Here is a 72,089-nt window from a genome sequence, read left to right as displayed (position 1 = left end):
CCTATTTTCATCGGAAGCATCCAGAACACCCGGGAAGGACCAGAGGGGGGGCCGCGCCGCCCTATGGTGTGGCCCCCCTGTCAGCCCTCCTGCGCCGCCTCTTCGCCTATATAAAGCCCCTGGATCAGAAAACCCGATACCAATTGACGAAACCCACAGAAACCTGCCAGAGCCGCCGCCATCGCGAAGCCAAGATCTGGGGGACAGGATCTCTGTTCCGGCACCCTGCCGGAGCGGGGAAGTGCCCCGGAAGGCTTCTCCATCGACACCGCTGCCATCTCCATCGCCATCTTCATCACCGCTGCTGCTCCCATGAGGAGGGAGTAGTTCTCCATCGAGGCTCGGGGCTGTACCGGTAGCTATGTGGTTCATCTCTCTCCTATGTGCTTCAATACAATAATCTCATGAGCTGCCTTACATGATTGAGATTCATATGATGATGCTTGTAATCTAGATGTCATTATGCTAGTCAAGTGAGTTTTACTTATGTGATCTCCGGAGACTCCTCGTCCCACGTGTGTAAAGGTGACAAGTGTGTGCACCGTGTGGGTCTCTTAGGCTAGATTTCACGGAATACTTACTCATTGAATGGCATAGTGAGGTGCTTATTTATATCTCTTTAAGATTGCAGCATGTTGTATCACAATTTATCCATGTGCTACTCTAGTGATTTGTTATTAAAGTAGTTTATTCCTCCTGCATGTGTGCAAAGGTGACAGTGCGTGCACCGTGTTAGTACTTGGTTTATGCTATGATCATGATCTCTTGTAGATTATGGAGTTAACTATTGCTATGATAATATTGATGTGATCTATTCCTCCTACATATGCATGAAGGTGACAAGTGTGCATGCTATGCTAGTACTTGGTTTAGTAGCGTTGATCTATCTTACACTAAAGGTTACTTAAACATGAGCATTATTGTGGAGCTTGTTAACTCCGGCATTGAGGGTTCGTGTAATCCTACGCAATGTGTTCATCATCCAACAAAAGTGTAGAGTATGCATTTATCTATTCTGTTATGTGATCAATGTTGAGAGTGTCCACTAGTGAAAGTGTAATCCCTAGGCCTTGTTCCTAAATACTGCTGAGTTACTACTGCTTGTTTACTGTTTTACTGCGTTACTACTGCTGCAATACCACCACCATCCACTACACGCCAAGCACTTTTTCGGCACCGTTGCTACTGCTCATACTTATTCATACCACCCGTATTTCACTATCTCTTCGCCGAACTAGTGCACCTATTAGGTGTGTTGGGGACACAAGAGACTTCTTGCTTTGTGGTTGCGGGGTTGCATGAGAGGGATATCTTTGACCTCTTCCTCCCTGAGTTCGATAAACCTTGGGTGATTCACTTAAGGGAAAACTTGCTGCTGTTCTACAAACCTCTACTCTTGGAGGCCCAACACTGTCTACAGGAAAGGAGGGGGAGAGTAGACATCAAGCACTTTTCTGGCGCCGTTGCCGGGGAGGAAAGGTAAAAGGCTCTCATACTACGGTCCCAGGTAAAGTATTTTTCTGGCGCCGTCGTGTGTGTGCTCAAAGCTATTTCCTTTAGATCCTGCAATTGCATCTTGTTGTTTCTTGTTTACACTAGTTTGGCATAATGTACAAGAGTGAGCTTCTTATTCTATTTCCTGATTTAAAACATGGATTGTTTGATGCGAAAATTAAAAAACCTATGAAATCTTCTTTGCATGCTGGTAGTAATATTAGTATGAACGCTTTGAACACCATTGTTGACAATGATATAGAGAGTTCTAAGCTTGGGGAAGCTGGTTTTCATGATATTTTTAGTCCCCCAAGCATTGAGGAGAAAATTTTCTTTGCTGATACTTTGCCTCCTATTTATGATGATATTGGTCTTTTAGTGCTGCCTACTATGGAGGATAAGTTTAATTATGATTACAATATGCCTACTATATTTGATGATGAGAATAATAATGATAGCTACTTTTTTGAATTTGCTCCCACTACAACTAATAAAATTGATTATGCCTATGTGGAGAGTAATAATTTTATGCATGAGACTCATGATAAGAATGCTTTATGTGATAGTTATATTGTTGAGTTTGCTCATGATGCTACTGAAAGTTATTATGAGAGAGGAAAATATGGTTGTATAAATTTTCATGTTACTAAAACACCTCTCTATGTGCTGAAATTTTTGAAGCTATACTTGTTTTATCTTCCTATGCTTGTTACTTTGCTCCTCATGAACTTGTTTATTTACAAGATTCCTATGCATAGGAAGCATGTTAGACTTAAATATGTTTTGAATTTGCCTCTTGATGCTCTCTTTTGCTTCAAATACTATTTCTTGCGAGTGCATCATTAAAACTGCTGAGCCCATCTTAATGGCTATAAAGAAAGCAACTTCTTGGGAGATAACCCATGTGTTATTTTGCTACAGTACTTTGTTTTATATTTGTGTCTTGGAAGTTGTTTACTACTGTAGCAACCTCTCCTTATCTTAGTTTTGTGTTTTGTTGTGCCAAGTAAAGTCTTTGATAGTAAAGTAAGTACTAGATTTGGATTACTGCGCAGTTCCAGATTTCTTTGCTGTCACGAATCTGAGCCCACTGCCCTGCAGGAAGCTCAGAAAATTATGCCAATTTACGTGCATGATCCTCAGATATGTACGCAACTTTCATTCAATTTGAGCATTTTCATTTGAGCAAGTCTCGTGGCCTAATAAAATCCATCTTTACGGACTGTTCTGTTTTGACAGATTCTGCCTTTTATTTCGCATTGCCTCTTTTGCTATGTTGGATGAATTTCTTTGATCCATTAATGTCCAGTAGCATTATGCAATGTCCAGAAGTGTTAAGAATGATTGTGTCACCTCTGAACATGTTAATTTTTATTGTCCACTAACCCTCTAATGAGTTGTTTCGAGTTTGGTGTGGAGGAAGTTTTCAAGGGTCAAGAGAGGAGGATGATATACTATGATCAAGGAGAGTGAAAGCTCTAAGCTTGGGGATGCACCCGGTGGTTCACCCCTGCATATATCAAGAAGACTCAAGCTGTCTAAGCTTGGGGATGCCCAAGGCATCCCCTTCTTCATCGACAACATTATCAGGTTCCTCCCCCGAAACTATATTTTTATTCCATCACATCTTATGTGCTTTTTCTTGGAGCGTCTCGTTTGTTTGCTTTTGTTTTTGTTTGTGTTTGAATAAATTGGATTACATCATGCTTGTGTGGGAGAGAGACACGCTCCGCTGGTTCGTATGAACACATGTGTTCTTAGCTCATAATATTCATGGCGAAGTTTCCTCTTCGTTAAATTGTTATATGGTTGGAATTGGAAAATGATACATGTAGTAATTGCTATAAATGTTTTGGGTAATGTGATACTTGGCAATTGTTGTGCTCATGTTTAAGCTCTTGCATCATATACTTTGCACCTATTAGTGAAGAATACATAGAGCATGCTAAAATTTGGTTTGCATAATTGGTCTCTCTAAGGTCTAGATAATTTCTAGTAAAGTGTTTGAACAACAAGGAAGACGATGTATAGTCTTATAATACTTGTAATATGTCTTTTATGTGAGTTTTGCTGTACTAGTTCATCCTTGTGTTTGCCTCAAACAACCTTGCTAGCCTAAACCTTGTATCGAGAGGGAATACTTCTCATGCATCCAAATACTTGAGCCAACACTATGCCATTTGTGTCCACCATACCTACCTACTACATGGTATTTCTCCGCCATTCCAAAGTAAATTGCTTGAGTGCTACCTTTAAACAATTCAAAATTTATTACCTCTTATTTGTGTCAATGTTTTATAGCTCATGAGGAAGTATGTGGTGTTTATCTTTCAATCTTGTTGGGCAACTTTCACCAATGGACTAGTGGCTTCATCCGCTTATCCAATAATTTTGCAAAAAGAGCCGGCAATGGGATTCCCAGTCCCAAATTAACAAACTAAAAATAGACACTCCTCCATGGTATGTGATTGTTGGACGGCACCCGAAGGATTCGGTTAGCCATGGCTTGTGTAAGCAAAGGTTGGGAGGAGTGTCATCATAATAAAACTAAAATAAAAAGGTACTCCTTCATGGTATGAGATTGTTGGCGGGCACCCGAGGATTCGGTTAGCCATGGTTTGTGAAAGAAAGGTTGGAAGGAGTGCCATCCAAAAATAAAATAAAATGGGAGCCGCTCTTTGAAGGTTTGTCCGGCAAGGGGGTTAGAGTACCCGCTACCATTCGTTGACAACAACAAACACCTCTCAAAACTTTACTTTTATGCTCTCTTTATGTTTTCAAAATCAAAGCTCTAGCACAAATATAGCAATCGATGCTTTCCTCTTTGAAGGACCATTCTTTTACTTTCATTGTTGAGTCAGTTCACCTATTTCTCTCCATCTCAAGAAGCAAACACTTGTGTGAACTGTGCATTGATTCTTACATATCTGCATATTGCATTTGTTATATTGCTTTGCATTGACAATTATCTATGAGATATACATGTTATAAGTTGAAAGCAACCGCTGAAACTTAATCTTCTTTTGTGTTGCTTCAATACCTTTACTTTGAATTATTGCTTTATGAGTTAACTCTTATGCAAGACTTATTGATGCTTGTCTTGAAGTGCTATTCATGAAAAGTCTTTGCTTTATGATTCAGCTTGTTTACTCATGTCATTACCATTGTTTTGATCGCTGCATTCACTACATATGCTGTACAAATAGTATGATCAAGATTATGATGGCATGTCACTCCGAAATTATCCGTGTTATCGTTTTACCTCGCTCGGGACGAGCAGAACTAAGCTTGGGGATGCTGATACGTCTCCAACGTATCGATAATTTCTTGTGTTCCATGCCACATTATTGATGTTATCTACATGTTTTATGCACACTTTATGTCATATTCGTGCATTTTCTGGAACTAACCTATTAACAAGATGCCGAAGTGCCAGTTCCTGTTTTCTGCTGTTTTTGGTTTCAGAAATCCTAGTAACGAAATATTCTCGGAATCGGACGAAATCAACGCCAAAGTTCCTATTTTCATCTGAAGCATCCAGAACACCCGGGAAGGACCGAGAGGGGGCCACGGGGCCACCAAACCCTAGGCTGGCGCGGCCGGAGGGGGCCGCGCCGCCCTATGGTGTGGCCCCCCGTCAGCCCTCCCGCGCCGCCTCTTCGCCTATATAAAGCCCCCGGATCGGAAAACCCGATACCAATTGACGAAACCCACGTAAACCCGCCGAGCCGCCGCCATCGCGAAGCCAAGATCCGGGGACAGGATCTCGTTCCGGCACCCTGCCGGAGCGGGGAAGTGCCCCCGGAAGGCTTCTCCATCGACACCGCTGCCATCTCCATCGCCATCTTCATCACCGCTGCTGCTCCCATGAGGAGGAGTAGTTCTCCATCGAGGCTCGGGGCTGTACCGGTAGCTATGTGGTTCATCTCTCTCCTATGTGCTTCAATACAATAATCTCATGAGCTGCCTTACATGATTGAGATTCATATGATGATGCTTGTAATCTAGATGTCATTATGCTAGTCAAGTGAGTTTTACTTATGTGATCTCCGGAGACTCCTCGTCCCACGTGTGTAAAGGTGACAAGTGTGTGCACCGTGTGGGTCTCTTAGGCTAGATTTCACGTAATACTTACTCATTGAATGGCATAGTGAGGTGCTTATTTATATCTCTTTAAGATTGCAGCATGTTGTATCACAATTTATCCATGTGCTACTCTAGTGATTTGTTATTAAAGTAGTTTATTCCTCCCGCATGTGTGCAAAGGTGACAGTGCGTGCACCGTGTTAGTACTTGGTTTATGCTATGATCATGATCTCTTGTAGATTATGGAGTTAACTATTGCTATGATAATATTGATGTGATCTATTCCTCCTACATATGCATGAAGGTGACAAAGTGTGCATGCTATGCTAGTACTTGGTTTAGTAGCGTTGATCTATCTTACACTAAAGGTTACTTAAACATGAGCATTATTGTGGAGCTTGTTAACTCCGGCATTGAGGGTTCGTGTAATCCTACGCAATGTGTTCATCATCCAACAAAAGTGTAGAGTATGCATTTATCTATTCTGTTATGTGATCAATGTTGAGAGTGTCCACTAGTGAAAGTGTAATCCCTAGGCCTTGTTCCTAAATACCGCTGAGTTACTACCGCTTGTTTATCGTTTTATCATGCGCTACTACTGCTCGCAATACCACCACCATCCACTACACGCCAAGCACTTTTCTCGGCACCGTTGCTACTGCTCATACTTATTCATACCACCCGTATTTCACTATCTCTTCGCCGAACTAGTGCACCTATTAGGTGTGTTGGGGACACAAGAGACTTCTTGCTTTGTGGTTGCAGGGTTGCATGAGAGGGATATCTTTGACCTCTTCCTCCCTGAGTTCGATAAACCTTGGGTGATTCACTTAAGGGAAAACTTGCTGCTGTTCTACAAACCTCTACTCTTGGAGGCCCAACACTGTCTACAGGAAAGGAGGGGGAGAGTAGACATCAGTACTGTAGGTAAAAACATGGGTTGTCTCCCATAAGCGCTTTTCTTTAACGCCTTTCAGCTAGGCGCAGAAAGTGTGTATCAAGTATTATCGAATGGTGGTGCATTCTCAGCGAGGTGTGGAATTTTCTCAACTAGGCATATTATATTAGATACATAAGTTTTAGCATCTCCCTTTTCATTAGTCTTAGGTGTGCTACTCTCATCAAACAAATTTTCAGGAACAAGCCAAGCATAATTATTTTCTAGTGCATCATTCATAGCTAGGAGCTTGCATGGTATTGGTGCTTTGATCTCCTCACCATCATCAATATTATCAGTGTATCTTATTCTATCCATATCCATCTTTTCAAGGAGACTAGCAAAATTAGTGGGAGAACCAAGCATATTAAATTTAGCAAAGACCTTTCTAGCTTCTCTTGCTAGACCACCAAATTCTCTAAGAAGGGTTTCTAAAACAAAATCTTTCTTTTCCCCTTCTTCCATATCACTAAGTGTGAAAAACATATGTTGGATTATAGGATTGAGATTAACAAATTTGGTTTCCAACAAGCGAACTAAATGCGCGGCAAGCAATTTCATAAGTAGGCGCAAGGTCTACCAAGTGTCTATCCTCAAAATCATCAATAGTACTAACATGGTTGAAGAATTCTTCTATATTATTTCTCCCAACTATAGACCCACGTCCTACCGGTATGTTCTTTGTGGTAAAATTAAAAGGAAACATGATCAAATAAGTAAAGTAAATGCTAGTAACTAATTTTTTTTTGTGTTTTCAATATAGCAAACAAGATAGTAAATAAAGTAAAACTAGCAACTAATTTTTTTGTATTTTGATATAAAGTGCAAGACAGTAAATAAAGTAAAACTAGCAACTAATTTTTTTTGTGTTTTGATTTAGTGCAGCAAACAAAGTAGTAAATAAAATAAAGCAAGACAAAAACAAAGTAAAGAGATTGAGAAGTGGAGACTCCCCTTGCAGCGTGTCTTGATCTCCCCGGCAACGGCGCCGAAAAAGAGCTTGATGGCGTGTATTTCACACGTTCGTTGGGCAACCCCAAGAGGAAGGTATGATGCGCACAGCAGCAAGTTTTCCCTCAGAAAGAAACCAAGGTTTATCGAACCAGGAGGAGCCAAGAAGCACGTTGAAGGTTGATGGCGGCGGGATGTAGTGCGGCGCAACCCCAGAGATTCCGGCGCCAACGTGGAACCTGCACAACACAACCAAGCTACTTTGCCCCAACGAAACAGTGAGGTTGTCAATCTCACCGGCTTGCTGTAACAAAGGATTAACCGTATTGTGTGGAAGATGATTGTTTGCAGAGAAAACAAGTAGAAACAAGTATTGCAGTAGATTGTATTTCAGTAAAGAGAATTGGACCGGGGTCCACAGTTCACTAGAGGTGTCTCTCCCATAAGACGAACAGCATGTTGGGTGAACAAATTACTGTTGGGCAATTGACAAATAAAGAGAGCATGACCATGAACATACATATCATGATGAGTATAGTGAGATTTAATTGGGCATTACGACAAAGTACATAGACCGCCATCCAACTGCATCTATGCCTAAAAAGTCCACCTTCGAGTTATCATCCGAACCCCCTCCGAGTATTAAGTTGCAAAGCAACAGACAATTGCATTAAGTATGGTGCGTAATGTAATCAATAACTACATCCTTAGACATAGCATCAATGTTTTATCCCTAGTGGCAACAACACAGCACAACCTTAGAACTTTCTCTCACTGTCCCAGGTGTCAATGCAGGCATGAACCCACTATCGAGCATAAATACTCCCTCTTGGAGTTAAAAGTAAAAACTTGGCCGGAGCATCTACTAATAACGGAGAGCATGCAAGATCATAAACAACACATAAGCATAACTTTGATAATCAACATAACAAGTATTCTCTATTCATCGGATCCCAACAAACGCAACATATAGAATTACATATAGATGATCTTGATCATGATAGGCAGCTCACAAGATCCGACAATGATAGCACAATGGGGAGAAGACAACCATCTACTGCTATGGACCCATAGTCCAGGGGTAGACTACTCACTCATCACTCCGGAGGCGACCATGGCGGTGTAGAGTCCTCCGGGAGATGATTCCCCTCTCCGGCAGGGTGCCGGAGGCGATCTCCAGGATCCCCCGAGATGGGATCGGCGGCGACGGCGTCTCAGTAATGTTTTCCGTATCGTGGCTCTCGGTCTTCTGGAAGCTTCGTGAGAAAATAGGCCTCTGGGCTTTTATTTCGTCCAATTCCGAGAATATTTCTTTACTAGGATTTCTGAAACCAAAAACAGCAGAAAACAGCAACTGGCACTTCGGCATCTTGTTAATAGGTTAGTTCCAGAAAATGCACGAATATGATATAAAGTGTGCATAAAACATGTAGATAACATCAATAATGTGGCATGGAACACAAGAAATTATCGATACGTTGGAGACGTATCAACGACTTTGGTTGATTACACAGTGGAATTTTGGGTTTGCTTAAATTAAGAAGAACAAAAGGACAACAAACCTAATAATAAACCGGAGAAAGAACTAAAGCTTATTTGCTTTGTACATGAATTACGAGAATAATCCTTATGCCGAGCAAGAGGATGACTTTGTTTGGAATTAACACATGCCATGAAACCTTATCTATTTTTGTTGTTGATTTCTTTGTCAAATAGAACAAATCAACAATACACGTGTACAATGTACGGTGAAGAAATCTATCAACTGCGGGAGCTCAGATGACATGCACTCTAAGAAATCCATCATCAGGTCATTAAAAACAAACCTATCAACCACGGGACTTCAGACGTCCATCAGGTACGGGAGTTCAGATGACATCCGGTGCGAGAGTTCAGAGCTGATGCCATGCGTGAGTTCGCCGGCATGTTCCGTTGGGCGGTGGCCAAAGATACATTAATGTTTGCTAGTTGTTCATTAGCAAAGCTATCATTGATAGAAAGACTCTACTAGAATGTTTTTCCATTCTACACAAGTAATCAACTATCAGATTGTCCTCACCGTTCCTATCAACAATGTGCAAGTCGAATTCTTGAAGCAAGAGAACCCATATAAGAAGTCTAGGTTTAGCATCTTTCTTGTTCATAAGATATTTAATAGTAGAGTGATAAGAGTGTACTATGATTTTAGAGTCTACAATATAGGGTCTAAACTTATCACATGCAAAGATCACAACTAGGAATTCTTTTTTAGTGGCAGCATAGTTTTTTTGGGCTCCATCAAGAGTTTAGCATATGACATTTAGTTTCTTATCAACTCTTTGGCCTAAAACAGCACCTAGAACATAGGCACTAGCATCACACATGATTTCAAATGGAAAATTCCAATTAGGAGACTGAATTATAAGAGCACTTATCAAAGCATTCTTTAAGACATTAAAGACTCTACACACTCATCACTAAAAGAGAATTGAACATATTTTTGCAAAAGGTTAGTTAATTATACGCTTTTATATTTTGGAAAAGTTTTTGATAAATCTTCTATAAAAACCTACATGTCCAAGAAAAAATCTTATACATTTGATACCCCTCGGATACCGTAGCTTCTCTATGGCTTCTATCTTAGCGCGGTCCACTTCAGTGCCTCTTCTCTGAAACTCAGTGTCCAAGAACAACACCTTCTGTCATCATGAAATGGCACTTTTCCCAGTTTAGGACTAAGTGTTGATCATCACAATGTTGCAAAACTTTGTTAGGATTGAACAAGAAATTATTGAAAGAGGTACCATACATATAAAAATCATCCATGAATACTTCCATAATTTTCTCAATATAATCAGAAAATATAGCATTCATTCATCTTTGAAAAGTAGAAGGAGCATTGCACAAACCGTGTTAATCTCAAAGTGACAATTCAAGCAGTTGTCATTTTCCTATAAGCAAAAGCACCGAAGGGACATGTGGATATCGTCTTTTCCTGATCATCTTTGTGCACCAGAATCTGGGAGAGAAACCCGAATAACCATCTATATAACAAAAGTATGAGTGTTTACGTAATCTTTCTAGCATTTGATCAATAAATGGCAAAGGATAATGATCTTTACGAGTAGATTTGTTTACCTTCCTGAAATAATGCACATTCTATAGCCAGTACCAGTACGTTGGGCTACAAGTTTATTTTCATCATTTGGAACCACAATGATTCCACCCTTTTTAGGCACACAATGAACATGACTTACCCATTTACTACCAGCTATGAGATAGATAATACCTACCTCAATGAGTTTGATTACCTCTTTCCTTACCACTTATTTCATTTTTGGATGAAGAGGACGTTGATAATCAATAGCAGGATTTGCATCTTCTTTCAAGTTAATTTAATTTATACATGCATAAAGCGGGGCTTATACCTTTCAAGTCATCAAGTGAATAGCAAATAGCTGGCCTATGAGCTCGCAGTACTTCAAGTAACTTTGTTTCTTCTTCACCTATAAGGTTTACACTAATAATGACATGATATATTTTATTCTCATCAAGGAATGCATATTTGATATCTTCAGGCAAAGGTTTAAGTTCAAAACTATGATCCTCGTTTGGTGGGGGTAGTTCTTCTAGATCATCAGGTGGAATATGTAACTGTAGTTTTGGTGGTTGATGGGATAGTATTTGTTCTAATGCTACTTTATCTTTATCACTAAATGGCTTCTCCTGATTAAGTACATATCTTTCCATCGCATTCGATGAAGCGACTGCCACAAAAGCAAGAGTTTCCACTATATCTTTTGAAAAATTATCAGTACATTTTGAAAAATTAAATTCTAGTCTTTCACCCGCAAATTCAATGAATACCTTCTCTTTTGGTAAACTAATTTCAACACCCATAGTATGCAAGAATGGTTTACCAAATATGATAGGGAAAAAGGGAGTCTTGGGAGCAACCAAGTATAATAAAATCTTTGGGGTATTTGATATGTCCAACTAATACTTCAACATCTCTAACCATACCTAGAGGAAAAATATACCCTTTATTAGAAAGTTGGATAGTTATACCTGTCTCCTCCATGTGTATGGGATCAATTTCAGGCTTGATTTCAAGATAAAGAGAATATGGTATCACACTTATACTTGCTCCAATATCACATAGACCATGATAGCCTGAAGTTCCAATATCACATGATATAATAGGTTTACCAACTTTGATGTTGTTACCTTGAATTACCTTAGTGAAATCTTCACATAAATAAACATCACAAGGAGTTTCTTCATTCAGTTCCTTGATGGCTGAAATTTGATGTTGAACTTTAATTTGGTCATATGGTTCACTACATCTTCTAGCACTCTTGTTTGTAATAGTAGTGAGTAAATTTTCCTTCACTCTGCTTGGATATGGAGGAGTTTCCATATATTCTTCAATTGTGATAGCTGATACTTCATTAACCTATTTCACAACTTTATGAACAACTGTATAGTATTTAAAAGGCTCAACATAAACATCAAAGCCCTTTTTAGGGACATTCAGATGGTTAGCAAAAGATTTAGTAACTTCTACTGAAACATGAGGATCAAGGACAAACCTTTTACTTAGCTCTTTAAATAATATAGTAGTAGAGAAATTCTCTACACATGAATATTCATATTCAAAACAGTGTTCGTTACCTTTATCAATATCCCAAGCATCTGTATTTTAAGAAATGGTATCCAATAAGTCCTTCGCTTATTTTTTTAGTTATATTAGTGAAACTTCCTTCAGAGGAATTATCCAGAAAGTTCCAAAGATGTTGAGGTAATCTCACATAGAAGTTCATTAATATAATGCTTTCAGGAATACCATGACAATGATTCTTATGAATGAGTTCATTCAATCTCCCCCAAGCTTGAGCAATACTTTCTCCAACATGAGGCCAACAGTTATAAATATGACAACGATCATCATAAGCTTATTTAGGAGTATAGTACTTGAGATAGAAAGCCTTCCTCAGATATTCCCAATCAAGGCGGTATTTATCATCCAGAGATCTAAACCATATGCGAGCATTACTAGAAAAAGATAAATATAATAACTTCCTTTTCACTTCATCATGGGGAATACCATCAAGTTTAAATAGAGAACATAGATCTTCAATGGCTTGTCAATTCCCTATAACAGTTTGTCTTCCATCCCCTACAAAAGTTAGTTTCATAGCCTTTTTGGCAATACTAATAGGTATTTGATACGCCACTTTTGGTTTAGGAGTTTTTTCAACCTTTTTCTTAACAACATGAACATATTCATATAGAGTTAGTTTGATATCCTCATGGCCTAAGAGGGCCATGATAAAAAAAATATTAAATAGTAAAAACAACTTTCAAGTTTCCTTACCAAACAACTAACTAATAGTGCGAGACGCTCCTGACAACGGTGCCAAAAAAAAATCTTGATGCCTCTCAAGTGCAGGAGATCAATTGTAGTACTTTTCAATAAGAAAGATTGTCGAGTCCACGAGGAGCTGAAGGTATTGGTTAGTGAGTTTGACAAGTAAAATAATAAAATGGTGCACTTGTTTTGGTGTTTTGAGTTTGTAGTTTGCAATAAAATAAAATATGTAAAGTAAATAGCAAGAAGTAAATTCTCTCAATGAGAGAAAACCCAATCCTCTATGCAGCAAGTGGACAAGCTCAAGTGTGTGTGTAAACTTATACGTGAAAGCGTTCCCGAGGGCGGCATTGATTTACTTAGAATTTAGATTTCTACAGAACATGGTGAATATCTTGTCAAGTTTCATTCCTTTAGGGCATAGCCTAGATTAGGTGAAAACATAGATATGAGCAAATACACCTCTTATGATGGGTCCTAAAGCCATTTTCATGAGCAACTATATGAATCATTAAGACATAAATATCCCACCACAACAGTTAATTCATTGGTCCCTGACATAAATCCCTCTAATGCAACTCAAAGTATTGGAAAATGTTTTCTATCATTCCGTCCCTTCAAACCATCATAACTACATCAAAGTATAGCCCTATGAGCCACTACAGGTGTACTAATATGCAGTCGAAGTTCGCATAAAACCATCACATAACACATAAAAGATAAAAACTTGACCAAATACTCATTGCATATTATATGGAAATCATAGCCAATTCATGCCTTCAGGAACATGCGGATCTACTCACAAGTGACGAACATGATATGGATCGGTGGCATATGGATTACAACACAATCTGAAAATATAATATCTCCACCAAATAAAGACAAGTTGCCAATCATAAACATGCAAATATCACTTAAACAATATTCGGGGTTCAATCAATCACAAACTATGAGGGGAACGACGTGGATCTTGGAGATGGAGATGGTGATGATGATGGTTTTGATGGAGATGTTGATGGAGAGACCTTCCCGTATGCTAAGAAGGAGTGGTGATGACGATGGAATCAACTTCCTCTCACCGAAGGCTCCAGTGTTGCAGGATCTGCCCTCTCCCGGAGTACGAGATGACTTTCACCTCCGTGGCCGCCTCTATAAATATTGGGAAAAATATGGTGTAGGTTTTCTAGCGAGACGGAGGCATCTGTAAATAGGAGGAACCGAGACGACGCTCGAGGCCGAAACCTGCATAGGTGGTGTGCCCAGTTGGGGGGGGGGCGCCACCTAATCTCTTTTGTGCCTCGCGGCTCCCTCTGGTGCTCCTTTGGCCCACGGTCCTTCTCTTGATGAAAAACTGATCATGTATTTTTTATTTTATTTTTAAGCATCCATAAGGTCCCTGAAATAGCAAAATACAAAAAAAGGAGTTTTTTGCCTCCTAGAAATTAAATATCAATGAAAGGGATTTTGTAGAAAAATCACATAAATCAACTAAAAAGGCATAAATAACGATTGATCATGGCAACTATCATTCAAAACAAATCACATAAGTCACTATATTGATGATGTAAAATGCACGCATCAAGAAGCCGTAAATAAAGGAGGGAGTGGTTGTCGTGACAACGACTGGAAGGCAAGGGAGAGGGAGGTCCTCGCCGCATCAGCACGCAGGTAGGGGGGTGGATGATCTTCTCGCCGGCGGTGGGGTAGTGGTGGAAGGTTGATGGTCATCGGCTCATCGAGTCGTGTGTGTGAGACAGTGAACAAAGAAGCTTGAGAGAGGGGACTGGGGAGCGACGAAGTGAGTTAGTGTGTGTTTGTGGTGTTACAAAGGATTTCCAAAAAAAGTACATCAATGGAATATTAAGATTGTAAAACCCATTTGCTCTTAACTATCTTTAATTTCAAACTGCTAATTTTTTTAATATAGTTTTCAATTTTGAAATAACATGCATATCAAAATTCTGTAATCACCGTAGGTCATCTTGAATTTTGTGGATGTTAGAAGTGCAAGTGTTCATTATCTTCATAAATGATGATTATTTACTGTGTGCAAGTGTTCGTTATCTTCATAAATGATGATTATTTACTGTGTGCAAGTGTTCGTTATCTTCATATTGATTTTTAGATGACCATTTTTCCTCTTTAATCAAAACAGGCGATTCTTCATTTTGTTGACGTCTGTCATATTCCTAATTTTACACCACGGATCACATATCAATTTGGTTAAATTAACTGAAAATCATCAGGACTTTTTTACTGTACATACACTAGGTTGTATAGTGGAGATCGTCTTCAATTTGTGGCTATCTAGGGCCAAGATTTTTTGTGTGTGAATTAGACTTAGCTATTTATATGGTGTTTTTGATGCAACATTTTAGTGAAAATATTGTACACCAGTACTTCCGACGAAAATTAGAGGGTTGAAGGGAGAGCCTACGACAGTTGTTTTGAGCAAGTTCTACTCGTCACGAAAACAAAAAAAGCTAGGTAATAGAAACACTGCAGGAGGAAGCATACATTTCAAAACAACCGAGTACAATGGGTCAATTGTAGATTGGGGGAGAGATCCACACATGGTAAAGTACGGAGTGGCTAGAGCAATAAAGAATCAGACAACACTTTTGAGCAGAGGAGATGGCATGGCAATGCCAAAGAAAAGTTGTTGAAAATTGATATTTGTGAGGTACTGAGGTAAAGGTATTACACTTGGCAAATTGAAAAAGGAAACTATAAATTAGTTCTCAAAGACAATTTCTCATAACTTTACTTCGTTGTAATGCATGGACATACTTTATACGTAAATTTTTATTTGATCATGTTCAAAGGTACGGCACCGAAAAACTTTAGATACCCGTTGCAACGTCTGGTCATTCAATTAGTTTAGATATATAAAAAAACATGATGTATAATGGACTATATTTTGGTCTTATCTCTAGTATCCCGACATTCTAAATATGTGTGGTGAGAGAGATTATGCTAAGAGATCATCTCTTAACTAAGAGATGGTATACTTTTTTTTTCAACATCCTTTCTCCTTCAACTCTGCATTTATTTATCCTAGGTAACACTATCACCATTGTACATGCTCTTATATTTACGATAACAACGACTTAAAAACCTTACAACCCTACCTACTCCCTCCTGTCCAAAATATTTTGCGCAAAAGTTTAGCCAAAGTCAAACTTCATAAAGTTTAACCACATATTGTTACAAAATATTAATATATAATAAAACTAATATTTTAAAATTATCATAAAATATATTTTCATATTATATGCATATGGTATAGTAAATCTTCGTATTATTATCTATATTTATAGTTAAAGTTTGCTATGTTTGACTCACGCGGAAAATTGTGCGCATCATATTATAGGCTATCAATATCCAGCTTAGCGTGGATATAAGGATAACCATGCATGCGCCGTTGATCGGATCGGGTCGAGAGACCCTGCGACCAGACGCGCGGGGGCGGCGTGGCAAAAGTGGATCGCCATGCACGTACGGCCGGCACGGGCTTCCCGATCCACTTCCTGCCTTCCCGGAGAGTAAGCGCCCCCTCTCCTCCGTCCACGTATAAAAGCCTCGCTCGTCCGTCAACCTTCTCTTCCTTTCATCGATCGCAACCAAATAGCCCACACGAGCGCGGGCGCGCTCCATCCACCGCACAGCGCGCACCACCACCACGGCGCCGCGCCTCCAATCTCATCCAATCCTATCCAATGCTGCTTCCCATCTCCCGCCCCACCGACAAATTCGCCCCGCTCACCGGTCTCCGCTCGCTGCTCGTCCCCGACACCGTCGCCGGTCGCGGAGGCGGCGTCGTCGTGACGCGGACGATCCTCGCGTCGCTGCCGTGCGGCGAGAGCGAGATCGTTCGCCAAGAAAGCGGCGACGGCGAGAGCCTCGATGACGACGAGGAGGACGAGGGGTGCTGGGTGCCGTACGGGCGCCGGGAGCCCGGGCGACGGCGCCGCCTGCCGCCCCCGATCCCGTCGCTGGCGGCCCGGAGCGCGCTGCGGCGGGCGCGCACCGACGACAGGCGGCTCGTCATCAGCAAGGTGCGCGTCATGCGGCCCGACTACTACGTCCGCGCGCGCCGCGTGCGCGGCGGCCGCCTCGTCATGCGCCTCCACGAGCGCGAGGACGACGGGCCGTTGCCGATTCCGCCGCCGGACACCGCGACGACGCCGGACGAAAGGGTCGCTGACGCGCAGGCGGCTGCGGCGCCCGCGCCGCTGCCCGGTGCAGCTGGATGTTTCGAGGACGCGGCCAAGTACCAGTACGCCGTCGGTAGCAGCCCGCTGCACCGGACGCCTTTGCTGAGGATGGTCCATTGAGACACATCTCGCCAAAGGTGAAATTTTGTACGTAGTAGCTGCATTCGCTGGTGCATGAATTGCCGGTGGAGTTTTGTAGCCCTGTAGACCGGAGTAGTGGTGGTCAATGCGTGCCTCCTAATTTCATATTAGGTTCATATACTTGCATTCTTGATAGTACAAAAAACAGCTTTTGGATTGATTGAAAAAACTATATATACCTCGATATATATATGTACGGGTGTACAGATGAAGCACTAAATAACGCTTTCGGCCATCCAAGCATGTGTGCAAATTGCTTTGCGTTGTTGATGAAGAATGTGGACACAATTGTCAACCTAACACTGTAACACATCTAGTATGATAGAATTCACGCTTCTGCCTTATCTCTTTGTCCGCTGCAGAAACTCATATCCGTGAGGTGCTGGCGGCGACGGTCTTCCCTTCTCCCGCTTGCCAGGGGCGGAGCCGAATTTTTTTCACCCCGATGCACCCTTCAAGCAACTCTTCCTTGTGCTGAGAAAAATGGGTTTCCCTGATGCATTTTTAGTGGGCTAAAGTGATGCACCGGGCCTAAAAATGCCTTAAATACAGCATTTTTTCTGGAGCCTGTGCATCAGGGTCAGCCCATTGGCTCCGCCCTTGCTGCGCTTGCAGGATAGGGCGAGTTCCGTCCTACTTTTAGGAGATATATAGTAATGCTAAAAAAAAGGAGATATAGTAATGACACTCACTAATCATTGTGTATCAAATCATGGCTGCTCTTTTTGGGATATCAGGGAAAGAGTTCCCCCACAAAGATAAAATCACCTAGTGCATTAGATTGCGTGTTATTTTCAGTTGTAAGTTCTTTATTCAACTCTGGAGGTTTTGACTGCGGTAATTTTAGCAATTTCGTAAGTTCTGATTATGTGCTACCTTACGTCGGTGCATTGGCAAACTGCAAAGAGGTTTCTATCACACAAGTCAGCTGGTTTACTGTTTATTATCTCTTTTCTTGATCGTGTCCATGTCCACTTTTGTAATGCACATATGTTGCTATATACTCCCTCTCAAATATAAGACGTTTTAGATATTTTAAAGCAAACTAGATACACACTATAACAAATGAATCTACACAATAAAAGTAGACTATCTAAATACTAAAATAGATGAATCTATAAAAAACTAAAACATCTTATATTACTGAACGGAGATGGTAGTATGTACTCCCTCCGTTCCTATTTAATCGACGCGGGGGAGAAAGCTAATGAACAGATTCACGTCAATTAAATCAGGACAGAGGTAGTATTTACTAAGCCACCTGAGCAGTTCTGCATGTTTGTCGCTTCTAGTTTACTAGTGGTTAACTTTCTTACCATGTTACGATTTTTATCGAAACATTTTTTACTTTGCATGCGATAACCAGATTTGCAATCCAGATCGGTGATTCGCCACTCTTTAACGGTTTCTAAAATTTAAGTGAATTTTAGATGATTGGTATTTGCACCGCGCATTGTTTTATTAGCATGCCAATTTACATAACGTGTTTTTATCGAGAATAGCTGCTCTATATGTAGGCCATTTTTTTAATCTATAAAAATTTCATTTCAAACATGTTAAAAAAAATTCGAAAAAATACTATGGTATAGGCAATATTGTAATCTACAAGTGTGTAAATTTTCAGAATGAAATATGTTGTATTTTCATCTCAGCAAAAATAACAAACCTTGAATTCATCATTGGTGCATCGTAGTGAACTATACAATAAAATCTAGATTTCCTCATCTTGTGAAATTTTATCATTTCACTTAGGACAAAATATAATGTATTTCAATCTGAATATTTACACAGTGATTGATTACAACATTTTCTACTCTACATATTTTTTTTCAATTTTTTATAAAACTTTGAAATCAAACGTTTTAAAGTTTGAAAAAAGAAGTATAAAACCAGTCTACATTTCAGGTTTTCGGTTTTTATCACGTTTCTTTGCTTATAATAATGTATCCTTCTGAAGCTCCGACGAGACATCCGGCATATTGACCTGCCCACGCATCACCTTGTTGCATGAACTGCACTGCCCGCCGAATGTATGGACCGAGAGTGGCGATACGTAGGCCAAGTTACATGTAGACCGTTTTTGAATCTATAATTTTTTATTTTAGACATGTCAAAAATGTTCGAAAAAAATACAATGATATAGAGAATGTTGGAATATATCAGTGTAAATTTTAGATTAAAATACATTGTATTTTGGTCTCAGCAAAAATAACAAATCTTGATTTTATCATTGGTGAATAGTAATGAATGGTCACTATAATCTAGCTACTGTCATTTTGTGAGATTTTATCTTTTTTACAAGGGAAAAATACAATGTATTTAAATCTACAAAAAATCAAGATTGATAGATTCCAACATTCTCTACGTCTATGTATTTTTTTCAAAATTTTCTGACATTATAAAATAAAAAAACTAAAGTTTTTTTTAAAAATACGGGCTACATAAGAGGTTTTCGCATTGTATGCCTGATTGAGGTTTTCACGCCGTATGCCTGATTGTTTCATAACCCGTGAGTGTAGCGTAACGGGCACTCTATGAAACAACGCCATGAGGTTAGTAATAGTGGGGAGTAACATAGAGTAGTAACATACATATTATGTTACTCATCTATGTTACAACTTCATAGTGGGGAGTAACATATGTGTGGTATCATGTAAACTCATACTTATTATGTAGTAGTGGTCAAAATCTTGAGATGTGTGATGTTAAGTTAGTTACCACCTCCCTTTTTTTTTAATTTATTGTCATGCCATGTTACCAAAATATATTAGTGTGTGTGATATTACTACCCGCGTTACTCCTACTATGAGTAGTTTGAAGCCGACGCGTCCAAAAACACGCTTGTCCATCTATTTGTTTTCCTGTTACCTTCCAATTCCAGCACAACTTGACCAATCAAGACAAGGCACACGGATCATGTGTTTCCTTTGAGATATAAGAGGGCGAACAATAGTGTAGCTAGAAACTTGCCATAACAGAATGCCATGTAATATATACTACCTCTGATTCAAGGAATAAGGCGCCCTCGTTTTACGTGCTTTTTGTTTGACTAAGAATTACTTTAAATATATAAACGTTATTTGTATGAAATTAACATCATTAGAAAGTGTTTTTTAATACGAATCCAATGATACTAATTACATATAATATAACCAAGATTTTATTGCTCAATTTTTATGGTCAAAATTCGCTTTGAAATACGCGTGCGCCTTATTCCTTGGGACGGAGATAGTAGCTAACTTATAGCCATCATATGCAATAGTTGACTTTAAAAATGTAACTTTAACAAAATATGATATCTTTAAAGAGCTAAGCTCCCAGTATCCCGCGCTCCTCCGGTTGATCGGCAGGTCGTTGTCGTCGGTCCCACCTGCTGAGTCTCGCATGTCGGTCTGCGTTGTCGCCTGCGTGTAGTTGCGGCGCGACGTGTCTTCGAGGCAAAAGAGTCGTGGGTCGTCGGTTCGGGATTCGTTTTGACTGTGGGTTCGTCCTTCCTCTGTTTCTTTGCTGCGGCGGTGGTTCTCTTCGCCTCCTCGGTGCGTCTGCGGTGCATGCGGTTCCTTGGCGGCGCTGCTGTGGCCGCATGTCTTCCCCGTCGCGCCTGCTTCTTCCACATTGGTTCGTTTCCCCTTCTTTCTTCTTTGATTTTTTTTCGCGCCTATTGTTTGGATTTGTGATGGGAGTTTGCGAGGCCGGCGCTTGGGGATTGGGCCCGATTGGCATTTGTTCGGGGCGCGTCGCTGCGAATTGAGATCCGATGATTTGGGGGCGCATTTTGGTGGCGCCACTTTGGTCGGCGCAGCCGCTTTGCTGTGCTCGCTGTTTCTCTGTCGCGTGTGGGCATGCTGGGCATCGGCGCTTGGGGATTGGGCCTGGCTTGCATCTATTCAGGGTGCGTCGCGGCGGATTTGGGGGCGCCTCTTTGGCCGGTACAGCGACTTTGCCGTGCTCGCTGTTTTTTCCTCACCAACGAGAGCAATGGCGTCTGTGATCGCCACTAGCATTGGCCGCTTCCTAACATACACCTCGTTGGCACAAGGAGTACACAAGTCGTGGGTCGGACCAGCCACTCCAAAGGTGCAGTCTGTGGCTTTTTTCTTACCTATATATGCATAAACTGCATATTCTCATCTTAGATTGGTGTACAATCCGTTTTTTGCCCCTTTATACGCATTTTATATTTCAGTTTTTCAGAGAGTTAGGGCCCTGCAAATTCATTTTTGTGGTGAATTGAAGCATTCAAAACTATGCATACATAGGGCATGCAACTGATAGGTGTCAATGCAAGATCCAAAAAAGCTGCGCCGTTCACCTCATGGGGATTTCTGCAAACCATGTATGACTGAATTAATCTCAGTATCGAAACCAATTTCGATGCTGCATTCAAACATGAATCGATTAGTGGCACATATATTTCAGACATCCAACATAATTGGATCCTACACTTGCCTGACCATTACAATGAACCGAGCTTCACAGAGACCATTGTTTCTTACTCTGTTTAGCTATGAAAAGGAACACTAGCATGGAGATGACTCGTGATAATTGATAAATCTTCTAAGAGCTCTAAGCTTGTGATGAAAGGAAGTTGTGGTTGATCCCACCGTGGCCGCTGATTTATTCTTGATCAACATACAAAATGTAGCCATTGTTTGTTGGTTATCTGGGTCATGTTAGTTGCTATTGGATTTTGACGTTTGTCATCTAAGAGGTATCAGATCTGTAACCATGGCTGCGAATCATTTTTTAAATTGTGTGCAAACCCTGGAATGTGCTTTATTTCGGCATTAGGACATACTTATGCGCATTATGAAAGTTATACGAGAGGCATGCTATATGAAATGGAGAGATCAATGGCATGCTGTAGGTTTCATTGATTAAGAGCTCAAGGTAACATGCACAACTCGATGCTATGGGGTATTATTTGTAAGATGCTTTCACCTTCTCTCTAATGTACGATCTAATTTGTTGTATGAAATACCTCTCCGATATGGCCTCAGGGGATATGCTTACTTGAAAATATAAAATATGAATGTTGGAATGATGATGTTATTGAGAAATAATATGATGCATACTTTGATGCGGCGATGGTCACCAGCAAATCCGAAAATAAAATCAAAACTACGATCTAATTTGATTACTTGTACTCTACATGAGGCCAACACGGTTGGTGCAGATAGTATATTTACAAGGCTTGCATATTTGCATTCATCTTTGTTAGCCCAAGTGCATAGGTAACTAAACATGTTGTTCTGAAAAATGACCATGTATAGCTGCCCTGGTTTGACATCTAAAGGTCTCTCGAAATACCGCATTTTTAGGAGGCACTTTGGATTCTACCAATTTTATCTGAATGTACAGGATAATGAGGATGATATAGTCATATCTGAGCATACACAAAAGCACTGGATAAGGAGTTGAGCTACCAGGCTCACATCGTGAGGTTCACCACTTCTCTAGCGACAACTTCTCAGTGGGGCTAGCAGAGCTTGCGCAGGCCACCAGGCCACCGGTGGCAAGGACACCCTCTTCTTTAACACACTTGTAGCCAAGATTGTGATTGTGAAAGCTAGCCGTTGTAGTAGGCAGTTGCTTGTTTAATTTGGAATAACTTATTTGTTCAGTTCTAGCCAAGACTGTGAAAAAATCTTCGCAATACTTTGCTGGAACTTAGGCTATTATATCCTAATTATTTAATAAGTTGTAACCAAATGAGTTTTTAGTGCAGAAAACCTATGCTTACTATAGATTTATTTATATCTCAAATATATTCTAAATCATGGTATTTGTTCAGATTACAAAGTCCAAGGCAATGAAGCATGAAGCTTGGGACGAAGCCTGATACATTCCACATCAAGCAGGTTCGTCGAGTAACTTTTTTCATCTTCGCACTCAGTATGTGTATCCACTGGTGTGTGGATCTCTTTTGGTTTCATGTTCGTGTATCCAGTTCATGCGGATTCCTTGTTTTGATTACAATGCCTGCCGAGCAGTATTCTGGGGTTGATCCTGGAAAAACTTCTACCTTCTGTGATGTAGCGAATTTGGTTCCACAATAAACAGGTATTATCAATGTAGCACACATCTCAATGTCACTTTTATCATGGATTTTCTACAGTAAAAATGGTGTTGTTTGCATGGAGCTTCAGATGCTATTTCATATTACTAGATTGTGCCCTCGATTCACTTCTGGTTGGAATCTTGTGTGGTATTTGTCCATGTATTTTCCTAACTGCCACATTTGTGGGGTGGGAGCAGCTGAGCAGGCTATCATACAATATATGATCAGTTTTACGAAGGCAAAGGCTTTGCGACGAAAACTTCAAAAGGATTGGGCCCTCTTGGGTGAAGAGGATTTTTGGAATACTGACAAAGATTGGGATCTTATTTTTGTTAAACTAATTTGATGATATAGTGAGGGCAAAATTACTGTTAGTGTGGTGGGGGACTTGGCATTTGAGGAGTAACATTATTTTTGGTTAGTGTGTCAGCTCATTCAGTCCTATCTAAGTTGCTTCCCTTGTACAAGAGGCATTCATCAAGAGCTGGAGCTGGAGCTGATGCTAAAGATAAGAGACGTATGGTATGTCCAACAGAAGTTGTGGAGAAACAATGAAACATGTTGCCGTTGCTAAATAAAGGATGGGTTAAAGCTGCGCTGGTTTGGGCAAATCAAATTTATCCTATTTGTCTGGGTTCACTGAGAAGTGAGAGTTAGCTGTTTGATCACCATAGTAATTACTTATTTTTATTATAAACAAGGTTTATATTATTTCTTATTTTCTCAATGTTGCAGATTTTCTGGCCCAATCACTGCGTTGCCAAAGGAAAATACTTTTGTGGACTATCTTGCATCTCTCATTCCAAACGAGGTCATGGTAGGCACTATTTCCTCTATTCATGTTGCTGGCGCATTTTGGATAGATAATTGTGTCACAAGATGTTTGCAACAAACTGTACGATCTTTTCTTGCGAATTAATTCAGGTGTAGGATCAAGATGCATGCCATTGTAGCTAATCAGAACGGATGGTTCCACTCGCAAAGCCACACCCCTGCCAACCAAAAAAGACAACATATATGCAACGGCAAAATATCAGTCACGCCGCAAAACCTAAACGCTATTAGGAGAGGATGGCGCGGCAGAGCGCGCTAGGTCCATCTAGTATCTTTCTATTCTTAGAGGTCAATTACCTTCTCTCTCTTATTGTCACTCCTTCAACTATTACTAAGCAAAGATACAACATTTTATTTCTTGTAGCTAATATTGGACCTTATGTCGTTGCTCCTATGAGCCATCGGGTCTGGAATGCAGCCAAGCGGAACACGTCGAATAAATCCAAGCAAGTCATACGAGTGCAACAGTCCATAAATGTAACAAACCACTTGAACCCGCTCACAGAAGTGACAGAACATGGACCCCAAACATCAGAATGTATCAATAAGAAGGGTTCATCACTTCGAAGGCCAATGCTAGGATATGTAGACCTTGTATGCTTCCCAAACGCGCAAGCATCACACACAAGTATGCTCTTGTCCACCTTCTTAAACAAATAAGGATACATACATCCTACTCTTATTATCAATGGATAGCCCAAACGAAAATGATGTAGCAAGATCTCTGCTTCAGGTCCTCTAGCAATCACAGACTTTTCAAAATAATTGAAAACTTGTAGTAATTGAATCAATGTGTGCTTTACATAATCTAAGAAAATTGATACAATTTTAAATAAAAACTAGTTGGTGGTGGTTTATGGTCGTTTGATTTGCTCTTAAATAGCTTAATCATTGATTGCTTAGTTGGTGGTTTGTGCAAAAAACGGGAGAGTGAGTGTTTTGTGCAACGAGTACACGTGGTTTGTGCAGTTTCCTCACTTTTTCTTTCTCCCTTCTCTTTGTTGGACGGTTGTGTGCATCTTAGCTATGCAGAGGCCGGGTGTATTGTTTGTTTTTAATAAAAAAAAGCGATAAGTAAAGTTATGTATTTCTTGATCTAGCGAATTGGCCTTCAAGGTTTATAATCCCTAACGGAGGAAGTAAGTTTTGCTGTAACAGATGAAATTTTAACTTTCCATTGCCAAATGAACTATCCATAGCTTATGTTGCTGGTGTTGGTCACCTCACCTGGTTAGATATTGAAATTGCACGACGTGCAAGAACAGTTATGTAACCTGTTTCTTTTTACAACAGAATGGCAACAGAATATATAGAGGTAGGAACGAAAAACAGGACAAATTACATAGCTAGCTAGATGGAAGCGGCAACTCGCTCTATGTTTTACAGTACAAAAGCTTATGAATATTAGTGCCAAAGTTCTCATTTTGTGCCCAGATGTCTTTAACAAGAGAACACGTAACTGTGGAATTAGGTGGCTTCTTTGTAGCAGCCAATGTTGTTCTTAGCGCTGAAGAGCAAAAGACCATATCCATGCATATGATGTACCCAATCATTGGGTTTCCCTCCATTTGGTATACTCCACTTTGATCTTCTTCAGCTTCACGACCACATCCGTCATCGTCGTCCTTTGGTCAGGTAACTCGCTAGAGCACAGCAAACCTAGCTCAAATATCGGCACAAGAAAATCTTCCAAGCTGCAGCTAGAAGAAGGTTCTTGCAGTAGGTCGCCATCCACAATATGGACAAGCTCAGTGGGGAACGCCTCAAAAACCCACTGTCTCAAGGTTAGATTCCCAACGAAAATGGCATCCGTGGGTCTCCTTCTAGTAAAGACTTCAAGAAGAATGATGCCATAGCTGAAGACGTCGCTCTTTCGTGATGCTTTGCCAAGCAATCCATACTCTGCTTATGGATTTCACAAACAGAAAATCAAAAGATAGATAATTAGTGGCTATATAAGAACCATAGATTTTTATATAAGAACCATAGATAGAGGTGTTTAATTGTAAATGCTAGCCAAGTACCTGGTGCCATGTACCCAACTGTCCCAGGCATGCTCTCAGAGATCACAGAGGTCTGATCACCTAGTAACAACCTTGCGATGCCAAAGTCTGCTACATGTGCGGTCATGTCCTCGTCAAACAACACATTGTTGGGCTTCAAGTCACAGTGCAAGACCACCTCATAGTGCTCATGGTGCAGATACTCCATGGCCATAGCCACATCTATCATGACGTCTAGCCTCTCGAATAACCCCAAGTGCCTTGTGCTTTGAGAGTCGTGCAGGAGATAATCTAAGGTGCCGTTGGGCATGTACTGAAGCACAAGTGCTATGAAGTCCAGGTTGGAACATGTGTTGAGTATCCTTATCAGGTTGCGATGTCGCGCCATACGGAGCACATGGCACTCGACATCGAAGCTTCTCATGCCCTGCTCCAGCTGCATGTTCAGGACTTTTATTGCAACCACCAAACCGCAGTTTAGCTCTCCCTTGAAAACTTTTCCAAAGCTCCCTGAACCCAACTGGTTGCTCTCACTGAAGTTATTTGTAGCGCGAGCAAGCTCATGGTAAGAGACCAAAGGATGACTTGCCAAGTCAACAATACCAGCAGAAATTCCTTGTTCATTCTTACTTTTCTTTCTTAACATCACATATGCGCAGGAAGCTAGCACACCAATCACTATAATGATGGTAGGTATTAAAATTTTCAGCATGCCGCCTTTAGTTTTTTGTGAGCTACTTGGACATGTTGAAAACCCTATACGTGAAGCACCACAAAGACCTGAGTTCCCAACCAAGGATTGTAGGCTGATCTGTAACACCCCACTTTTTGCAACCTTGTTTATTTGTCCATAATGCAAAAATTAGGGGGAACAAAAACTTTTTCTTAAGACTATAGATAGATGAATTGCCTTGATCTGTTGGTTATGATGAATTGCCTTGATCTGTTGGTAGATGAATTGTCTTGATTTGCTTGTTGAGTTTTGTCTTGAGCTACCTCATAGAACAACACCCCTAGTGGTTGAACAAGCAACTCACCAAATAAAACACATGTGTGGCTTAGGAAAAATTGTTTTCCTTCTTACTACATCAAACCTCCCTCCTGATGACAACCTGAGTGTGCCATCTTGATTTTCTCTTTGTAGTACAAGATAGCTCAATCATCCTTAATTCAAAACTTGGAATCGTCTACCCCCAGCTACATCCCTCTCTTTTACCCACTCATCCTTGTTGGTTTTGAGGCCATGTCGACCATCTGTGTTGACAGGCTTAAAATGTCCAGACTTTGGCAATTGATCTCTAAGCACCCACAACTGTTATTGTTGACTTCAATGCATGGATCTCATCTATGCAACATCCTCTTCAACCTCCACTTCTTGCATGTCTCAGTCAATCCTTGCAACTCATATATTCAACTTGATTGCATGTCTCAGTCAATCCTTGCAACTCATATATTCAACTTGATCTGGTATCCTATCCCATGTTCCAGCACCAGATCACTTCTTCCTCTTTTACCTCTTGTTTTTGTTTTCATCCAAGTTTATCTTCACAAAACCAAGAGTGGAATGATGGGTACACTTTGTAGCCACTATCTACCCTTGAGAACACCTCCCCTAAATTAGTTCTCTTTCTCAAACCCCTATTGTTTTTCCTTCTCAAGTTTTGATCACAAAACTACTCCTAGTTTTATTAAATCTTTTCAAAATATTTCTTCAAAGAAAACAAGGAACTGAAATGGGTTTTGTTTTTCATCCCATTTCTACCAAGTACTGGTTTCTAAAACTTTTCTTTCTATTTTGCTTTCCCTTTTCACAAAAAGGCTTGTTATGGTATCTATACCATTTCTTGTTTATTTTAAGTTTGAGAAAAACTCTACTTTACTTGAGGTAGTAAGTAGAATATTTTGAACCCCTAAGTTCCAACTAGTTTTTCTCAACATTTTCAAGCTCCATTCCACTTGAGTTCATTCCCAATTGTCCCTAGACAATTGAAGTTTTCAAATACTTTTCATATGAATTATATTTCAAATGGCAATTCTTGCACATCTCATGCATAACTCTGATCTACCACATTGTATCCCCTCATCCTCCAATTCTTGATCAATTGGATGATCATTTGATACTTTCAAACCACTCCCAATTGACCTCTTATTTGAAGAATAACTTATATTTCATCATACATACCTCACTCCTCCTTTCCTTTCCATCATCACCTTGACCTCATGAATTGGTGCTTCATGCCACCATATTCATCCTTGTGAGTATATGGTTATTTCACTCACCACCATCTCTTGGTCAAATTGATAATTTGATTAAGTTGCTTTATTCTTGAACATGGGCACCAATATTTATTATCATCTCTCTTCCTAATTTAAAACACATCATCTAAACCACCATCTTGGCAAAGAATCATGTGGCACCATCCTGATCATCATGCATGGTGAAAGCTTCCTTTGATGACTCATTTTTGCATGACACAAAAGTGGGCGCCGGCCATGCCATGCTCTTGGCATGCATGAGCTGAAATTCCTTCATCTTCACTTCCTTCTCCCACAAGTTTTGCCTCCCAACTAACCCAATCAATAAATGGGCAGCCACCCACCTTAGCCAATCACAAAGGAGGCAGCCAACTCACTCTCCCTCTATAAAATCCCCTTGGCCGGCCACACCCCTCCATTTGGCTCTCATTTTTCTCACTCTCCACTCCTTCCTCCACTCACACCCACTCCCTCCCCTCCTTCTCCCACGAGCTGCTGCTCCCCCTTACTCCCATGGCCGGCCATGGCCATGGAAAGTCACCAAGATGCAGCTCCTTCCTCCCTCAAGCTTTCCCTCACCATGAGAGCATCTCTCTCACTCTCTTCTCCCCTAACCTTGGATGAATCCAGCTCCCTTTCTCCTTTCTCCTCTCACAAGATTGGATCTTGATGCAGGTGCATGTTGGCCCAAGCATGGAGAAGTTTGAGCTATCCTCAGATCTGAAGTTCTTGAGCAAAGTTCGTCCAAAACCTTGCTGTAATTTCTGCTATCTTGCTGTTTCAGATTCTGGTACGATCTTGTAAAATCCGCCAAATGTCGTGTGCAGATCCAAATCGAGTGGTTCAAAGTTCTGAAGATAGGTATTGAAAAGATCTACAACTTGGCGTTGGTCTCATCCTCAAATTAGTTACGGATTTTGCATGGTAAATAAAGTTCTTCAAACATGCAGAATCACTGTTTGTTAGATTTCTCCCGTTTTACAAAACCTTTTTGAGCAAATTAAACTGTGGGTGAAAGCCCTCTCCAATACCTTCATTTTGGCGGTGGTTTCACTTCGATTGACCTCCTGAAACTGAAATGGTTCACAGATCAACATCTGGTCAGATCTGACTTTGTCGAATTAAACCAGGAGCTTGGAGATGAATTTTTGAATGAAACCAACTGGGTAAGAACCACCTATTCAATATCTTTCAGATGCAGCAGACCTCATATTTTTATGATTTGTGTATGATTTTTGATGAATTAAACTTGTTCTGTATGTTCCGCAGACATGGCTGTTAGCTTTTAATTCATCAAAAATCCATTTTTGAACCTAATTGAGTGATTCCACTTCTGTAGGATTACTGAATGTTTTCTTAATCATCTCAAACAAGTTTCAAACCTTTATCTGTTCTATAACTCCAGAGGTAAAGCAAATGATGAAAACATGCAGTAAACTTGTAAATCCATTTGTGAGAGTTTCAGAAATAATTTGAACCCAAATCCAATTGTGTGTGAATCTCTGTTTAAATATCTTTCAAATGCCAGTGGCCTCATATTTTTAGGATTTTTCTACGATTTATGGCTTACAGATCTTGTTTTCTGTACAGTCAGATTCAAAGAAATTCCTAAAATTGTAGGTTTAATATTTTTGGGTGATTCCAATTGGGTTAGTCTTGTATTAGTCCTGGCTATATAGGAAAAATATTATTAGTCTCTGTTAATACATATTTGTTACTGTTAGTAATGTTTATGTGTGACATGCATTGTTGAAGCAAAACTTTTCGGTTTATTTAAAACCCTTGACCAACTCTTTTTAGTAGAGATTGGCAACCCTTGTTTTATGCTTTCAAAACAAAACCTCTGCAACTTAACATTAGCTCTTTTGTTTTGCTTAAGTTTTCAAATGGTGGGGCATATCATTTGCTTCCTATTCTTGTGTAGTGTTTTGTAAGCTTTATAAAATAGGAGAACTGATTGCCTGCTTTTCCAAAAATGTTTCAAATTATAATGTAAATGTTTTTGATGCCAAACTAACGCACTTGTCATCTTTATGATGTTATCTACCAGGGGATAATTGGTTTATACCATGGTGATAACCGAGAGAGGCAATTGCTAAGTTATGATGCACTCATGCCTCTACTAGGTAAATGAATGGGGTTTTCTAAATTAAAACTCTTAAATTTGTTTTGTGGTATCTATAAGTCCTTAGTATGTTATACCTTGGCTCCATGGTTAGTTGTTGATTGTTGAATGTTGTCTTGTTGATGCAATGTGATTGATTGTGTTCCTTTTATATTTTCCGGCGATAGATGCGCACAATTCCGGAGAAGAAGAAGAAGTGGAAATCGGACAAGGATTTTATTTATGTTGTTGGGATTCTTATATTGATGGAGTTGAAGAAGTCCAGGGACACATAAGCCAAGGCAAGCCATCTTTTGATCTCTAATTTGGTGTCTAGTTGGATGTCATTTGTTGATGTCCAAAGCACCTTGAATTCTATGTGTGTTATTCTCTCTATTTATGTCATCTATGTGTGTTTCCAAGTGGGGTACTCCCTAGTGGTGATACTCCACCATTGTCCTTGTGTTATGGGATACATGGTATCATGGCCGTGCTATTCCCCTTGGTTATCATGTATGCCCAACTTGAGCATGCATCATCTCAAGAAAATAACTTACATCACACCCACCCCCTTTGTAGTATAGAGGTATCAATGTCATGATCTTGGTGTAATTCTCAACTTGAGAGGAGTATGCCGTGTACCATATTGGAGAGTATGGTTGGATAGTGATACTCCACTATCTAAGTTGTATATTTAGCACCACAAATCTGAAAGTATAATCCTCTTTGTGTTGTCATCATACATGCTTATCTTAAGCAAGTATGATCCACCCATTACTCCTTTATACCTTCTATGGCAAGATGACTCTCATCTCGGCCATAGTGCAATTCTAGTTCAACTCATGAAACTATAGGTTGGGAACCCCTCAAGGCTTACCTTGTTGTAAATGTTTTATGAAAACCTTGGGTGAGTTAACCCAAGCGTATGGTTTAAGAAAGCAAAGGATCTTGGTAAAGATGTTCGGAAAAGTGGTGTATGGCTGTTTGTTGAACAACCAAGGTGTTGTGGGAAAAATGGTTTTAAAAAGGAGCACTGCGTATAAGTGTACACCAGCCCAACTTTTATCGCGCAACCACTCTACCCTGGTGTGGGACGGGGCTTAGCCCGTAGTTTGTTGAAGCGGGCAGGAGCACCCTTCACAACTTTCTAGGGAGGGTCATGACGACCTCCGACGCCGGGTTGCGCTCCGGAGGAGGCAATACACTGTCTTAACTGATAGCCGGACGATTACTGAGGGTCTTCTATCATGGCGTCGGAGATACGCTCAAAAGGAGGTATGCTGCCGGGGTGCCGGGAAGGGGTAAGCCCGCAGGGAAGGACTCGTGCCAGTGGAGATGGGCGAAAGGTTATGTCCGGGTATCCGTCGTGGCATATGTTGTTATGCGGGGATGATGCCCACACGATAGGTATCCGGATAGTTGTGGGGAAAGTGTGCAAACTCGCAGAGTCAAATCTATTCGAATAGCCGCGTCCGCGGTCATGGACGGAGTTGCAAAGGTCTACCTTTACCGGGGCTTGGCGTTTTGTTTTTGAACAAATGATTTGCAAAGGAAATGTTGTGTTTATGTGTACCGGAAGGGTACGGAAAAAGGGCGTGTGTTGACCATATGGAGATGGTCGTGGAAAAATGAAGGCTAAGTGGGGAACTCTTTCCTAAATGTTTCTTGAAGAGGAACTCTTCTCTAACAAAGATATAGAGATGTCATAAGTATCTTTTGAAGTATCTTCTTCAATAAAGATATAGATATGTCATAGGAATCCTCTAGCATTTCCATCAACTGAGATGGACTTATGCTACCTCATCTCCAATAAAAGTATATATATGTCATAGAATTTCCTAAGCGTCCCCATCAATTGAGATGACGGCATGCTATATCCACAAGAGAAACTGACGCTCTTGTGCATGCTATATCCACGAGAGAAACTATGTCTCTTCCACATGCTTTATCCACAAGAGAAACTATTTCTCTTTCTCATGCTATTTCCACAAGAGAAATTAGCTCTTCCCTCTTGTCATCTTAGTTTAGCACTTGTTATCTTGCACTCTTGCAAAGTACCTTTCTTGATGGTTTGCGAGTACAATTCCAAATGTACTCACGGCTTTGTCCCTGGCTATTTACTTGGCCAGACTTGGAGGAACTCGACGGATGAAGAAGGAGTTGGCGACGTCTATGCGAGCTAGGAACGTCTTCCCAGTCAGTTGCCTGTAGGGTTATGGCAGATGACTTGGGTACTGCGCTGCTGAAGTGATGTTGCTACTCTGATGTTTAGTTAGGCCCTTCGAGGCTATTATGTAAGTATTGGTCATGTGACCATCGTTGTAATTTTCTTATTCCGCTTTGTAATGGATGGTGTAATTTGATATCGGTTCGGTTATGTGTTCACGACACACTGATCATGGGATCGTGAGCTGTATACATAACAGGGTATTTCGGACCGTTAGTCCGGGGTCCCCACAGAGCTGGTATCAGAGCTATCCTGACTGTAGGAGACCTTAGTTAGCATGGACGTTAGTTAGGAAACAATTACTTGGGAAAAACTATTTATGAAACAAATTGTTTCTTCAGTCGGAAGTATAGCTTCTACTCCTCTTATTTAATCAAAGCTTCTAAATTCTTATCTCTCTGCTTTATAAATGTTTGAAAATTCTTACTCTATTGTCTCATCCACTTCAAAACTACATATTGGACGATGTCCCCAACTCAGACCGGAGACTCTAACTCAAAGATGGATCAATCCCTCGGGAAGACTCGTGTATCTCCAACAGCAGCTACTGAAGATTGGATGCCGACTTAGTGTGCACATAAAAGAATAATAAGATCATGTCTTTGGTTGACACCAAAGTATGTCAAAGATCTGACCTTGTTCCTCCGTGGACTTGCACTTTTTGCAGTCGTCAGGGATCAAGCCCTCAGTTTCTTGACTAGTTATTTTTAGGCCAGCCACGAGAAGATCTCTACTTCAGAAGCACCTCAACAGCTACCTCTTCGAAGACCTCATGTTTCCGGGATGTCGAGACAAGAAGTTCTACGCAGCTTTCTCCTCCGCCTCAACATCAACGACTCAACACCCGGCCCCTTCACCACCAACTGCTACAAGGATCCAAGTTGAAGCTGATGCGACGATATGAAGACGTCGACATATGTGACCAGCCCCAAACCAATAGGATGGATAGGACAAACTCAATCGCTTTGATTGAACTACCCCGCGCATTAGGAATTTCTGGGTACTTAGAGTACCATGTCTGGTGTGATGGTTGCTTGTGGTTCCCTAGTGTGCTGCCTTGAGTGTTTGCATCTGGTTGTTGTGTGCATGTATGTCTTGCTATTTAGACGTTTCCGCCTTTTTTTTATTGTTTGAAATTTGTGAAACAGAAATTAAAAATGGAAATCTGCCAGTGTACTGTTTTGCTAATAAAAAATAGTTTGGTAGCTGCGATTGACGTGATTCCAATTGCACTAGAACCAGTATGAAATTATCTTTCAGACGCAATTGACCCTGTATTTTTAGGATTTTGTGCGATTTTTAATAAATAAAACATGATCACTGTTTCTGGTTAGTATTTTGAGTCTCAGAAATTGAAAAATAAATATTTTTGAATGATTCCAATTGTGTTGATCTTGTTTTGTTACTGTGTATCTAGGAAAAATACCAGTAGCCTCTGTTAGTGGTATTTTGTCTCTGATTATGGTTGTATGGGTGTCACATGTTATGATAGGATTAAAATTTGCCTCGCCAATGTATTGCTAACTGCTAGTTAGTTGGGTAGATTAACGAAAGACTCTAACTCTAAACCCGTTAGCAGTTGTTTTTCAACCATCAGGGAAACTAACTCAGACCCCTACCTACGCCGACTACTTTCAAGGTCATCTGAAGCATCTCCACTACGCCAAGAAAGCAGAAGCCCCTACCTTCAAGAGTGACTACACCTCTGCGAGAAGCCTTACTAACTTGGTCTAACCTTGGAGTATAGTCGTGCTGACCTCTAGGATATCTTCTTCAAAATACCCCCCCTAACACACCGTCTAACCCGTTGAGTGAACAATAGCGTCCAAGCCAAGCTACATCACCTTGTTCATCTGGCCCTTACCAAGTGAAGCTCCTGAAGATACCTCAAGACTCAAGATTAAGTGTAGTTTACCCACTAACTTCTCAAGCTGGTATAAGTCAGCACTGACCGTCAAGCTGAAGATTGCCTCCGACGACCTTTGTTGCTCGCTTCATGTGGATACCAACCAGGAGTTTCCTCGACTAACTAACTCACCACGCGTCCTATGGTTTAGTTAACACCGGGAGTGCCTCTTGAAGTTGTGGTCTGCACGTCGCCCCCGAAGATTCTTCAGCTGAACAAGGAAGACCGATGACTTCTTCAGAAGCCCCAGACAGAACCACGAGGCAGAAGCTCCGAGTTTTCCGAAACCCGATGAAAAATCTTAAGGGTGGAAGACTTCGTCTTCCACTAAAAGTTGGAGCTAACCCTAACAGTTTAAACCTTTCTAACACACCGTTGGAAACATGGGATGCACTAACCCCTCTTGAAGCCGTGGACTACACAACACCCTCTGAAGGTGTTGACTCAAGACGAGAGATCAATGACTTCTCCAAAAAGCGCCCGACAAGACCCGTGGTTGAGGCTCTATGATTTCAGGAACCCCGCTGAACAATCTTAAGGGTGGAAGACTTCGTCTTCCACTAAAATCAAGCTAACTCTAAAAAGTTTTCAGCCCTGCTCAAGCACAGTTGGGTGCACTAACCCTCCCACAGCCTTGAACCCCCTCTAGGATCGGGAAGAAACTACAGATCCAACACCTGCATGGAGTAGTCAACCTCTTCATGAAGCTAGCCATCGGCAGAAATCCATCATGTCTCCCAGGAGATGAAGCAACGACCTTCTCTACAACGGCACGTCTACAGAAGAATGGAGTCTGACTTTGGTTAAACTTTATAACCCCTCTAGTTCTACACTCAGTAATCTCGGGACGAGATTATTTTAAGTTGGAAGATCTGTAACACCCCACTTTTTGCAACCTTGTTTATTTGTCCATAATGCAAAAATTAGGGGGAACAAAAACTTTTTCTTAAGACTATAGATAGATGAATTGCCTTGATCTGTTGGTTATGATGAATTGCCTTGATCTGTTGGTAGATGAATTGTCTTGATTTGCTTGTTGAGTTTTGTCTTGAGCTACCTCATAGAACAACACCCCTAGTGGTTGAACAAGCAACTCACCAAATAAAACACATGTGTGGCTTAGGAAAAATTGTTTTCCTTCTTACTACATCAAACCTCCCTCTCGATGACAACATGAGTGTGCCATCTTGATTTTCTCTTTGTAGTACAAGATAGCTCAATCATCCTTAATTCAAAACTTGGAATCGTCTACCCCTCAGCTACATCCCTCTCTTGTACCCACTCATCCTTGTTGGTTTTGAGGCCATGTCGACCATCCGTGTTGACAGGCTTAAAATGTCCGAGACTTTGGCAATTGATCTCTAAGCACCCACAACTGTTATTGTTGACTTCAATGCATGGATCTCATCTATGCAACATCCTCTTCAACCTCCACTTCTTGCATGTCTCAGTCAATCCTTGCAACTCATATATTCAACTTGATCTGGTATCCTATCCCATGTTCCAGCACCAGATCACTTCTTCCTCTTTTACCTCTTGTTTTTGTTTTCATCCAAGTTTATCTTCACAAAACCAAGAGTGGAATGATGGGTACACTTTGTAGCCACTATCTACCCTTGAGAACACCTCCCCCTAAATTAGTTCTCTTTCTCAAACCCCTATTGTTTTTCCTTCTCAAGTTTTGATCACAAAACTACTCCTAGTTTTATTAAATCTTTTCAAAATATTTCTTCAAAGAAAACAAGGAACTGAAATGGGTTTTGTTTTTCATCCCATTTCTACCAAGTACTGGTTTCTAAAACTTTTCTTTCTATTTTTCTTTCCCTTTTCACAAAAAGGCTTGTTATGGTATCTATACCATTTCTTGTTTATTTTAAGTTTGAGAAAAACTCTACTTTACTTGAGGTAGTAAGTAGAATATTTTGAACCCCTAAGTTCCAACTAGTTTTTCTCAACATTTTCAAGTTCCATTCCACTTGAGTTCATTCCCAATTGTCCATAGACAATTGAAGTTTTCAAATACTTTTCATATGAATTATATTTCAAATGGCAATTCTTGCACATCTCATGCACAACTCTGATCTACCACATTGTATCCCCTCATCCTCCAATTCTTGATCAATTGGATGATCATTTGATACTTTCAAACCACTCCCAATTGACCTCTTATTTGAAGAATAACTTATATTTCATCATACATACCTCACTCCTCCTTTCCTTTCCATCATCACCTTGACCTCATGAATTGGTGCTTCATGCCACCATATTCATCCTTGTGAGTATATGGTTATTTCACTCACCACCATCTCTTGGTCAAATTGATAATTTGATTAAGTTGCTTTATTCTTGAACATGGGCACCAATATTTATTATCATCTCTCTTCCTAATTTAAAACACATCATCTAAACCACCATCTTGGCAAAGAATCATGTGGCACCATCACTGATCTATCATGCATGGTGAAAGCTTCCTTTGATGACTCATTTTTGCATGACACAAAAGTGGGCGCCGGCCATGCCATGCTCTTGGCATGCATGAGCTGAAATTCCTTCATCTTCACTTCCTTCTCCCACAAGTTTTGCCTCCCAACTAACCCAATCAATAAATGGGCAGCCACCCACCTTAGCCAATCACAAAGGAGGCAGCCAACTCACTCTCCCTCTATAAAATCCCCTTGGCCGGCCACACCCCTCCATTTGGCTCTCATTTTTCTCACTCTCCACTCCTTCCTCCACTCACACCCACTCCCTCCCCTCCTTCTCCCACGAGCTGCTGCTCCCCCTTACTCCCATGGCCGGCCATGGCCATGGAAAGTCACCAAGATGCAGCTCCTTCCTCCCTCAAGCTTTCCCTCACCATGAGAGCATCTCTCTCACTCTCTTCTCCCCTAACCTTGGATGAATCCAGCTCCCTTTCTCCTTTCTCCTCTCACAAGATTGGATCTTGATGCAGGTGCATGTTGTCCCAAGCATGGAGAAGTTTGAGCTATCCTCAGATCTGAAGTTCTTGAGCAAAGTTCGTCCAAAATCTTGCTGTAATTTCTGCTATCTTGCTGTTTCAGATTCTGGTACGATCTTGTAAAATCCGCCAAATGTCGTGTGCAGATCCAAATCGAGTGGTTCAAAGTTCTGAAGATAGGTATTGAAAAGATCTACAACTTGGCGTTGGTCTCATCCTCAAATTAGTTACGGATTTTGCATGGTAAATAAAGTTCTTCAAACATGCAGAATCACTGTTTGTTAGATTTCTCCCGTTTTACAAAACCTTTTTGAGCAAATTAAACTGTGGGTGAAAGCCCTCTCCAATACCTTCATTTTGGCGGTGGTTTCACTTCGATTGACCTCCTGAAACTGAAATGGTTCACAGATCAACATCTGGTCAGATCAGACTTTGTCGAATTAAACCAGGAGCTTGGAGATGAATTTTTGAATGAAACCAACTGGGTAAGAACCACCTATTCAATAACTTTCAGATGCAGCAGACCTCATATTTTTATGATTTGTGTATGATTTTTGATGAATTAAACTTGTTCTGTATGTTCCGCAGACATGGCTGTTAGCTTTTAATTCATCAAAAATCCATTTTTGAACCTAATTGAGTGATTCCACTTCTGTAGGATTACTGAATGTTTTCTTAATCATCTCAAACAAGTTTCAAACCTTTTATCTGTTCTATAACTCCAGAGGTAAAGCAAATGGTGAAAACATGCAGTAAACTTGTAAATCCATTTGTGAGAGTTTCAGAAATAATTTGAACCCAAATCCAATTGTGTGTGAATCTCTGTTTAAATATATTTCAAATGCCAGTGGCCTCATATTTTTAGGATTTTTCTACGATTTATGGCTTACAGATCTTGTTTTCTGTACAGTCAGATTCAAAGAAATTCCTAAAATTGTAGGTTTAATATTTTTGGGTGATTCCAATTGGGTTAGTCTTGTATTAGTACTGGCTATATAGGAAAAATATTATTAGTCTCTGTTAATACATATTTGTTACTGTTAGTAATGTTTATGTGTGACATGCATTGTTGAAGCAAAACTTTTCGGTTTATTTAAAACCCTTGACCAACTCTTTTTAGTAGAGATTGGCAACCCTTGTTTTATGCTTTCAAAACAAAACCTCTGCAACTTAACATTAGCTCTTTTGTTTTGCTTAAGTTTTCAAATGGTGGGGCATATCATTTGCTTCCTATTCTTGTGTAGTGTTTTGTAAGCTTTATAAAATAGGGAGAATGATTGCCCGCTTTTCCAAAAATGTTTCAAATTATAATGTAAATGTTTTTGATGCCAAACTAACGCACTTGTCATCTTTATGATGTTATCTACCAGGGGATAATTGGTTTATACCATGGTGATAACCGAGAGAGGCAATTGCTAAGTTATGATGCACTCATGCCTCTACTAGGTAAATGAATGGGTTTTTTAAATTAAAACTCTTAAATTTGTTTTGTGGTATCTATAAGTCCTTAGTATGTTATACCTTGGCTCCATGGTTAGTTGTTGATTGTTGAATGTTGTCTTGTTGATGCAATGTGATTGATTGTGTTCCTTTTATATTTTCCGGCGATAGATGCGCACAATTCCGGAGAAGAAGAAGAAGTGGAAATCGGACAAGGATTTTATTTATGTTGTTGGGATTCTTATATTGATGGAGTTGAAGAAGTCCAGGGACACATAAGCCAAGGCAAGCCATCTTTTGATCTCTAATTTGGTGTCTAGTTGGATGTCATTTGTTGATGTCCAAAGCACCTTGAATTCTATGTGTGTTATTCTCTCTATTTATGTCATCTATGTGTGTTTCCAAGTGGGGTACTCCCTAGTGGTGATACTCCACCTTTGTCATGTGGTTATGGGATACATGGCATCATGGCCGTGCTATTCTCCTTGGTTATCATGTATTCCCAACTTGAGCATGCATCATCTCAAGAAAATAACTTACATCACACCCACCCCCTTTGTAGTATAGAGGTATCAATGTCATGATCTTGGTGTATTCTCAACTTGAGAGGAGTATGCCGTGTACCATATTGGAGAGTATGTTGGATAGTGATACTCCACTATCTAAGTTGTATATTTAGCACCACAAATCTGAAAGTATAATCCTCTTTGTGTTGTCATCATACATGCTTATCTTAAGCAAGTATGATCCACCCATTACTCCTTTATACCTTCTATGGCAAGATGACTCTCATCTCGGCCATAGTGCAATTCTAGTTCAACTCATGAAACTATAGGTTGGGAACCCCTCAAGGCTTACCTTGTTGTAAATGTTTTATGAAAACCTTGGGTGAGTTAACCCAAGCGTATGGTTTAAGAAAGCAAAGGATCTTGGTAAAGATGTTCGGAAAAGTGGTGTATGGCTGTTTGTTGAACAACCAAGGTGTTGTGGGAAAAATGGTTTTAAAAAGGAGCATTGCGTATAAGTGTACACCAGCCCAACTTTTATCGCGCAACCACTCTACCCTGGTGTGGGACGGGGCTTAGCCCGTAGTTTGTTGAAGGCTGGCAGGAGCACCCTTCACAACTTTCTAGGGAGGGTCATGACGACCTCCGACGCCGGGTTGCGCTCCGGAGGAGGCAATACACTCGTCTTAAGCGATAGCCGGACGATTGCGAGGGTCTTCTATCATGGCGTCGGAGATACGCTCAAAAGGAGGTATGCTTTGCCGGGGTGCCGGGAAGGGGTAAGCCCGCGGGGAAGGACTCGTGCCGGTGGAGATGGGCGAAAGGTTATGTCCGGGTATCCGTCGTGGCATATGTTGTTATGCGGGGATGATGCCCACACGATAGGTATCCGGATAGTTGTGGGGAAAGTGTGCAAACTCTGCAGAGTCAAATCTATTCGAATAGCCGCGTCCGCGGTCATGGACGGGTTGCAAAGGTCTACCTTTACCGGGGCTTGGCGTTTTGTTTTTGAACAAATGATTTGCAAAGGAAATGTTGTGTTTATGTGTACCGGAAGGGTACGGAAAAAGGGCGTGTGTTGACCATATGGAGATGGTCGTGGAAAAATGAAGGCTAAGTGGGGAACTCTTTCCTAAATGTTTCTTGAAGAGGAACTCTTCTCTAACAAAGATATAGAGATGTCATAAGTATCTTTTGAAGTATCTTCTTCAATAAAGATATAGATATGTCATAGGAATCCTCTAGCATTTCCATCAACTGAGATGGACTTATGCTACCTCATCTCCAATAAAAGTATATATATGTCATAGAATTTCCTAAGCGTCCCCATCAATTGAGATGACGGCATGCTATATCCACAAGAGAAACTGACGCTCTTGTGCATGCTATATCCACGAGAGAAACTATGTCTCTTCCACATGCTTTATCCACAAGAGAAACTATTTCTCTTTCTCATGCTATTTCCACAAGAGAAATTAGCTCTTCCCTCTTGTCATCTTAGTTTAGCACTTGTTATCTTGCACTCTTGCAAAGTACCTTTCTTGATGGTTTGCGAGTACAATTCCAAATGTACTCACGGCTTTGTCCCTGGCTATTTACTTGGCCAGACTTGAAGGAACTCGACAGACGAAGAAGGAGTTGGCGACGTCTATGCGAGCTAGGAACGTCTTCCCAGTCGGTTGCTCGTAGGGTTATGGCAGATGACTTGGGTACTTGTGCTGCTGAAGTGATGATGCTACTCTGATGTTTAGTTAGGCCCTTCGAGGCTATTATGTAAGTATTGGTCAGGTGACCATGTTGTAATTTTCTTATTCCGCTTTGTAATGGATGGTGTAATTTGATATCAGTTCGGTTATGTGTTCACGACACACTGATCATGGGATCGTGAACTGTATACATAACAGGGTATTTCGGACCGTTAGTCCGGGGTCCCCACACTGATGTTTGAGAAGATACCTCCGTTGGGTATCTGACCTTCTAGATTATTGAAAGATAGGTCCAAAGTAGTGAGGATGGTAAAATTAGACAGGTAATTGGGGATGGTACCTGAGAGATCATTATGGGAGAGGTCCAAAGTTGTCAAGCTGGTTAGTTTGTTGAAAGAGTTGGGAATTGAATCAGAGAAGGAATTTTGTGATATGTTTAAATAGGTTAACATCTGGAGTTGTCCAATGGAATCTGGGAACCTACCAACAAATTTATTGGTAGAGAGATCCATGCTAACAAGTTGTTCCAAATAGCCTATATCAAATGGTAATGCACCGTTCAAAGAGTTCTGAGAGAGATCTAGGTACACTAGGCTCTTTATTTGAAACAAACTTGATGGTACAGTTGACGTTAATTGGTTTCCATCTAAGGAGAGAAATTCTAACTTAGTGAGGTTACCAATATCCTCTGGTATGGAGCCAGAGAATTTATTGTTATACAGATAAAAGTGGTCTAGATTCTTGAGCATGGACATCTGATGTGGGATGGAGCCAAACAAATTATTGTCATGAAGGTCAAGCCATTGTAGATTTTCCACCATCATTATGGACTGTGGAATTACACCATGAAGTTGGTTTTCAGAAAGATCTAGCAGAAAAAGGCTAGTTAAATTTGAAATCGTAGTTGAAATTTCTCCAACTAAACGGTTTCCACGTGCGATAAAAACTTGCAGCTGACTTGATAGATTCCCCACATAGTTAGGGAAGCTACCAGTAAAGTTATTCAGTTTGATGCTAAGATATTGGAGATTCGGAACATTGGAAAAACTGGATAAGAAGCTGAGATCTCCATTTAGGTAGTTTGTTGAAATATCAAGAATTACCAACGAGTTCATGTCACCAATAGTTCTAGGTACTGATCCTACCAACAAGTTTTCGTCCAACAATAGGATTTCTAGTTCAGTTAGGTTATCAAGAGAAGGAGGAATGGGTCCTATTAGCTCGTTGTCTGAAAGATTCAGTTGTGAGAGTTCACTCAACTGTCCGAGTTCTGGTGGAATGGCACCTGTTAACTTGCAGGATCCGAGATCAAGGAGATTCATCGAAGTGAGGTTGCTGAGTGTACTAGGGATTGACCCAACAAAGTTATTCTCGCCTATGGCAATCCATATGAGACGAGGTAACTTGCCTAGCCATATTGGCACAACTCCCTCAAGTGAATTAATGGACAAGGAAATAACTTTGAGGTATTGACAAGATGCAAGTCCCAGTGGAATCTGGCCTGTGAAATTGTTTTGTCCCATGCTAAGAACTTGTAGCATCAGGAGGTTGAAACTTGCATTGGTAGGGAAAGAACCAGTTAAATTATCGTTATGGGTAAGAATGATAGACTGTAGTTTAGACATGTTGAAAATGGCCGGAGGCACTAGGCCAGTGAGATGATTCTCGCTTACATAAAGGTACTGAAGCACTGGCAGGGAGCCAATGCTGGATGGTATTGATCCTGACAGGGAGTTGTTGTCCAAGTTTAAATAAGTTAACCTTGGGGTATTGTTAAACATGTCGGTGGGCATAGCGCCACTAATGTAATTTTTCATGAGATTTATGTACGCAAGATTGTGCAGGTTTCGTAGCTCTGGCGGGATTGAACCGGAAATTTGGTTCAACTTTAGGTTAAGATGTTGAAGACTCGTGAGGTTTCCTATAGCAGGAGGGATGCTACCAGACAGGCCATTGTTGGCAAGTTGCAGGAACTTGAGGCGACGTAGGCTGCCTAAATCATGAGGGATAGAGCCTGTGATGTTGGTGTTGTTGAGATTAAGGACAGAGAGGAAAGAGAGATTACCAAGGTGAGGTGTGATGGGTCCGTAGAGTGGTGTATCCGGCAGCGACAGAGCGATGACGCGCTGCCTATGTCGGCTGCACGAGACGCCGACCCAGTGGCAGAATGATGTGCTGGTTGTCCAGTTGCCGGAGAGGACACCGAGAGGGTCGGAGAGATGGGCTTTGAAAACCAGCAGAGCGGCAAGGTCTGTATCACTGCCATTGCCGTTGGGAGAAGGAGCGGCGGCAATAGCTACAGAGATTGCTGATAGGAGTAGTGGGACGATGCGGATGTATGCGGTGGCCATTGTGGTGCTCCTGTTCGTCTCATCACCCAAGCTGCTCATATATAGTCAATATATGTGCAGTCGTTAGTATGGGTTCGCCGAACTTTCAGCCAACTGGCTGCTAACGGAGGAAAAAAATCCTATGAGACCTGGTCTATCGTCTCAGCAGGATAGACCCGCCCCGATGGATGACACCTGGCCACTCAGAGAAAACAAAGGCTGCAAATCACGATTACGATTACCATAATTATAGGATGGGAAGGAGCCGGTAAGTGAGACATGCGTGCTTTTAGATTAGAGTGGCCAGGTGTCATCCATCGGGGTGGGTCTATCCTGCTGAGATGATAGACCAGGTCTCATAGGATTTTTTTCCGCTAACGGACACACAAGGTTCCTTGTGACCATAAACTTGAAAGGAGTTTTAAATGTGGCAATGACAAGGAAGTTGCCCCCGCCTGTATCAAGTGGCTCTCTCCCTGTTTGTATCAAGTATCAAGTGGCTTTCTGACCATGACAGGGAACTTGCCCCCGCCTGTATCAAGTAGCTATCTCTCTGTTTGTATCAAGTACTACCTTTATCCCAAAGATTAAGCCTATATTTTTTTTCAGAAAGTTAAACTATGTCAAGTTTGATCAAATTTTTATCAAAAAATATTAACATGAAAAGTACAAAATCAATATCACTAGATAGATAATGAAATATATTTTCATATGGCATCTACAAAATACCATATTTGTTCATAGATTTTTCTAAAAATTTGGTCAAACTTTACTTCGTTTGACTTTTCAAAAAAACATATAAGCCATAAGACTTGGGATGGAGGTAGTATCAAGGAGCTTTAAATTTGTAATTGATATTTTCTAAATATTAATATTTTTCATTAAAAATATCTTAGACGTGCGCAAATTGCATTTAGCCTACTAATTGTGTGGGACGCGCGAGGCCTCCGTTATGTTGGATAGTTAGGCACAATTTTCATTATTAAGTCCATAATATTAAGCATGACGACATCAACTACTAACATGTGAAACTCGAACATACTAGATGCATTAATCAACATGAATAGTAGAAGCACAAACGGTAAAACATCCATCGCTAAACAGATCGAGATATATTGCACGTACCGATCTGGTGAAGGTGGCGGTGGAGGTGCAGCAGACGCCGATGCAGCAGTAACGTTGTTGATGACAACGTTGTTGACGACGGGCCGAAGTAGACAGCGTTGAAGACGACGGTAGGCAGGACCGCCCGACTTGGATGGAAGACGGCCCGTGATGTAGATCTTGAGCAGTCGCGCAGAGCACTTCCCAAAAACCTAATTCACCCTCTCCCGTACAGAATTGCAAAGGCGAGAGGTTCCGGATACCTGCTCTCCCGTTCGCCGGTGCACGCCGGTGGGTGATACGTCTCAAACGTATATATAATTTTTGATACTCCATGCTTGTTTTACACCAATTCATATATGTTTTTCTTACACTTCGTTGCACTTTTACATGATTTCCGGCACTAACCTATTAATAAGATGCCACCGTGTCAGTTCCCTGTTTTCTGCTGTTTTTTGTATTTCTGAAAAGTTGTACAGGAAATATTCTCGGAATTGGACCAAACAAAAGTCGAAGTCAATATTTTACCGAAACAAAGACAGAGTCCTGAGGGGGGTCGAAGAGGCGCCACAGGGCGTCCAGACCACCCCATGGCGTCCGCCTATTTATACATCTTCTCTGGAAAACCCTGGATACCCGAGCCTCCATCCACGAAAAGTTCCATCGCGACCACCATCGCAGAACCCATCTCGGGGGGTTCTGAAGCTCTTCCCGGCACCCTGCCGGAGGGGGAAATCATCTCCGGAGGCATCTACATCGCCATGCCCGCCTCCGAAGTGATGTGTGAGTAGTTCATCCATGGACAATGGGTCCATAGCAGTTTCTAGATGGTTGTCTTCTCCAATTTGTGCTTCATGTTTAGATCTTGTGAGCTGCCCTACATGATCAAGATTATCCTTATGTAATCCTACATGTTGTGTTTGCTGCGATCCGATGAATATTGTATACTATGTGAATGTCGATTAAATATTCATGCCATATGTTATTGTGATCTTGCATGCTCTCCGTTGCTAGTAGATACTCTGGCCAAGTAGATGCTTATTACTCCAAGAGGGGATATTTATGCTCGATAGTAGGTTCATGTCTCTAGTAATCTGGGAGAGTGACAGGAACTTCTAAGATTGTAGATGTGTTGTTGCTACTAGGGAGAAAACAACAATGTTTTATCCGAGGGTAATTCTATTGTTTAATTTACACACATTGCTTAATGCGATAATCTGTTGCTTGCAACTTAATACTGAAAGGAGTTCGGACAATAATCGTAAGGTGGATTATTAGTCATAGACGCAGTTGGATTACGATCGATTTTTTATGTTGTAATGCCCAATCATATCTCATAGTAATCATATTGTCATGTATGGTCGATATTCTATCAATTGCCTAGCTGTAATTTATTCACCCAGCATGTTATTTATCTTTATGGAGAGACACCTCTAGTGAACTGTGGACCCGGTCCATTTCATTTACACTGATAAATTCATCTACTGCAATTCATGTTCTCTTTAATTACTGCAAACATCTCTTTCCACTCGATATGTCTAATCCTTTGAGTTCAGCAAACCGGTGAGATTGACAACCTCACTGTAAGTTGGAGCAAAGTACTTTGGTTGTGTGTAGGTTCCACATTGTTGCTGATGCCGGTAGTGCGCTCTGCCACTAGTCAGCTAGCAACACCTTCAGAAGTCACTCCTTGTCGAGGGTGCTCCTCGGCAATGCCCTCCGATAGGGGCTTAGGGTTGATGGAATCCTGCAAGCTGACACGAGACATCGGTTCACAAGCAAGCGGGGAGAGCAATTTACCCAGGTTCGGGGCCCTCGATGAGGTAAAACCCTTACGTCCTGCCTGTCTGTTCTTGATTATGATGATAGTGGGTTACAATGAGGTGCCGAATAGTTCGGATGAGATCTCGTCGAGATGGCTAAGCGCTATGGTGGCATAGCTCTAAGCTTTTGGTGGCTAAGATTGCTAAGATTGATTGTGTCCCTCGGCAGCCCCTCTCCTGGCCTTTATATAGGAGGCCAGGTCTCGAGAGGTCTAACCGAGTACGACTAGGTTTACAGTAGATCTATCTCTAAACCTTCCTTGTTCGTCTCCTTCCGTGTCTTGTACTTCAAGGAATCTTCCGTTGCCCCGTCCTAGTGGTCCACCTTGCCATCGGGTACCTTCACGGGCCTCCAGCTAGACCGTATAGGGTAGAGCAACATTGGTTACCCGAATGGTAATGCCCACGTCAGTAGCCCCCGAGTGTCTAGCCGAAGATAATTCGGGTAGAGACTAAAGCATGCCTCCACCTAATGTTCTTCTCCTTGATTATTCTTGTTCTTCTTGAATCTGCATCATCTTCTTCTGTCGGGTGCGCGTCAGCGCTCCCGATGGGAGTAGCCCCCGAGTCTAGGTACGGATGCTTGCAATCCGTGCGTAGACTCAAGTTGTACCACCCGAACATTTTGCTCTGTCGAAGTTTTTTCTGCAAGTCTTCGTAGTTCATCCGATATATTTTCTTCATGCAAGGGATAATGAGTAACGTGCCCAACTTTTGCTGGTTAACTGCCGATGGCAAAACAACATTACCCTACACAGAATCAAGTCCCCGGGCATGATTCTGGCGCCCAAAAAAGTTCTGTCGGGTGTGCGTCCAGCACTCCCGATGGGAGTAGCCCCCGAGTCTGGGCACGGGTGCTTGCAACCGGGTGCAGACTCGAGTCAAGCAGTTATCTCTTCCTTCAAGGCTTTTTTCCTTCGAGTCTTCATTCTATCGGGTGCGCGTCCAGAGCTCCCGATGGGAGTAGCCCCCGAGTCTAAGTGCAGATGCTTTGCAATCTGTGCATAGACTCAAGTTCACCATCCGATACCTTTTTATTCCTTCGACTGCCCTTGACAGCGTCCATGATGTCACTGATGACGTGCTGCTGTCGTGGCCCGATTGACAAGACTTGACCTGGCGGGCCCACCCTAGTTCTGCGCGGGCAGTTTTTAGGAATTGACCAGTGCATGCACGACGACCGAGGCGTCTCCTCGATTTCCGCGCGACGTGGGAATAATGGGCCGCCGGTACAGCTAGATCTGCTAGATCTGCTCCACCTCCCACGACGTCTGTGGAGTTACGGCCACGATCTCACACACATTCTTATGGCATAAATAGGGAACTTCCTTGTTTTTACTTTTCATGCCTCTTACTGCTCATCTTCTTGCTCAAGCTTTCCTGCCTCCTCTGTTCCTTCTTCAGAAGCTCCGTACGCCATGGGCAAGAAGAAGAACACCAGCACTCGGACGCGGCCAAAGTCAGCCGCAACTGGAGCGCCTCCGCCAATTTCCAGCCGCGACGTGAACAAGCTGCGCTCCATCAGCTAAGGAGCCGAATCCTTCTCCCGCCAAGTCGACGCCTCCTACAAGGACGGTTGTGGAGAAAATTCCCGTGTCGAAGGTTATTCCTCCTGGCGATGCTCCTACTTCGTCGGCTGGTCGTGACCACGTAAGTATTTAATCTATTTTGTTTTTACTGAGTTTCTTTTGTCAACTGAATCTTCTTGTTTTTTCCTGCTTCAGCCGATTTACGCCACAGTCGATGCTGTGGTAGATTTCGCCGAGCAGTTTACCCGACTGGAGGCTGAAAACACCGAGCTTCGAAAGACTGTCACATCTTCAGCTGATCAGGTGCTAGAGGCCAACAGGCTTGCCACCGACGCCAAGAATGAAAATGCCTTGCTGAAGGAGGAGTTGAAGAAGCTGAAGCGGCAGATGAAGGATGAGCAAGATGCCAGGCGTGCGGCAGCGATTGCAACCGACAAAAAGGAAGGCGTCCTTCGCGAATCCATCAAGGAATTATTGGGTAAGATTCACGACACATAGTTTCTTTCTTGGTATTGCCTCACTAGTTACTGATCCCCTTTTTCTTTCAGAGGCCGCCGATATAACTGTCACTCGACACCATCAGCTTCGGGAGGATTCTACAGCCGATGCCCTGTCGCTTGCCGCTGAGTCTAATGTCCAAGTCCTTGGACTTCTGCAAAAGACTAAAGGAGCGTTGTCGAGGCTATTCTCGATGATCTTCCCGAAGATGAAGCAGGACAAGACTCTCAGCGAGATGGCGGATGCTTTCCTTGTTGATCCTTCCGAGCTCGTGGAGGTACTCGAAACGCTGTTCCCGCTTGTATGGGGCGGTCCTTACTTTCCAGGCTGCTAATGGGCCATGGGATGGGGTCGGATTTAGAGAGGTTATCTAAGGCATTGCCTGTGGATGATGACAATCATTTAGTCGACCTTGAGCCCTTCAAACGATTGGCAGTGACATGTGCCAATCAGCTCCTGAAGTTGGTAGATGAAGCACAAACCAAGCCTATTCCTGAAGCTGCCCCTGGCTCATCATCCGCAGTCCCTTGAACTCTTGCTTGATTTATTGTATTTAAGACCAATCGGAATTTGACTTAGTCCTGTTTTAATTTCGAATCTGTTGCCAATTCGAACAATCTTTTGAATGTAACGTATATGCCAAGCGCTCCCGATGGGAGTTTTTATGTTAATGCTGCTTTGAACTGGGGATTGTGCTGCAGATTCCTTCATCTTCTTCCCGTGCCGAGCTTTTTCCAAATCCTTCGAGTAATGACGAGTCGGACCTTGTTCGCCGCTTACGTGACCAAGTGTCTTGTTTAAATAAAGACATCACTTCTCTTCGCGCAATGGCAGCCTTGGTGAAAAAAAAGGGGAAATAGCGACTGCCATCGAGCAGTACGCTCTCGATGGTCTTCATGTTGCTACCGAAAGTTTGGGTTGTAAGTATTGGCCCATCTTCTAATTCCTGACGTAGCTTGAATGTTCTTTTGACTGATATTCGTTCCTTTCCAGTCGTGGCTTCAGATAAATCTGAGGAGAACAAGAAGATCCATGAAAAGGTCGAGGCGATGACTGATGTTGCTCACCCGAAGCACGATTTATGGCTGCATCGTCCGAAGGCTGTTATTATGGCCAAGTTTGAGTACCGGGTGGAGAAGGCGCATTATTACTTTGATAAGTTCCACGCTCATCTCACGATGGTTTGGAAGACTTTGTTTCCTCTGGACCAAGCACCCGAAACTCTGGCTGCCTTGTTCACCCGATTTAAGTCTCCCGAAAGGATTCGGCAGTTGGTGCAAAAAGAACTTCTGGCTGGTGCTGAACTTGCCTTTGCTTCGGTACTGGCATGCCATCCATCTTTAGACTTGGGAGCCGTGGCAAACACCGAGAGGAGTTTAGGCCAATATTATGATATTGCTAGAGGTCCTGCATATACCATTATTTCCAGGATGGAATCATGTCTCGAAAGGGATCTGAGGACCCAAGGGGACCAGGGAGCCCAGTCATGAATGTAATAACCTTGTAACTGCATAAATTGTTTTGTACAAATTTACTGCGTGCGTTGCACGCTATGTTAGTTTGATTGATATTTTATTGTCGAGGGCGGCCGAGTGATCAATTCAACCTGCTCTCTCGACGACTTCGTTGAATTTTTGCAATGTTATTGCGAAGTCGATATGTAAGTATTATGAAAGCGAGACCCGTCGACTTAGTCGAGGGAATTAGACGCTTGGCTTCGTCACGCGGTGCACCGGTTTGAGCCTTATTTTGTGATAATGTAACCATCGACTGCAGCACTCGCGTATTTTCTCGAGGCTTGGATTGGTTGTTTTTGTGTGCCACTAATCTTAGCTCCCGTTGAGAGTATTTAAATAATGACACTGTGTAAGCGTGTTTTCTAGGCCAACGCTCCCGATGGGAGTAAGAGCCAAAGGTAGGGGCCGCAGACGACCTGTTCGGGTGGTAGGGCCTGGATTGAGAAAAAAGGTAGAAAACCTGATTAAAACTTTATTCATAGCATAAAGCAACCTTAAGGGCTGTCGAATAATAAAAGGCAATCGTGTCCTATGTATAGAACCGTCGCAGATGTGCAATGTTCCATGGATTCCCAACATCTTTTCCCGAAGTTGGGTTTTTGAGCCGGTATGCTCCTCCTGGTATCACTTCAGTGACGATGTAAGGTCCTTCCCATGGAGACTCGAGTTTCGAGGGTCTCTCTTGCTTCAGCCGAAGTACCATATCTCCAACACGAAAGCTTCGGGTGCGTATTCGTCGGCTGTGATAATTCCTCAACGCCTGCTGGTACACCGTAGTTCTGGCCAAAGCAATGTCTCGAGCTTCATCAAGGAGGTCTACAGCGTCTTGCAATGCGATGTTGGAAGAGGACTCTGTGTATGCTGTCACTCGAGGGGCTTCGAACCGAACGTCGGCTGGCAGAACTGCTTCGGCTCCATGTACCAAGAAGAATGGGGTGTATTGAGTCGACCTGTTAGGTGTGGTCCGCAAGCTCCAAAGTACAGATGGTAGCTCTTCGACCCAAGCTCCGGCCGCACCCGTAAGGCGCTTCTTGAGGCCATCCCCTATTAGACCGTTGATCCTTTCCACCTGGCCGTTGGTCTGTGGGTGAGCCACCGATGCAAATTTCAGTTTAATTCCTCTGTCATCACAAAATTTTCGAAACTCTTTGGAATCAAAGTTAGTTCCGTTGTCTGTGACGATACTGTGTGGCATGCCAAATCGACATGTTATTCCCCTGAAGAATTGAACTGCCGTTTTTGCCTTCTGGTTTCGTACCGGTACTGCCTCGATGCACTTTGTGAATTTGTCGACTGCGACCAATAGGTACGTGTGTCCTCCAGGCGATGATCTTGGCAGCGGTCCAACTTGGTCGAGTCCCCATTGAGCGAATGGCCACGCCAGAGGTATTGTCATCAGGTCTATCGCAGGGGTGTGCGGTTTTGGTGAAAACCGCTGGCAGGGGTCGCACTTCATGACCAGATCTCGAGCATCCGATGCCGCTGTTGGCCAGTAAAATCCCGCCCTGAAGGCCTTCGCCACAAGGGCCCTGCTTCCTGCATGATTTCCGCAAGTTCCTTCGTGTATCTCGCGCAACAGTGCTCTTCCATCATCAATGGCAATGCATCTTTGGAAAATACCGGAAATGTTGCGCTTGTAAAGTTCACCGTTTACTATGGTGAAGGCTTTCGATCGTCTGACGATTCGTCTCGCTTCCGTTGGATCCTCCGGTAACTCCTGCTTCGCTAGATACACTAGAAACGGCTTGGTCCATAGTGGCTCAAGGAGGAGAACTTGTTCGGCAGGAGGAGTTGGAGATTCTTCGGCAGCTCGCTGCGGGCTTGCCTTCGATTCGTCAGTCGATGGTTTTGGCGGTGCCGACGCCTTTTCTTTTATCGATCGTTGAGTGATCAGCTTGTAAAACACTCCGTCTGGAATGGGGGAGCACATGGACCCGATGTTTGCCAAAGTGTCGGCTTCCTCATTGCTGGCTCTGCCGATATGTTTAAGTTCACATCCTTCAAACTTGGCTTCCATGTTTTGGTACAACTGTCGGTAGGCGATCATATTGTCGCTGACCGCGTCACACAGGTTCATCGACTGTTGTACTACCAGGTTCGAATCTCCGTAGATTTCCAGGCGAGCTGCCCCGCATGCCTTTGCCATCTTCATTCCATGCAGCAGCGCTTCGTATTCTGCTTCATTGTTCGCCGGCAGGGAGAAATTCATACGTAGTACGTACTTCATCTTATCTCCCTGTGGTGATATCAACACCACTCCTGCTCCTGCACATGTGCTCCGTTTCGACTCGTCGAAGTACATTGTCCATGACCCTGACATGTCGGGTGCTGCTGGTGTCTGTGATTGGATCCAATCTGCCACGAAATCTGGGAGGATTTGGGATTTTATCGCTGTTCGATTAACGTAAGTTATGTCGTGTGGTGCTATCTCGATAGCCCATTGAGACACTAGACCTGTGGCCTCTGGATTAGTCATTATGTTTTTCAGTGGTTCCTCCCTTACGACGATAATCGGATGCTCGGTGAAGTAGTGCCGTAACTTGCGAGCTGACCTCCATACTGCGTATGCCAGCTTCTGATGATGGGGGTACCTCTGTCTTGCAGGTGTGAGTACCTCACTGAGATAGTAAACAGGCCTCTGCACGCCAGGAACTCTTCCTGCTTCTTCTCGTTCGACGACCAAGAAGCTGCTAAAGACTTGGGCAGTTGCTGCTATATACATAAGCAGTGTTTCCTTCTCACGGGGAGTTACAAGGACTGGAGATGTCGATAAGATTTTCTTCAGATTGTCGAAGGATTCCTGCGCCTCCTTTGTCCACTCGAATTTTTCTGATTTTTTCATCAATTTGTAGAAGGGCAAAGCTTTTTCCCCTAGCTTGGCGATGAATCTGCTGAGTGCCGCCAACCGTCCCGCCAACTGCTGCACTTGGTGCAGATTCTTTGGCGGTTCCATGTCGAGGATAGCTTTGATCTTCAAAGGGTTAGCTTCTATTCCTCTTGCTGAGTTGAAGTAGCCGAGTACCTGTCCTCCTGGCACCCCGAAGAAGCATTTCTTCGGGTTCAGCTTGATCTTGTACTTGTCTAGGTTGTCGAAGGTTTCTCGCAAATCGTCGATGAGAGTGGCGGCGTGCTTCGTTTTTACCACAATATCATCGATGTAAACTTCGATGTTCCTCCCGATCTGTTCTCCAAGACAGGCTTGCATACACCGTTGATAAGTTGCCCCTGCATTCTTTAACCCGAACGTCATGACGTTATAACAGAAAACGCCGTGTGGGGTGATGAATGCGGTTAATTCCTGATCCTCCTTTTTGAGCTTGATCTGGTTATACCCGGAGTATGCATCCAGGAAGGACAGGCGATCGCATCCAGCTGTGGAGTCGACTATCTGGTCTATACGAGGCAGCGGGAAGTGGTCTTTCGGGCAGTGCTTATTAAGGCTGGTGTAGTCGATGCACATGCGGAGAGCGGTCGTGTCTTTTTTCGGCACCATAACGGGGTTGGCCACCCATTCAGATTCCTTGAGTTCTCGAATGAATCCTGCTTTGCGGAGTCGACTAACTTCCTCGCCTATTGCTCTTCTCTTTGGTTCAGAAAACCGGCGCATCGATTGATGTACTGGTTTGGCTGTCGGATCAACATTGAGGGCGTGCTCAACGAGTTCCTTGGGGATACCTGGCATGTCGGATGGTTCCCATGCAAATATCTCCCAGCGCTCATGGAGGAACTCGATGAGCGCGCCTTCCTATGCATCAGTAAGGTATGCCGACGTGTTGACCGTCTTCTTCGGGTCAGCGGGGTGCACCTGCAGCTTCTTTGTCTCCTTCGCAGCGTCAAATTCGTCGGCCCTTACGTTTCGATTGTCGGCTGGTGGTTGTGCATGATCCGTGACGGCGTCGACAGCGTTGAGTTCCTCCTTTGCTCCGAACCTTGAGGCAATCTTCTGGAATTCTCTGTCGCAATTGTCTGAACGGGTGAAACTTCCATGAACGGTTATTGGAGTCCCATTGTTGCCAGGCATCTTCAACTTCAGATACGCGTAATGAGGTACGACCATGAATTTGGCAAAAGCGGGCCTGCCGAGGATGGCGTGGTACTGAGATTCCCAGTCGACTACTTCAAACTCGATTTTTTCCTTCCTAAAATTGCTAGGTGTGCCAAAAACTACATCCAGTGATGTTTTGCCTAGAGAGTAAGCGGGTCGACTCGGTATGATGCCATGGAATCATGTATCGGACTCTCTCAGCATGTCGACTGTTAAACCCATTGCTTTCATCGTGTTAGCGAATAACAGGTTCAAGCCACTTCCTCCATCCATGAATACTTTGCTCATATTGTACCCCCTGATCTGCGCCTCAAGGACAAGGGCTGCATGACCTGGTCTAGGGACGGCCTTCGGGTGGTCTGTCCTGTCGAAGGAGATGCTTTGCTGCGACCAGTCGATGAATTCGGGTGTGTCAACCATAGCAACTTCCGCATACTTCACTTCTCGTGAGAATTTCTTGATTTCCCTTTTTGAAAAGCTGGTTTTATGGATCATGTTGACCTGCCCACATGGCTCTGGGAACGCTTCGGCTGGTACATACTTGTCTCTCTCCATTGGTTCATATGGTTCTGGTACATACGGTTCTGGCGGGTAGCTGTAAGACCTCGTCCTCTTCTCCATTACGTGAACTCTTGATATGGCTTCGGCTCTAAGATCATCACAGAACCGTCGGATCTCCAGGAAGTGTCGGCAGTTCCTTAGCAGATGGCTGGACTTCTCTCGACCATCCTTTGGATCAATGTAAGAGTGGAGATAGCATGGTGCCTCGAGTTGCTCCGTAGCCGATAAATACGGCGAACGGGTGCGACCATGGATCGGTTGCGTGTCCCGCTGTCCTCGTTCGGACTGGCGAGGGTGAGTCGCTGTACGTTATTCCTCTTCACGGTGCGAGTCCCTTCGTCTTTTCCTTTGTCCCGTTGTGAGGTCGAAACTTCCTCGGCTGCCTCCTTGCACGTTTCTGGACGGGATTTCCAAGATTGCTGCCGGAGCGTCACCTGCCGGGACTGAGGTCCTCGAGCCAGATGTACTTGTCCTAGGGAGGCGAAGAAAACCTCCGGTGTCGATGATGAAGTGAACGCCCCCAAAAATTGCGGTCATGCCGTCGCACGATTCCGCAGGGATCGGGTGCGGCGACTCAAGATGTGGTACAAACTCGAAGGATCCGCAGCGGATCGGGTTTTTTGGATCTGGTGGCGTTGGTGACTCGAGTACGAACGCCGCAGATGTGACTGGTATCGCCGATGACCTGCCTTGTGCCGACAGGGTTCCCACAGACGGCGCCAATTGTCGAGGGTGCTCCTCGGCAATGCCCTCCGATAGGGGCTTAGGGTTGATGGAATCCTGCAAGCTGACACGAGACATCGGTTCACAGGCACGCGGGGAGAGCAATTTACCCAGGTTCGGGACCCTCGATGAGGTAAAACCCTTACGTCCTGCCTGTCTGTTCTTGATTATGATGATAGTGGGTTACAATGAGGTGCCGAATAGTTTGGCTGAGATCTCGTCGAGATGGCTAAGCGCTATGGTGGCATAGCTCTAAGCTTTTGGTGGCTAAGATTGCTAAGATTGATTGTGTCCCTCGGCAGCCCCTCTCCTGGCCTTTATATAGGAGACCAGGTCTCGAGAGGTCTAACCGAGTACTACTAGGTTTACAGTAGATCTATCTCTAAACCTTCCTTGTTCGTCTCCTTCCGTGTCTTGTACTTCAAGGAATCTTCCGTTGCCCCGTCCTAGTGGTCCACCTTGCCATCGGGTACCTTCATGGGCCTCCAGCTAGACCGTATAGGGTAGAGCAACATTGGTTACCCGAAGGGTAATGCCCACGTCACTCCTTTCTCCTACTGGTCGATTAAACCTTGGTTTCTTACTGAGGAAAAACTTGCTGCTGTGCTCGTCACACCTTCCTCTTGGGGTTTTCAACCGCTTCCACAACAACGCTCAACAAGATTGTCTGGCGCCATCACCGGAGGACCATCAAGATTTTCTAGCGTCGTTGTCGGGGATCTGAAGAAAAGTTACACCACAGAGATTGCTAACTCGCACGGCAACTGCAAGATTTTCTGGTGTTGTTGCCGGGGAGAAAGTGTATTTCTAAAAGGGGAGTCTCTCATCTCCAATCTCTCTACTTTGTTAAAGTTTGCTTAGTTTATTTTATTTTGTTTTGTTTGCTTATTATATCAAAAACACACAAAAATAGTTTCTTTTATAGTCGTTTTTATATTAAAAACACAAAAATTAGTTTCTTACATAGTTATTATTTTGTTTCTAGTTTATTTTGTTTCTAAAGGACCTATTTGTAGGTAGTGGTTCTATAATTGGGAAAAATAACATTGAAAAATTCTTCAATCATGTTAGTAAGCATAAAGATATTGAGGATAAATCCCTGGTAGAACTTGCTCCTAATTATGAAACTGATGCAGCTTATTTAGTTCAAATGCTGGAGGCTAGATTTGTTAGCCTTAATTCTATAATGCAGCAAATATTTCTTAAACTCCAAGAAATTGAGGATGATGAAAATAAAGACTTTATCCTTAAAACTTTGCTTAGAGAATTTAAAGATGTTGTTATAGAAGCTAGGAAAGTTTTTGATCGGTTTGAGATGCTAGGATCATGTGTAGATACCTTTGGTACACTTGAAAAAATAGACAAAACCAAAGATAGGAGAGAAAATAAAATACCAATACCTTTCAAATTAGTAGAAATGCATGAAGCTTGGGAAAAGAATTTTGATTGGATTATTCCTGAAAATCCATTTGATGAAAGTAGCGAACCTAAAAGTGCTGAGAAAGGGTCTTCTAAAACTTATATAAATAAAATACAAATCCTTATTGAAAATACTGCTCGCCTTGATCTTGATGCTTCTTCACTTGATAATACTTGATGCTCGCTCTTTTTCTGCGCCTAGCTAAAAGGCGTTAAAGAAAAGCACTCTTAGGAGATAACCCATGTTTATTTTCTGTAATTTTGTTTGTTGAGTATTGGAAGTTATTACCTCTGTAATAAACTCTCCTTACCATTTTTATTTCTTTTTGTGCCAAGAATAGCCTCTAATAAGAAGAAAGTAAGATTTGGAGAAGTTGCTGTCCTGAAAATAGATCTTGTGCGGTTACCATAAAAATTCGTAAAAATATCCAGAGAGGAATTTTGAGCTGTTATTTTTTACGCATATGCCCCAGGTTATTATCTAACTTTCGTTAGTTGATAGCTTTTCGATATAATCAACAGATGATTTTCAAAAAAAAAAAAGCAATCTTTACCTGCTGTTCTATTTTGACAGATTTCTGCACTATTTGCATTTGCCTCTTAAATCTCTTTCTTTTTTAGTTCTTTTGATCAAAGAGCTTTTTGAAAGATTGCTACAGTAGCTAATTCTTTAATAGATGTTTGATATATGTTAGTACTGAACCCAAAAGGATTTATTTATTTTGATTGTACTAATGCTGCTAATGAAGACTTGTCTAAAGTTTTGTATGAAGGAAGTTTTCAAGTGTAGTGAGAGAACAATGATGTAATGAGATGAAGAATGGACAAAAGCTCAACCTTGGGGATGCCCCTGCACCCCAAGACATATTCAAGAGGTACAAGCGTTAAAGCTTGGGCATCCCCTCTTCATCAACAAACCAACAGATCATCTCTCTATGCGCTATATTTTTATTGCTTCATACCCGATGTGTTGTTCTTGGAGCATCTTTTTTTCTGTTTTGTTTTATTTTGTTTGATGTAGCATATGTTGGATCCCGGCATTTTTTTTTGGAGAAAGACCCGCTCCTTTTTAATTGCATACCTCTAGTTTTTTCTGTTATTGTTCTGCGGGTGTTCAAGTTTTCTGGTACTTCGTTTAGCTCTTGTTCTTTCACTTGAATTTTGTTTAGAGCTTGTTAGTATTATTTATTTATGTATGATTATATCTCTAGTACATATTGTATTTCATCTCTGAGATTTATTTCAAATAAGTTAATTGGTGTTGGATACGAGTAAAATATTTCATGACTATCGTGATGCAAAAGGAAGCTTGTCTAGACTGTGGCATAGACTTTGGCATGTCATGTTGGATGCTATTATTGTCATATGCTTAGTATTTAGTGTTGTAGCATGTCTTGTTTCAAATATCTGAGAGTGCATAATGTTTCATTGAAAGAATCATGTGTTGTTTCCATCATAAAAGCATAATATTATGGTATTCTCCTTTGATGCTTTATTGGGTTGACTTGGCGCATTCTTATACCATGTTATGACTATAACCAGTCAACTAAAGCCTCTATGATCATTTATTTTTTAAATTGTAATATCACTTTATGATTTGATTGATAATGTTTTATCGTTGTGCATGATTATGGCCATTACTGCTTTCTTAGTTGGTCGCTCCCAGTCTTTTACTAGCCTTCGCTTGTGCTGAGTATGAACTCTACTCGTGCATCCAACCACCATGAAACAAAGTTTGCCAATTGTGTCCACCATATCTACCTAATAGCATGATTGCTATTCTAAGTATGTTCATCATGTTTTTATTTATCTTCCAAATTAAATTTTGGCATGAAAAAATTAGTCAGTTTAGCTCTCACGAACTTGATGGCACATTTACTTTCTTGCACTTAATAAACTTGAACGCCGTGCCTATCTTATGAAGTTTATATGTTTGCAAATTGCAAGTTAGGAGTTAGTAGAACGATGCTTTCATGGGGGACACTTTCGACATTGCACTTATATTTAGTTGATGTCATGTTTTTTTTGTTTATGGATGCCTAGCGGGGCGAAATAAAATAGAAACTTGTAAGTCCATGGAGTTTGTACATGAGTTAGAGAAACGCCTGGGCCACTAATCTAAGCCATGCATAATTCATGGTGGAAATTTACATCTTAGCCATAGTGAGCATTCTATGAAGCATTTGCAATAAAAAGTTATACACATAGTAAATAAAAAATTTGCTGAGATGCTCATTGTCTGTTCGTCTTGTCATTTTGGCATGGGATTGCTCTTACAAGAGTACCTCCATATCATCGGGCAAGAGGTACCCCATTAGCGGTTCTCAATAATACATGTATACTTACAATGACAAGAACTTATTTGGGACCTAAGTTGAGTAGCATGAGGTTTAGGTACTCACATTCAAGGGGCATGAGATTTTCAGCTTGTGATTTGCAAGCATATAGCTTATTTTAGACTCACATTAACTTTAACCATTCAAGATTCTTATGATAGGGGCAATGAGAGCTCAAAGCTAATAAGTACCATACTTTTTGGAAGGTTTATAAAACTTGTTTATCTTGCTTACTCTACAAAGAATCTCTCTTCTACTATTATGTTGAGTCTTCATATTCTACTTTATGCACCAATTAAGAGAGCATAGTTGTCATTCTTAGTGCAATGTTCATAGTCCCACAATTATTATTGATTGATTCATGATTGTGCTATTGCTTGTTCTTAAATTACTTGTATCTAATCACCCTCTGAACTTTAAAGGTGTCCTACTATTTATGTTTTGTTATTTCAAAAAGGACATGTTGAGTACCACTTTGTTATGTTTACTCTATGCTCATAAAAACAGTTGCTTTCAATGCACTATTATTCATGATTCTTTTATTTGAGTTACTCTTCATGTTATAACATAGTTGCTAAGTTCTATTGAATTATATCTATCATGCCTATGTTAGAGTACTTAGATCCCAGCTCACAATGCTTTACATGCTTGATCAAGATTGTGTTGGCTTTATATCACCTCAAAAATTATTTTTTTATCACTTACCTACTCGAGGACGAGCAGGAGTTAAGCTTTTTTTTTTTGAGGAAAATGGGCAGAACCCTTTCATTCATCTTTAACTTGTTCATTACATATAATGGCCCTGATCTCATCAGGACAAACATTAAACCAACATGAACTAGCTGCATGTTCTGCCGATTTGGCCAGAATATGTGCTGCCTCATTACAGGAACGGGATACATGTTTAAAAGTACATGATGCAAACATTGTAGCTTTTTTCTTAATATCATGGACAATGGCACCTGTAGGGGATCTATCAAGTTGCACAGCCTTCACCTTGTTGATCAGGGATAAACAATCAGAAGCCACCACAACATTCTGAAAGCCTGCAGCCTTCGCAACGGTTAAAGCCTGACGTAGTGCAAGGGCCTCAGCCACTTCTGGATTCAGATCATAGTTTATCCCACCACGATTTGCTGCCCGCACATTCCCCTGGTGGTCTCGTATCACCACGCCAAAGCCCGCGCATCTAGATTGGGCGAAGATCGCTGCATCCACATTGATAAGCATCAGCCCCTCCGGTGGCGGAGACCATTTTTGAATTGATTTCGAGGTATCACGCCTGTTGGAGTCACTCGAGCTGAAACTATGTAAACAAATAAAGTCAATATATGCTTTGATCTTACCCACAACACGAGATGGATGGGGCAGGGTCTCCCCATTGCGGACATTATTTCTATTGTCCCAGATATGCCATATAGCTACAACCAGTGCCATTGAGTGGAAATCGGTAGCTTCACTGATCCAATCTAATAGCCATTGTCTGATGTGAGTGAAGTTATTGAGTTTCAGACAAATGCCATAGTCCTTTTTCAGTTCTCTCCATATTTCTTTAACATATTGGCAACACAAAAAACAGTGATCCACACTTTCTTCTCTGTTGGAGAGATGACAGTCATAGCGCGTTTGGATAGAGCGTATCTGTAATTGTTTGCCCGTGGGGAGACAGTCATGAGCAATTCTTCACAAAATCACCTTCATTTTATTTGGACATTGGATTTCCCATAATTTCTTCCACGCCTTCTTCATGGAATTTTGGTCTGAACAAGTCCCCTTACCGCCCATGCTCCGCTCTTCCCAGAAAATTTGTGTTGTTGCCAGGTTATATGCAGACCTTACAGTATATACCCCACTCTTCGTGTACGGCCAAGATGCAAAATCCCTACATCCATCAGAGCTTAGAGGGATTCCTATAATTTTTCCAGCTATATCTTCAGGGAAGATTTTCCTAATAATATCTTCTTTCCATTGTAGCTCCTGCTCCCCTATTAGGGAGTTGACCATTTGATATTCAGCAGGTGCTTTGACAGAAAGTGTGCTAGGGATAACTCCGGGAATCCAATTATCCTTTGAAATGCTTATCTGCTTGCCATCTCCTACTCTCCATATGAGTCCTTGCTGCAGCAATTTCTTTCCGTGCATTAGACTTCGCCATGTGTATGATGAGGTTCTTGGACATAATGCAGTCCAAAACTCACCATTTGGAAAGTATCGTCCCTTTAGCACCCGGGCACAAAGAGAGTCAGGTTCTGTTAATATTCTCCAACACGTACTGTTTCCCTAGCATCGCCTGCTTGAAAATAGCCAGGTCTCTAAAGCCAAGCCCCCCTAAGTATTTAGGCGCAGATAACCATTTCCACGATCTCCAATGTAGTTTCCTCTTTCCATCTTCAAACCCCCACCAAAAGTTAGAGATAGGCCTTCTCATCTTAGAAGGAGTTAAGCTTAGGGATGCTTGATACATCTCAAACATATCTATAGTTTTTGATGTTCCATGCTTATTTTACAATAATTCATATATTTTTTGCTTACAGTTCGTTGCACTTTTACATGATTTCCAGCACTAACCTATTAACAAGATGCCACAGTGATAGTTCCATGTTTTCTACTGTTTTTGTATTTCAGAAAAGTTATACAGGAAATATTCTCGGAATTGGACGAAACAAAAGACGAAGTCCATATTTTACCGAAACAAAGACAGAGTCCAGAGGGGGGGTCGAAGAGGCGCCACAGGGCAGCCAGACCACCCCATAACGCAGCCTGGGTGCGGCCCGCGCCTAGGGGTGGTGTGGGTCCCCCAGGCACCCCACCGACCTAAATCCTCCACCTATTTATACATCTTCTCTGGAAAATCCTGGATACCCGAGCCTCCATCCACGAAAAGTTCCTTCGCGGTCGCCATCACAGAACCCATCTCGTGGGGTTCCCAAGCTCTTCCCGGCACCCTGCCGGAGGGGGAAATCATCGCCGGAGGCATCTACATCGCCATGCCCGCCTCTGAAGTGATGCATGAGTAGTTCATCCCTAGACTATGGGTCCATATATAGCAATAGCTAGAAGCTTGTCTTCTCCAATATGTGCTTCATGTTTAAATCTTGTGAGCTGCCCTACATGATCAAGATCATCCTTATGTAATCCTACATGTTGTGTTTGCTGGGATCCGATGAATATTGTATACTATGTTGAGGTTGTTATCACCAGAATTTGACCGGATCAGAGGTGGGCCGCGATTAAGATGGGCTTGAAGAATATACACAGAAGAAATACATGAATCGGCCTTGTATACAAAGTTTGGGCTAGTTTGCCCGTGTATCTGTAAATATAGTAGGATACGTGTCGGTTAGATAGAATTTGGCTCGTGCACGGTTGGGATTATTCCCACGATAGAAAGTCTACGGACTATAAATATGTATCTAGGGTTATTGAGAAAGACAACAATCACGTTCATCACAAACCAATCTAGGCGCATCGCCAACTCCCTTGTTTCGAGGGTTTCTTCCGGGTAAGCATCATGCTGCCTAGATCGCATCTTGCGATCTAGGCAGTCTACGTTTATTCGTTGTTCATGCGTTGCTCGTGCTGAAGCCTTGTTGATGGCGAGCAACGTAGTTATCATAGATGTGTTAGGGTTAGCATTGTTTCATCGTATCATATGCTTTCGTCCATGCAACCCTTAGACGTCTAGCCGCCCTTACACCTATCTTAGGTGTAAGGGCGGCACCTCGCTTGATCATTATTTAGTAGATCCGATCCGTTATGATTGCTCCTTGTTCTTCAAGGATTAGTTTAATATCTGCATAGTTAGGCCTTGCAAACGGGTTGAAGGATCCAGTAGCGCGTAGGGTGTAGTTCGCTAGCCCTAGATAAGATGTTCCGGGAATCGACTTCATGTTGGTTTTTAGGCCTTATCTAGGGTTGGTTTATTATCACCGTGCGTGGCTGCCGAGCTCAATCACGCGTAGGATGTTCCGATTATGTGGTGAAAACCCTAAATCGTCGTAGGTCGTGTTAGCTTTATATTGATCAAGCGGGACCACCATGTGATCGTAGACCTCATACGAATCATGGGTGGATCGGCTCCTTGAGCCGATTCACGGGATAACTCGAGAGCCGATCGAGGCTCGTATTTAATGTTTACGTGTATGCCATGCGAGGAAACTAAGCGAAGCAAATTCATCACCTTCCCGACCGGGTATAGGTCGGGTGGCACGCCCTTGCACCGGCATCGGACGTGCGTGCCGAAGCTTTGCGGGCCGTCGCTCGAGGGACCGGGGCCAGCCGCGATCACGGGAGCCTCCCGACTCTCTTGTGTTGCCCGTCGTTGCTCGCCGGTGGGTTTTCGACCGCAACACATTACGGCACGCCCGGTGGGACCAGTCTTCGACATCAAGCTGCATCGCCATCTACATCGAGATGGCGGAAGGTACTCCGATCACGTACGAAGATCGGCCGAGGAGCTCAAGAAGAAGTATGACGAGGTCAAAGCTATCCTCGAAGCCGACCTCATCGGCTCTTTCCGAGAGGACCCGCTCACACGGCATTAGGTGGAAAGGGTTCTCACCGAAGGCGCGCTCGATGGAGTGGACCTGTCTGCCCCTTCGAGAGGAACGCACCGGGTCTCGCGTCGGGAGATTAATTTCATGGTAGCTCATTCGCTGCACCGCCATTACGAGAGCCTGGTGAACACTTTGGAGCGTGTCGCCCTTCGGGTGATCCGGGAAATCATGAGGCATCGGTACTCTCCGTCGGGACCTGCTCTAGGGACTCACCAAGGAGACATACCACTCCGGTCCCGACCACCGCTGCCGTTCGCGTTGGCGGCACCGGAAGTGCCGAGTTCACCGGCATACGTCGTCTACAAGATCGGTGGTGACCCTAGTGATTACCGAGTTCTTGTATGAGGCGCCTAAGGAGATCCCTCACGGGTACACGTGCACATACGTGCCGGACTGCGATGGCTCGGGCACTCACGAACCAAGCCGCAACAGCGGGGACTTCGGAACAACGGGAGGAACTTACGGAACAGATCTTGAGAAGCGAGACGTGGCTAGCTAAGTGTGCCACTCCGACGAACCTCCGAGCTCAACTCCTGCAGGTTGGCTCGAGCTTGAGAAGCAAGCGTGGCTGGCTAAGTATGCCACTCCGGCGAATCTTCGAGTTCGACTCCTGCGGCCGGCACCGCGGATCGGATCGGTACAATCTTGAGAGACCGGTTCGGCATGGTGCCGAAAAGGAGGGCAATCGGCTATTCCAAGCCGTACCCCAACGAGTACGATTTGATCCCACTACCACCCAAATATCGGCTCCACGAATTCTCCAAGTTTAGTGGGTCGAGATGGCTCCGGTTCAATCGAGCATGTGAGCCGATATTTGGCGCAGCTGGGCACGATCTCGGCATCGGATGAACTACGTGTGAGGTTCTTCGCACAGTCCCTCACAGGATCGGCTTTCGGGTGGTACACATCGCTGCCACCAGACTCCATCCGGACTTGGAAGCAGTTGGAAGAACAGTTCCACATGCAGTATCACTCAGAGGCTTCCGAGGCTGGCATTGCCGATCTAGCACAAGTACGACAGAAGCGCGGAGAAACGGTGTCAGAATACATCCAGCGCTTCAGGACCGTTAGGAACCGATGCTATTCGGCTCGTGTGACTGAAAAAGAAGCAGTCGAGTTGGCGGTGGTGGGTCTCGCAGCACCGATCAAGGATATGGCTTCCCAAACAGACTACCCTTCACTGGCGCATATGGTTCAGAAGTTGTCATCATATGAACAGCGCCACCCAGAGCTGTACCAGGATAAATTCAAGCGTGCGGTAGTCCTGGTGGAGGCAGATGAAGATGAAGGCGCTGCGGGAGATCAAGAGGTAGCAGTGGCTGAATGGACTCGGGGGGCAAGCCCCGTGTCCTGCAAATGGGTTAAGCCACAAGGTCCTCCAAGAGGGTTTGACTTCGACGTGACCAAAGCTGAGCAAATTTTCGACCTCTTACTTAAGGAGAAACGGCTAAAGGTACCCGAAGGCCACAAAATCCCCACGGCGCGGGAGCTGAACGGAAAGCCATGCTGCAAGTGGCATAACACGTTCACCCATGCCTACCAACGACTGCGGGGTGTGGCGTCGGCGGATCCAAATGGCGATAGAACAAGGGCGTCTAATTTTCAGCCGGTACGCCATGAAAGTCGACACACACCCTTTCCCGCCGTTAACATGGTGGAGTGCACTTACCCAGGAGGTGCCGGCCAGGTTTCTCGTTCAGCATAAACATGGTAGGACCTGGGCACCACCCTGGTAAGGACAGAAACGAGGGCAACTGCTCTCATAACAAGGACAAAGAAGAAGCCGTTCCATGCGATCGGCTCCGGCACTTCCCGAAAATCCTGGTTACAATCAAAATGAAGGCCGATTCCAGCAATCGGCCCATATTATCCTTACCATACGTTTTCCCTGTATTCAGTGTCGATCTCACAGGTGACGGAAAGCTAGGGTATGGGTTTACATCGGCTGATGAGCTAGAAGAAGTCGACATTGGTCCTGGGGATAAGCCACGACCAACTTTTATCGGCAAGAAGTTAGATCCACATCTCGGGAGTCGGATGATAGCTGCGTTAAAAGAATACCCAGATTGCTTTGCATGGGATTACACGAGAGATGCACGGGTTAGACGGGAGCATCATTGAGCATCGGCTCCCTCTTAAGAAAGGATTTCGGCCATTCCAACAACGAGCACGTCGGATGAAGGCCGAAATTCGGAAGAGGTCAAGAAAGAGATCGAGAAGATGTTGGCCGCCGGGTTCATCGGGCCATGCGGGTATGCTGAATGGATCTCCGAGTATCGTACATGTAGAGAAGAAGGACGGCCGATGGCGTGTGGCCATAGATTTCCGAGATCTCAACGAGCCACTCCAAAGGATGAATATCCGATGCACGTGGCGGAAACGTTGATCAATGCAGGCTGCTGGCCACAAGGTGTTGAGCTTCATGGATGGCAATGCCGGTTATAACCAAATCTTCATGGCTCCGAGAAGATATACACAAGACCGCATTCGAGTACCAGGGTCAGTGGGCTTGTTTGAATATGTAGTCATGACCTTTGGGTTGAAGAATGCTGGTGCAACGTACCAAAGAGCCATGAATTATATATTTCATGATCTGATCGGCAAGTTGGTGGAAATCTACATCGATGACGTGGTGGTCAAGTCTGTCTCCATGGAGGGACACTTGGATGATTTGCGACGCATCCTAGACCGAACTCGGAAGTTCGGACTGAGAATGAATCCAAAGAAGTGTGCCTTTGGTGTGACGGCCGGTCAGTTCCTAGGTTTTCTGGTTCATGAACGAGGAATTGAGATCGGCCTGAAAAGTCAAGAGGCAGTGCGTACCATGCAGCCGCCTACCACGAAGAAGGAGCTCCAACGTCTTATCGGCAAGATCAACTTCGTCCGACGATTCATCTCTAACCTGTCTGGACGAATTGAGCCGTTCATGGCGTTGGTGAAGATTAAATCGATGACGAGTTTCAGCGGGGGCAGAACGGCGGCGGGCGTTTGACGAGATTAAGCGGTATCTAACAACGCCGCCTGTGCTAGTTCCACCCCAACAAGACAGGCCGTTCTATATCTACTTATCGGTGGGCGACACGTCCATCGCTTCGGTGGTGGTGCAACTCTATGAGGGTGTTGAAAAGGTCGTTTTCTACCTCGGCGAAGGATGTTGGACGCGAGAGACAAGGTATCACGAGGTCGAGAAGCTATGCCTCTGCTGTTCTTCACCGCACCAAGCTTCATCATATCCTTTTGACGGCGGAGATCATCGTCATATGCAAGTCGGACGTTGTCAAGCACATGCTTGTCGGCTCCTGTTTTGAAAGGCCGACTTGGTAAGTGGATGTTTGCGTTGTCGGAGTTCGATCTTCGGTATCAGCTGCGAAAGCGATCAAGGGACAAGCGTTGGCCGATCTTATAGGCTGAACGGATTAATACTAATATAGCAGCACTATACGTACGTGCATGGGCTATGTTCTTCGATGGATCGGCTTGTGATGATGGTTGTGGCATCGGCATTACGCTCGTGTCGCCTCGGGGGGCAACATATTCTTTCGCCATCGGGCTATCTACCCCTTGCACCAACAATGTCGCTGAGTATGAGGCGGTGCGCAAGGGAATGGAGTTGCTTTTGGAAGCCGGGGCGGAGGCGGTGGAGCTTTTTGGAGACTCGAAGTTGGTGATCTCCCGGCTCACGGACGAATACAAGTGCGAGAGTGAGTCACTCTTTCCATATTGGATGGAATGTCGTGAGGCGATGACACATTTTCGGTACATCAATTTCAATTGGGTCCCAAGGTCTCGGAATACCGACGCCAATGATCTCGCACGGATGGCGTCGGGATACAAGGACATACCGGACGGGTCGGAAGTTCGAGTGCGGTTCTGGAACGGGATGAGCTGGAGAGCCGATATCTTCAATTACTTGAAGGATTCGGCTCGGGGGCACCTAAACGGATAAGATACAAGGCTATGAAATATGTCCTTATAGGAGATGACATGTTCTACGGGACGTTGGAAGGGTTACTACTCAAATGCACGGGACCAAGCGAGTCTAATCGGCTCTTACATGAGGTGCATGAAGGCGCATGTGGAACTCACCAATCGGCTCATAAGATGAAGTGGCTGATTAGGCGATCAGGGTTTTATTGGCCCACCATGCTTGAGGACTGCTTCAAGTACTACAAGGGATGCCAAGCGTGTCAGATGTTCGGGAAGATTCAGATGGTACCCGCATCGGCGATGAACCCCATCATCAAGCCTTGGCCATTTCGAGGTTGGGGCATGGATATGATCGGCAAAATCCATCTGCGTCGAGCAAAGGCCACGAGTGGATTATGGCCATTACAGATTACTTCACCAAATGGGTGGAGGCCGTTCCTATGAAGAAGGTAAAATCGGAAGATGTTATCCAATTTGTCAAAGAACATGTCATTCATAGGTTCGGGATTCCCCAAACCATCACGACCGATGGAGGTTCGGTCTTTATTTCTAAAGAATTCAGAAAGTTCGCGATGACATGGGGATTAAGCTGATCCGATCATCTCCATACTATGCTCAAGCCAACGGGCAAGCTGAAGCGTCCAATCAAAGCCTGATCAAGCTGATTAAGAGGAAGATTGACGAGAACCCTAGGGTGTGGCATGAGACATTGTCAGAAGCTTTGTGGGCCTATCGCATGTCATGCCATGGAGCTATAAAGACTTCGCCATACCAGCTTGTCTATGGGCGGGAAGCCGTATTACCTTGGGAAATTACGGCTGGATCGAGACGTGTCACGTTTCGAGAATGACACGACAGCTGAAGAATATGCAGCCACGATGAGTGACACTATTGAGGATGCAACGGAACTTAGACTTTGGTCGTTGGAGAAGATTAAAGAGAACAAAGCCGGGGTAGCTCGTGCATACAATAAGAAGGTGAGACCAAAGGAGTTTCAAGTTGGTGATCTAGTATGGGAAGCCGTGTTGCCACTAGGAACCAAGGATAAAGCATATGGCAAATGGTCTCCTAATTGGCACGGTCCTTACAAAGTCGTCCAGGTTTTGAAGGGCAATGCATACATGCTCGAACAGTTGGATGGTGTAAAATTCCCAGTGGCCGTCAATGGCCAGCATCTCAAGAAGTATTTCCCAAGCATGTGGGATGATGGGCAGTGAGATATGGGGGCCGATTTAAAATCGGCCAGTAAAAAAATGTACATACAAGTCACAGCCGATGCACGGACATCGACTTGAGAAAATATGCGAACAACGGTATACTAGTACGGCCGATGCATGGACATCGACTTCAGAATGATAAAAGCCGATGCATTGCCATCGACTCTAGAGGAACAAGCTCAATCGAGCAGGTTAACGAGATCGGTTCCGGGCTAGAGATCATGACATCCGAGATGAATCTCCCGGTGGATTTGCTTGAGGAGTTGAATCTGCGCGTTTGAGGTGGACATGGACTGGATCTGTTTGACCGGGTGAATAGGCAAGCTGTTTGGCCTCAAATCGTGTTTATAGTGCAGGCCGATGCCCTGCCATCGGCTCTTTGTGCAGCGACTTCGTTTGGTAATCGGCAAAATTGACAAGAAAGCAAAATTAATAGGGGAATATTTTCTTCATTAATAATAGGATTTCTTACAAAGAAAGAGCCGATTGCTCAAGGGAGGAAGAACAAAAGAAAGGTCTATTGACCAATCTGCTACTACTACTACTAGTCCTATGCTGGTAGTCCCTGATCTACGGGCCGTTGCTGCCCTCGTCGTCGTCGTCGCTGCCGCCGGCGCAGCTGCTGGCGGGCTCCTCGTCGCTGCTCCCGTAGCCCTCTACGGGAGCCTCGTCCTCCTCGTCATCGTCGGAGTCGTCGTCGTCCCACCAGGCGCGGAGGCGCTTCGCCGGCGGGTAACCCTCGAGGGAGTCGTCGTCGTCGTCTTCCTCCTCCTCTTCCTCGGAGGAGGTGTAATCGTCCCAGGAGAACGAGTCGTCCTCGCTCTCCGGTTCCGGTTCCCCATCGGCGAGGAGCCGGAGGTCTTCATCTCCGCTGGTCAAGGACTTGGTCGTCCTCGGACCGAGACGGAGGAGGCGTGGTCCTCCTGGTCCCACTCCTGCGGGGCGCGCTCGTCGTGCGCCGCCATCAGAGCCGCCATCGGATCCCACTCTGGCGTGGGTTCGCGGGAGGAGGAGGAGGAGGAGGAGAAGGACTGGGAGGAGAGATCCGACGAGGCGGAGGAGGAAGAGGAGGAAGACATTGCTGCGGGATTGGGGTTTCTTGGTGCCGATGGCCAGAACAGAGCAAGGGGATGAAGTGGCGAAGCTGTTTGGAGCGGTTAAATAAAAGGGGATATAGTGGAGATTCAATGCCACAGCGGTTTCCGAGGAAGTGGTGCCCAAAGAGAAAAAAAATTTGCCAGGTCACGCGGAGAAGTTGAGAAGGCAAGTCATCATGATGAAGAGTGCTGCGACGGTTACTGCTCTGCCACGACATGACCCGACGAAGAAAAAGCAGTGATTTTGGAATTATCATTTCCAAAACCAGGGGGGCATGTGTTATCACCGAGAATTTGACCGGATCGAGAGGTGGGCCGCGATTAAGATGGGCTTGAAGAATATACATGGAAGAAATACATGAATCGGCCTTGTATACAAAGTTTGGGCTAGTTTGCCCGTGTATACGTAAATATAGTAGGATACGTGTCGGTTAGATAGAATTTGGCTCGTGCACGGTTGGGATTATTCCCACGTTAGAAAGTCTACGGACTATAAATATGTATCTAGGGTTATTGAGAAAGACAACAATCACGTTCATCACAAACCAATCTAGGCGCATCGCCAACCCCTTGTTTCGAGGGTTTCTTCGGGTAAGCATCATGCTGCCTAGATCGCATCTTGCGATCTAGGCGATATACGTTTATTCGTTGTTCATGCGTTGCTCGTGTTGAAGCCTTGTTGATGGCGAGCAACGTAGTTATCATAGATGTGTTAGGGTTAGCATTGTTTCATCGTGTCATATGCTTTCGTCCATGCAACCCTTAGACGTCTAGCCGCCCTTACACCTATCTTAGGTGTAAGGGCGGCACCTCGCTTGATCATTATTTAGTAGATCCGATCCGTTATGATTGCTCCTTGTTCTTCAAGGATTAGTTTAATATCTGCATAGTTAGGCCTTGCAAACGGGTTGAAGGATCCAGTAGCGCGTAGGGTGTAGTTTGCTAGCCCTAGATAAGATGTTCCGGGGATCAACTTCATGTTGGTTTTTAGGCCTTGTCTAGGGTTGGTTTATTATCACCGTGCGTGGCTGCCGGGCTCAATCACGCGTAGGATGTTCCGATTATGTGGTGAAAACCCTAAATCGTCGTAGGTCGTTTTAGCTTTATATTGATCAAGCGGGACCACCATGTGATCGTAGACCTCATACGAATCATGGGTGGATCGGCTCCTTGAGCCGATTCACGGGATAACTCTGAGAGCCGATCGAGGCTCGTATTTAATGTTTACGTGTATGCCATGCAGGAAACTAAGCGAAGCAAATCCATCACCTTCACGACCAGGTATAGGTCAGGTGGCACGCCCTGCACCAGCATCGGACGTGCGTGCCGAAGCTTTGCGGGCCGTCGCTCGAGGGACCAGGGCCAGCCGCAGTCCTGGGAGCCTCCCGGCTCTACTGTGTTGCCCGTCGCTGCTCGCCGGTGGGTTTTTGACCGCAACAGAGGTCGATATTATATTCATGTCATATGTTATTGTGATCTTGCATGCTCTCCATTGCTAGTAGATACTCTGGCCAAGTAGATGCTTGTGACTCCAAGAGGGGGCATTTATGCTTGATAGTAGGTTCATGCCTCTAGTAATCTGGGAGAGTGACAGGAACTTCTAAGATTGTAGATGTGATGTTGCTACTAGGGAGAAAACAACAATGTTTTATTTGAGGGTAATTCTATTATTTACTTTACACACATTGCTTAATGCGATAATCTGTTGCTTGCAACTTAATACTGAAAGGGGTTCGGACGATAACCAGAAGGTGTATTATTAGTCATAGACGTAGTTGGATTACGGTCTATGTATTATGGTGTAGTGCCCAATCAAATCTCATAGTAATCATCTTGTCATGTATGGTTGATATTGTATCAATTGCCCAGCTGTAATTTGTTCATCCAGCATGCTATTTATCTTTATGGAGAGACACCTCTAGTGAACTGTGGACCCCGGTCCATTTCCTTTACACTGATAAATTCATCTACTGCAATTCTTATTCTCTTTAATTACTGCAAACATCTCTTTCCACTCGATACGTCTAATCCTTTGTGTTCAGCAAACCGGTGAGATTGACAACCTCACTGTAAGTTGGGGCAAAGTACTTTGCTTGTGTTGTGTTCACGCTCCATGTTGTTGCTGACGCCGGTAGTGCGCCCTGCCACTAGTCAGCTAGCAACACCTTCAGAAGTCACTCCTTTCTCCTACTGGTCGATTAAACCTTCGTTTCTTACTGAGGGAAAACT

The 72,089-nt window shown here is 43.2% G+C and overlaps 2 protein-coding genes across 2 annotated transcripts; one reads left to right on the top strand and one right to left on the bottom strand.

Annotated features, from left to right (window-relative positions):
• The first annotated feature begins 16,537 nt into the window (after positions 1-16,537).
• On the top strand, positions 16,538-17,155 carry LOC124691159. The gene has a single exon (XM_047224431.1). It carries the CDS (start codon positions 16,538-16,540, stop codon positions 17,153-17,155), a length of 618 nt encoding a protein of 205 aa, XP_047080387.1.
• Positions 17,156-25,305: 8,150 nt separating this feature from the next.
• Positions 25,306-43,533, bottom strand: LOC124693159 (probable LRR receptor-like serine/threonine-protein kinase At3g47570). Its single transcript, XM_047226622.1, has 3 exons — positions 41,415-43,533; positions 26,096-26,885; positions 25,306-25,973 (listed from the first exon to the last, which is right to left on the bottom strand). The coding sequence occupies exons 1-3, from the start codon at positions 43,527-43,529 to the stop codon at positions 25,621-25,623; spliced, it is 3,258 nt and encodes a 1,085-aa protein (XP_047082578.1). The 5' UTR covers positions 43,530-43,533; the 3' UTR covers positions 25,306-25,620.
• Positions 43,534-72,089: the final 28,556 nt, after the last annotated feature.

The sequence above is a fragment of the Lolium rigidum genome, chromosome 2, assembly GCF_022539505.1.
Source record: "Lolium rigidum isolate FL_2022 chromosome 2, APGP_CSIRO_Lrig_0.1, whole genome shotgun sequence".
Classification (NCBI taxonomy): domain Eukaryota; kingdom Viridiplantae; phylum Streptophyta; class Magnoliopsida; order Poales; family Poaceae; genus Lolium; species Lolium rigidum.
This window is presented reverse-complemented; position numbering and strand designations above follow the sequence as displayed.

What these genes read in the sequence shown, in the direction of transcription:
- LOC124691159 (XM_047224431.1), top strand. Translation starts at nt 16,538, where the DNA reads ATGCTGCTTCCCATCTCCCGCCCCACCGACAAATTCGCCCCGCTCACC.
- LOC124693159 (XM_047226622.1), bottom strand. Translation starts at nt 43,529, where the DNA reads ATGGCCACCGCATACATCCGCATCGTCCCACTACTCCTATCAGCAATC. An exon ending in ACGGAGGTATCTTCTCAAAC is followed by an intron (nt 26,886 to 41,414) that starts ATCAGTGTGGGG and finishes GGGGTGTTACAG; the next exon opens with ATCAGCCTACAATCCTTGGT. An exon ending in AGTTGGGTACATGGCACCAG is followed by an intron (nt 25,974 to 26,095) that starts GTACTTGGCTAG and finishes ATCCATAAGCAG; the next exon opens with AGTATGGATTGCTTGGCAAA.